We start from the raw sequence: 72089 nt of genomic DNA on the forward strand, positions 1-72089 counted from the left end.
AAGTAAGGAAGGAAGAGAGATTTCATACCCATCAAAGAGCACTACAGGCTGATGTATGAAATAAACTGACAAAGACGAAAACTAAAGACACTTTCTTTATCAATTTATTTTGGTTAGTTTTGTAAACACACGTTACAGATTATACTTTTGAAACTGATCATTTGGCTGAATTTCAAGCTTGCCTCCATAAAGGACATAAAGACCTAGATGACCTGCAAGACAAAACTGTAGTTATTGTACTGGGCCCAAAACACCTCAGAAAGACATTACTCTAGATCACCCAGCTCCTGTCTCCAGCACCACCATAAGGAATCTTTGATCAGGATATGTCCTTTTAACTCCCACATAAAACAAACTTAAAGGACTACCTTTATTCAGCTGCATTGCAAAAATCAGACACATCCTATCTTAAAAAGATGCAGACAAACTCTTGGCTGGATCATTGCAATTCTTTAGGATGCCCTAACAAGTCTCTAAAGACTCTCCAGTTGATCCAAAAATGCTGCAGCACAAGTACTCACAGGAACGAAAGATAGAAAGAAAGACAAAAGATCATATTACTCCTGTATTTGCTTCAATGCCTCAGTGTAAATTGGGAGCTATCAGGTTCCTCTCCTTTGGAGCCATCTTCCAATTTGGGTTCAGGAGGTAGACACCCTCTCCATATTTAAGAGCAGCCTTAAACTTTCCTTTTTGATAAATCTTATAATTAGCATTCAGGCCTGCCTTGAAACATCCCTAAGTTATGCTGGTACATACTCAAACTGCCGGGGGACTTCCCATAATGCACCAATAAGCTCCTCTCTCCTCCTCTCCATCTGTACACACTCATATTCTATTCATGCATGTTACTTTTTGTGCTTTTTCATCCCTCTCCTCCTCTGCAGGTATTTCTGTGATTGTACGCCACCAACTTTCTCCATGATCATATTACAATTATTATTAGGCTACAACTATTATTACTATTAGTCTTATTATTACTACCCCTATTATGTCCTATTATTATATTATTTTTATTAGTCTTATTATTGTTGGTATGTTCTCTGTCCCCCTGCCCACTCCGTTTCTCTCTCAATCCAGCGTGTCCAGGCAGATAGCTGGTCAACCCTGATTCTGGTTCTGCTCAAGGTTTTTGCTCCTAAAAGGCCACTGTCGCCAGCTGCTTGCTTGTGATCTCTGTAAATTACTTGATCTGACTTTATCTGACTTCACTACTGGATTTGGTTAGCACTAGCTACTTGTAAATCTGTTATCTAAATGTGTTATATTTTTATAAACGATGAATTGGATATACAATACGCTCCCATCTGAAATGTAGCATGATGGTGCAGTGAACATGTCACAGCTGAGACAAGGGAACATACTGTACAGCTCTATTTTTATCACCAGCACCATCACCATATGCTGTCATTTTACCACACAAATATCTATGCTGTAAATCAGTCACAACTCTGGATACTGTTCCGTCTCCTTTTTAAGTTTCTGGTTCTCCTCCCTCACCCCCTCCCTTGAGAACACACGTTCCTTATAACAGTTTGCTAAAGAGGTGGCAAAGTGTGCTAATATTTATCTAAATAGGTGCCATATCAGAATTTAACACTGAACATGAGCATTTTGTTTGAGTCTAATTTGTAAAAACATTGTGTGTAAAAGTGGAGACATTTGTCATATTTTACCTACATAGTAAATAAGACAAATTTAATGTCATGGAATTCTGCACAAAACTGAAAAGATCAATGTCAAGCCAGGAACGCACTGAGCATGCTGCTTTTTATTTCAGCCCACATGGTTAGCAACAGGTTAGAGTGGACACACTGGCTGCATGACACAGGCATTTCTCTGGCTGCGATGCATGATCTAGAGAGCCAGCCTCTTGCTCATTTGTCTCATGGTAGAAACAGACAAGAAAAAGACCTGTTGATGTCATATTCACATCATAGCAGAAACATTAGATAAAACTGACACCTTTCACTATATTTGTCTATGTTTACGCTGAATCTGACATGAAAAATATAAATATACTTTTTAACCATTTTAGCAGCTGCATGTGGAGACAGTGACATTTTAGTGATGTTTTCTTTCAAAAATAAATCACAAAATTAATTTATAATGAAAAGAAATCCAACATTTCAGTAACCAGCAAACTCTATGTATAGAGATAGAGCTGCAGCTGCAGGGACACAGCAGAGACACAGCTGGTGTGAATGCACACACGATTATCTGCAGCAGGTCAGTGACGGCAGCTGCTACTGACATCCAAAGCAGGCAGTGTGTTCCCGGCGTTAGGCTGCAGAAGCTAAACAGCAAACGTGTCCTGAGATGCTGATAGTGTCCAGTTATCAACCACTTATTTCCACACTGCTGGAGAACATGCAGTTTCCACATCAACCTCTGGAGCTTTCTGGATAATGTTCTGTGCTGATAAATGCACATTGTTAAGCTACAAGTAAATGTATAAAACTCTATACACTGTTCTGTCAGTGATAAATACAAACAGTGATAAATACAAACACTTCCTCTGCTATTAGTCCTGACAGAAACTAGTTCACTATTGCAACATTTAAAAAAACTAAATGTAAAATGAAGAAAAATTGAAACCTTGTTCTATCCCCCTTCAATAAGCTAACCTCTCTTCCAACCATCCCATAAAAATGATTTAATAAATAAATCACAGAATCATAGCCTCTAGTGCCACCTGAAGATCCACCGGGGTTTACCTCCAATAGACCTTTGTTTCCACTCTGATTTTACCTCATGAAATCTGTTCTCAGCATCTCTTCATTGTCTTTTCTATTAGCACAAAGTAATATGCACAATGCACATTCACAAGGTCATGGCTAAATAGCCAATGTGTAACTATTCTGGAATCAAGTTTTATTGGCTCAATATGTGTACATAGAATTTGGGAATCTGCTGATACCAAATTCCATTCAATACTTATTGGCTGGGCCACAACAGTAGGGCCAGGCCTATAATCATGGATGTCTGTGACTGACTGACTGAGTTGAGTGATCACAGTTCCACCATTGGTCACCCGATGCCACGTGACTGAGATGGAGTTTCCTCATTGGCCTCTCTTGCTCTTTCAAAATTAATTGGCACAAATAGTGTCTATGGGATGTTTACAACCTGCAGTGTTGCCAATTTAGCACATGTGGAGCTAGATTTAGAGACTTTTATTTTGTCAGATGACCTTCTGATTATAATGTAGCAGCAGCTATACCGAATGGTATCGGAGTGACTGCTGGTTAATGTCAAGGGTTTTGAGGTAAGTAGGACCCAAATGCAGCCAAAACTTGGGGAACGGTGCAGACAGGTTTATTAACCAAAATAACAGACATGAACAGACGACGTGAACAAACCCTGAACTAAACAGACGAACCAACAAAGACAAAGGGAGGCAAGGGTAATTGAACACAGGTGAAACACATTAGGGCGGGGCAGACAATCACCACAGACACAGGACCAAGACAGGAAGCAAAAACACTGACACACAAGGAAACCAAATACAAAATAAAACAGGAAGTGCAAAAGTCCAAAACAAAACTAACAAAAAGTGTCTGCCATAGCAAACCATGACAGTTAACATGTAATCTTAAATTTCAGTAACTGTTTCGAACTTGTTCTGTTGTCCTGACAACAGAAACAGAAAAATAGCTTTATGAATTCAGCTGTATTAAAATATATGTGAGCACAGAGAGAAGGAGAGAAGAGAAAAGATAAAGAGCTGAAACCAGCTGATTCTAAACTGAAACCAGCTGATTCTAAACTGAAACCAGCTGATACTAGACTGAAAGCAGCTGACACGCGACTGAAACTGGCTATACTATACTGAAACCAGCTGATACTAGGTTGAATGCAAATACAATGTGATGATTGTGGTTCCTCAACAGTTTTCAACTATGTCCTCAATTTTCACACAATGACCATACACCATACATACTAATAGTACTACTTGTCTTGTTTTTATATAGATGTTGATGAATACTGAAATACTGAAGGTCCTGATTCAAAACTATGAAGTTAATAAGCGCAAACTATTGATATTGTATAGATGCAAGTTTAACTGAGATAATGTGACCTTTGAAACAGATATGAAGTGATCCACTGTTAGAACTGTTGGAACTACAGAGACAATGCACTCACAGTCGTATGAAGTGAAGCTTCTTCCCTCACAAACAATCTTGAGCAGTGGTTCTCAAACTGAAAGAGACACCAGCTGCAGAGAGCACACAAACCGACAGACAGAAGTTTTACTTTGGCCCGTCATCACATTGCTCACAGAATTCACATTGATTTGTTTGAGCTGGTATGACCTGCCACTGGTGACCTTTGTCATTTTCACCAGTCAAAGTGATGATTAGTTCTCAACACTGATCTTTGCTGTAATAAGAAAGAGAGATGATTTGCTTATGTGCGAGGTTTCTTTCATGTTAATAAAACTTGCTTGAGCCAAATATATTTGCATTAAAGGGGCCCTTTTATGTTTTCTTCTAAGCCCATAAAATGTATGTTTTTAGTCAGTGTTACTCACCAAAACTTTTTTATTATGTTGTAGTCTTCTTTCCTGGCTTTGTTGGTGCATTGCAGTATATCTTCATATTAGAAGAAGAGTACAAAATAATTGGTAGGGCTGTGTATCATGTTGTCTATGTGTGCATGTGCGTCCTAGTGTGCATGCATGAGATACACAAAACGTGGAGCCCTTTGTAGAAAAAAAGCTCTATAGCACTACTAGAGGTCTAAAACTCCATGGAGAACCTTTAATGTTTCCAGGTGAAGACCATAACAGGTAGTATGATTTCTGACTTTGATGAGTTCACTCAAACCCCCATTAAGTAATACTTAGTGCTGAATCCTCAGAATTAAATTCTATCTTGTCCAACAAAAACTTATATTATTGATATTAAGTAGTAGTGATGTTAGTGGGAAACTTTAGCTGCTTGTCCAGGTCTGCTCTCATTGATGAGTCGTTTCCAGGTGCCAAGACTGAAGTTGTGTGGGGCAGTTCCTCACTGCTTGTCCAGCTGTTAAAAATTGGACAGGCAGCTAGTGACATTGAGGTATCTTGTTTGCCACAACTCTCATGCTCTCAGTGAGTTCTGCCAGCTTTCTTAAAACCTGGTCATGCCGCCACCTGTAACAACCCTGGGCCAAGGCAATCTTACAGCCACACAGAATATGGTGGAGATTTCGGTGAGGCATTTCACACAAACTGCAGTTATCTTCAGAGCCGAACCATCGTGCCAGATTGGTTGGGTGGGAAGGGTGTCATACGTGGCTCTGATTAGAAAACTCAGTCTTGCTTGAGGGATCTTCCACAGGTCGCTCCACAACATTGACCTTGGGAGGATGCCTTCCCACTTTGTCCTGCGGCCTTGCTGTCGTAGGCTGACGGATTTGACCAAGAACCTTTCCTCCTCCATTCTTGTCACCTCTGTGAAAACCATCTCCTTTCGTTCTTTGTTAGATGCTTTTGACCAGAACTTTTGCGGCTCTCACCAGCCTAGACCGCATCATCCATGTTGCATTCTTCCAACAAGTTCTTGGTGCTTCAATGTGGAGATGGCCATGGAGCATGGAGCACCCCATTGCTAGAATAACATATTTCAAAACTACTGATCAGATTTCCATGGAATTTGCTGTGAATATTCATGGTACCTAATGGATTCATTTGAATGATTTTGTTAATCATTCAACTTTTTCTCAATAGTCACCATCAGGAGAAATAACTTCTTACAACTCTTTTGGTGCTTTTCCTTAATACAGTATTTGCTAATTACTAATGTAATGATCTCCTTCAAATATTGGCAATGAATCAAATGACAAAAGTGTTGAATTCAGAGAGCTCTCACCAACTCTCGTGAAGAAAGTGGAGCATGCGGTGGCTAAACAGCATGATGAAACTAGATTAAGGTTTGACTTAAATTTATGAAGTAGATTCAAGCACAACTCCAGCACGATCACAATTGCTTTCAATCAGTTGGATGTGGCATAGGACTGAATATCAGGAACTGAGATCCAGTATTTGCCGGGAAGTCTTGTTGAAATCTCTAATTTCTCTTGTTTATCTGAGATCCCTGGATTTTTTGCATGTCCTGGTGTGTCTACATGTGGTTGTCTTTTTTGCCCATCAAAGAATGTTTTACTGAAGCAAAAACAATTTTTCCAAACCTGTTCCAGGCTCTTTTTGATCGAAATGCAGCTTAAGTGTAAATGGTCAATAGCGTTCTAGCTTTCTCATTAGCAAACAATATATATAAGCTACCTATCTGGAAATTGACATGACTTGGTAAAATAGGTAATACTTATTCTTTCTCTAAAGCCACGTTTTGACCAAAAAGTGCCTGGATCCCATATAATACATGACAGGTGGAAACCCTGGCTACTCCGGTTGTTGTGGTCCTTTATTTTTTTGAAGTCCTGTTTCAGTTTTTTCACCTTCTCCCGGACCTGTTTAATGGTGTGGAAAATGTGTTTGCTTGCTCAGTGCTCGCTCCCTACAGACTTATAAACATCGCAGGTGAAATAAAATGTGACTGTGAGTGTGAGTACTCGACCAACCAGAAATGTTAAGCACTGCAGACCACACCCCCCAAAGTTCCTGAATCTTTGGAAAGTACTACCCCCTGACCAGGTACCTTTTTGGGGGTTGATCAATTACAACCGAACTAAATTTAGGTCTGGTGGAAATGCACATAGTTCCTCAAAAGGTTCCTGGGGAAACCTGCAGTGGAAACGCAGCTTTATTCCGTTTTTACAATCAAATTTAATGGCATCGAAAAATAGCAACTTAAAATGAGTGGTGGGGTCCTACATGAACATGAAGATTTTCTGCTGAAGTTACAACCATTTATCAGTTTTAGTTGACTTGCGTGTGCATTTCTCTCTGGACTCTTGTGGATGCGGTTCATATGGAAAAAATAATGTCACATTTTCAATCAGACTGCACAGACACAACACCAACTCTAATTGTTCACTTTTTAGTCATGAATATTTAATGTTAAAAATATGTGAAAGTTTTTAAAATGCAATTTCAGGCCAGTTATATGATATGTACATATGGTGACAGATCATTAACAGCAATGTTACAGAGAAGGTGCTAGATCTTCCAAAGTGTTTGTGTGTTGGAAGGTGTTATATTTCTAGTTAGGACAGCCCCCTCAACGTCTATCAGAAGGTTAATGACTCTCAGAGTTGCAGTATGTGGGAGCAGAGCTATCTGGAGCGTCTGCACACAGAGATCATCACTATAAGGTACATCACCTTTGCCTCTGCAGTGTGACAAAATTGATTGGCCTCCAAAGTGAGACAAAAAGTGGATATAATTATAATTCTTTTTAAAAATCTTTTTTTCTGTGTGAAGGGGTTTTGAAACAATTTGAAGATGTCTAGTGAGAAGAACCCTGAGGTGGCTGGCTGCGACGCCTCCATCATGAAGAACGTCTGGGAGATCAGGCTGAGAGAATACGGACAGAAAATGCAGCTGGAGCAGAAACGGATGGAGAAGAGTGCATTGCCCTCGTAAGGACTGAAACTGTTTGTCTTTCTGTGGGCAGGCTGTATGTAGTCTTAAATATAAGTACTTGGTCTTTATGAGTTCTTAAATTCCACATAAATGTGTGTGTGTGTGTGTTGGGCGTGGGGGTGGGGTGGGTTATAACGTTTTGGTCTGTCTCAGACCACAAGGCCAACAAGACACCCCAACATAAGCATTTTTGTCTGAATTTCTATATTTCAATCTATTTTATAATGTATTCATAGTGATTTAGAATGACCTTCAGCAGGTTGTAGCTTCCTTGCATTCCCTAGTAAAAATAAATTCATAAATAAATCACAGAATCACTTATACTTCAGCCACCTGATGCTTGACACTGAAATTTTGCTGAAATATTCCAGATTTTGTCTTAAAAAGGTCAAAAATAAATAAATAAATAAACTACTAAGTTGCCAGTTTTTATACCTGCAATAAGTCCTACCTCCATGAAGGTTAAGCTGTTTAATTTTATTTGAAACTGTTTATGATTCTGAACTGTCCTGCATGATACCAACAGGTGTTTGCATTATTTAGTCCAGTCCATTTATATCACTGAGGTTAAGCTAAATAACAGAAACACCTCTGAGTTTCAACATAAACTTTAACTTTCATGAAGAACAATTTAGTGCACAACTGTTGTATTCGACTGCATTAGTTTTAGCTCTGTGTTCCTAATAAACTGACAATTGCATGTATTTGGCAAGGTGTGAACTCAAAAGCACAACTCACAGGCAGGGCAGCTGAGCAAAACAGACATCAAAATCCAAAAAGTAATAACAAAAAAAACAAGACATGCAATAACAGAAGACGGTTAGAATGCTACAGCTGAAGGCAGATATATACAGTGTGTTATAGATAGTGGAGAGTTGATGAGGGGATTGGACGTGAACAGGGAGGAGATGACAGGTTCTGTGTTTAGAGGTGAAGTTAATGACTGATACAAATGTTTTGGGCTTCTTTTGCCTAAAATTTATTCTAACCATCACGTATGAATAGAAACATCTCTGGGATCACTTTATTCTGCTAACATAAGATTCTTGCATTCAGAGAGGTGAAAATTAAGCTGTCCTGCAAAGGAAATTGCACACTGAAAGGTTAGGCAGTTAATTCAGAAACCAGAGCTCGGACAGTAGGTACATGTACTAAAAGTGAATTATATGTGATGACCTTTTGGGCAACTTTGGCTGCTGAACAGATTTAGTGGGAGGAGTAATAAATACCTGAACAAAGTGACACAAATATTTTACAGCTGACACTGAACACTAAAGAAGGGCAGCTCAGGATAGAATTACTGTACATGAAGCAGAAAATACAACGTTTTCTCATGGAGCCCTGTGCACATGCCAATCTGTTCAATGACACAATTTATTTAGTGTGTAAAAGTAAAACGGTGACATGCAAGGATGATCGCCAGCGCAACTTACAGACCATCTAATTCTAGAGACATGAATAGGTTATCAGAATATCCACAAAGACCCATCAGGACAAGAGCTGCCCAAGAGCAGAATCTTTTCACCATCTCTTTGTGGTTTTGTAATCTGTTGGATGGTATAGAATGACAATGGCCATCTTCATTAAAATATCTTGCAAGTCTGCTTGTTTTCACAATTTATTGAAGCCAATGTGGGCATGTGAGAAGGTAAATCACCTCAACAGATGTGCAGTCACTGATGATTTACGTTTTGTTTGTAGTGTGACTTGTGAATGTGGCCCTGTGGTGAGAAAACGAGCAGGGTCGGGGAACAGTAGTTTATCTTTAGAGACTCTTGTTTTTTTGTCAGTGTGCTGACAGTTTTTCTATGAATGGGACTGTTGATTTTAGCCACACACACACTGAAATTATCTTTTGAAAAGCCTGTATTCAAGAGTGCAATCCCTGTAACAATTCTCAATTCTAAATATAAACAGTACAGTGATACTGTCATATATACTGGTGCCCTTACACCTCTGAACTTGCTCCATGGATATAAATAAATCACACATGCTTGAACCCAGCAACAAACTCCTCCTACATTACTAGACTATACTGTACAAAGTATGAGGGTTTGACCAACATTAGCTCCTGAAAGCTGAGACTGACCCCTTTCTCTTTTAGTGGCGTGGTCTTCAGATGGTGATGTAAGTCTATCATATTGGACACAGATTCCTAACATATCCTTTTGCAATATTGATGTAACACTTGACATGATAATCACTTAAGGGGAAAAAAGCTGTCACCAGTGCAAGAATGAGGTCACCATGAAAGATTTACACATTTCCTAGAAGTTAATGTGAGATGAAGATTAGTCATATTATCTATGTATGGACTGATGACTTGTATCTTATACATTCTGTCTTATATATTTTTTTCTTATATATTTGTTTCAACAGCATTAACCAGGACTGGGCAAATCGTACTACAGCCAAACTGCGAAAATACAAAAGGGTGGAAAGGAAAACTAAACCCACTGAGACTCAGGAAGACAGCAATATCTGGAAGAGCAAGCAACCCCAGGTTCCTCCTACTCTTCCTTGTGGTGCAGGTGCAGGTCCAGGTCCACTCAGCCAATCAGGCCAGAGCAGAGGCTTGCCCACTCAAGCCTTGAACTACAAGGACAAAAAGGGGCAGCACAAGAATTTCAACAGGTTACAGTTACTCATGTTCATCACCCAGACTCAACCTTCTGCTATGCTGTGGGGAAAGTCATGGAAGTACAACAAATCTTTGCCATCACCAGCAGAGGGCATTACAGCTAGATCAGACTGGAGCCAGTGCTGGATGTTTGCTACCCAGCAACCTTACTCTGAAGCAGGCAAGCCTTGGCCAAACAGGCCCAACATGATGGACCCTCGCAGTCTTCATCTCTGGAAGAAACCTGACCACAGTGTGATAGAATCAGAACTAAACTTAAGTCTTCCCACTGAGGAGTGGCATATGTCCTGGAGAAAATCCAACAAAAACAATAAGGAGGATACATCTTCTGTAAATAGAGAGAGCATTGGATACTTCACCCTATTGCTGGAAACTGAGCACCACTCAGCCTTATGCTCATCAGAGTGGAGCGAGTCATGGAGATCCACCAAGCAAGCAAGTCAGCAGGAACATATTACTGTTCCAAATGATGGTTTAATTGATGAATCTATTGCTAATAAGCAAGATAAGAATAGTGAAATGAGCTTCAGGTGGGAAGAATGTTGGAGGCTTGTCAACCATCATGGGTGCAACAAATCCCAGTTGTCTCAAGTTCAAAGATCTCCCAGCCCAAAATGGTCTAATCCATGGACAGCCACTATGGTGGTTTTAAACAACCACAAGAATTCTGATCCCTCTGGGAGGCAAGATCCCAGTGATACCTATGATGATTTCTCTGAGTGGAGCGAGTCATGGCAGGTGACCAAAAACATATCAAAACCATGTGAAGAAATAGAGAAAGTCCTAAAGGCCTACCCACCCAGGATGGAGACTGCTGTGGAAGCTGAGATGGTGGAAGAGAAACCAAAGGAGCCTTATTCAACTTCAGAGAAAGCAGACCCATACTATGAGCAACTGAAACATAATATTATATATCAGTCAAAGACAGAATTCACCCAATTTCAGCAGCTTCTTCTGAAACAGGTGGAAAATGTCTTGTCCTCAGAATGGAGGGACTCCTGGAAGACACTGAAAAATAGAATGAGGGTAGAGAGAAGAAGAATAAAGCCTGACCCTTTGAGGCCTTTCAGAATGTCATTGAACAGGGCAAACATGAAGTTCACTACCTCAGAGTGGAAAGACTCATGGAAATTCATCTTTCAGTCTCTGCGTCAGGAACCTGAACTCTGGCAGCAGGATTGGTCCACCACACCCCAAATCCGAGTAGATTGGGCAAGGGACCAGAAAAACTTTGCAACTTTGGAACTCTCTAAGAACGGGCCATCTGTGGAGCGGAGTTGGGGAGAATCATGGAGGTTCTCAAGGCACCAGTACCAATCAGAACCTGAGCAGGGTAATGCACAAACCAGCCAAGAAAGGTCAAGTATGGCCTTCCACAATTCTGATGATTCATGGACTCAGAAGAAGTATGTTAGGTCAGCTTCTGAATGGCGGGCAGCCTGGATGGTCTCAGAAAGTCAATTCCACCATGATAAACCCTACCTGACCCAGTGGAGGGAAGCATGGAAGTGGTCAGTCTTCCATGCAGAGCACTGGATTGAGCAGGTGCTTAGAGACAACTTGATGGAGGACGTATTGGAGATCCAACCCCTAAAAAAGAAGATTTCCTTGCAGAGAGCCAAAGCTAGAATGAGCCCGTCTTTTGACAACCAAATGTTCAGGGAAAGATACTCTGAGAAACAGTGGAGTGCCTCATGGAGAGCTGGGTCACTTCTGAACCATCAAATGAATCATTATGTCTCTTCAGAAACACCTGGGAAAAAAATAAACAACGCCACTCAGCAGCAACATGCCATTAACAGTGAGCATAGATCTAAGTGGGGAAGGTCATTCAGACTTGCCAACCCCATGCCCCATGTGGAAAAACCCTGGGTGGAGTCCTCTCCTAACCCATGCCACTATACAGTTATGTGGTCAAGAGAAAATGACATACAAAACAAAATCAACAAGAGCTTTAACAAAAACCCTGCAATCCTCAGGCTTTGGGGAAACTCCCATCAGTTCCTGCAGGGTGCCAGTGTAGAGATCAAAGACAAAAGTAAGTCTAAGGAGCCTGTTGACCCTAGGGTGATTATAACAAAGAAGACCAAAATAAGTAGATATCTGTACTCCAATATTAAAATGGAGAAACAGTCAGAGAGGAAGTGGGCAGGATGCCACCTTTTGGGTAAAACCCAACCACGTCCCAGGAGAGGCTCTGCTTCGGTAAAGAAGCTTAAGATGGAGGATGAAACTGAAGACAAGTTCTTTGAAGAGTGGGTAGAATCTTGGAGGCTTTTGGTCCAGCCTGGTAGTCTGAAAAAGATACCAATGAAGTCACTTGCAAGTTGGGCTGAGTCATGGAAGTTTCTCCTTCAACCATACCAGCCAATGAATGACCCTAAGGCCAAATAAAAGGCATGGATCAGTCAACTTTCAGGTCAGACAGATCAGGTAGAACATTTTCTTCAGGTTATGAGATGTTAACTGATATTTTCACTTTCACATTTTAAGTGCTAATGTTCATTGTAGTAGAAAATGATCATTTGAACATAATGAGTAAATATATTTTTCTCTATTCTCTTGTTCAGGAGCACACACACATTGTCGAACCACCTGTTAAAATAATAACCAGAACTGTTAATTATAATGTCAGGGAAAGCAAAAGATAGGATGAAATAGTTGAAGAAGGCAACTGCAAGTTGAGTTTTGAATTTTGATGTTGAAAGGTTTGTAATAGTTATGATGGAAGGACAAATGTACATGAAAGGCATTGTTATGTGATGTATGTGTGGATGTGAGGTCATTTACTGTATTTTGATTGAAGGATATAAAACATCTGGACTTGTGTTCATTTCTGCATTGAACCACAATTTTACCTACCTATCTATCTATCTATCTATCTATCTATCTATCTATCTATCTATCTATCTATCTATCTATCTATCTATCTATCTATCTATCTATCTATCCAACTATCTATCTTATTTACATGAAAATAATTTCAAGACTTAAATGATGCAGTATGTTCATCAATAGTTTTGTGGTTATGGCCTCAGAAAACATGGATTTAAATATGAAATATTTCTACATAACGTTTATAATTCATGACTAAATAAGCAATAATGAAAGTTAAAGTTTTTAAATTTAAAGCTTCTGTGTTAGTGCTCCTGCTGCTTCTCCAAACTGGGAGTGCACTGATTTGAATCTAGTAGGTAAAACAAGGAGTAGTTTTTGACATGATTTAAAGGCTGGATGTGTATGCACAAATCAACAACCTGAAAGAAGGACAGAGGTTCAGACTCTCAGGTGATCAATTTGATAGTGGCTTCTAAAAGGGGAGTTGGTTCAAACTGAGAAGCGGGGTTCTTACAGGTTTTTAAACATTTATTTTCTTGTAACATTTCTTGTTTAAGATCAATAGCTTATTGCTTTCACGATAAACAAAAAATATGCAAATATTTCAATCACAAAAGACACAGACCATTAAAATACAATAAGAAGTGAACTATAATGAATACAACAATGAGCACACACAATAAATGAATAAAAGATAAGGATAACATTCTTCAACATTCCTTAAAAATCACATCAATTGTAAACATATAGTTTTTTAAAATATTGGGTTTCAGTCAAGCTCTTTATGTGTGTATGTGTGAGTGCACGTGTGCATATTGTTGGGTCCATTAGGAGCACGTTTGGTTATTAACTAGAAATTCTGAATATCACTGAAAAAACATTGATTTACAACTTTTAAATTATTAATCAGTATTAGAAAATTCCAGGGAAATTTTGAGTGCCACAGGGGCTACTGCCGGGATGAGTACATTATTTATTTCCAGTGTTCAAAAGTCACCCTGATCATATTCTGGTTTTGAGAAATGTCTTGATATAAAACAATGTCACATCCCTCCATCATGTATTATGTGGGAAATATCTCATATTCTGTGTTGTTTTTTTTTGATAAAACAAGAGGCAACATGTCTTCAAACTGGCACTTAAAGGGTTAAAATCCTGAAAACTAATAAACATTTGGTTGGTTTGAGCAGAAATGAAGTGGTTTTAAGAGATGTATACAAAAAAAAAAAGCAGAAAAAAATATTGATATATGATGATTTTATAGCATTTTCTTTGTGTGTCCTTTTTTGGACGCGAGGAACCCCAGAGGGTACAAAATGTGTTACCAGTGTATAATAGACCTGTAACAGTAACTGACATTAGATTTTAAAAATATGTCAAAAAAGACACTTTCTTGCAGAAATCCATACCTTCAGCTTTAACACAGCCAAAATGATCAGCAAATCAAAAAAGAAAAGTGAAGAAAATGTCCAAAAAAGGACAAAGGGACCCCTGAGGGGATTTCTGCAAGAGTGCGAAGCAGTAAAAAATAACCTTTATTTTTATTTTTAACTCGAGCTCACGGCCAAACCGTAAAAAGGAGACAAATAATTCTTTCTGAAAATGTAGACATAGTTGTTGGGATTCATAAAATGTAACTTTGACAGGCAGGGTCTGCACAAAATTTAAACGGGGGTGCCGAGTCCGGCAGCAATACCTGTCTCACTCTCATTGACACCTAATGTAATCGTCTTTTTTTTTCAAAAGAATCTCACTCTGTCTTCGCACTGAGCTTACTCACTCATTTTAAGGAATATCTGAATAAAAAAAAAAGTATCGTTATTTTAGTTATATATCATTAACAATGGTTGTTTCTAAAAAATATTTCATATATCATTACTTTCACTTGCGTCTTGCGAATTTTCAACTATTCAATTTCATTACAATACCATATTGTCAATCCATTTTGTGTGTATGTAACTCTGCCCTTTTTGTTATGTGAATAGTAAATTTATACAAATGTTTAATAAAATTGAATGACTTTAATGTTGTCGTTCTTTCATCAACTTGTAACAATCACCTTTACTCATTAATGTGTTATGAGTTATAGAAAAATTCATATGAGCTGGTTTATAATTTGCAAACAGCAAAAACATTGCAAACATATAAATTAGCCGATCAATTTATGATGTACGATTCATCGCTTTCCATCGTTGGTGTTGCGTTCCTTCGTGTAGGTTCAGTGTCGTCAAGCTGGCAACCTGTGCCTGTTGTCCAATTCCTTAGGTGGTAGTGTCGCAAAAAACTATGGTCCTGAAACTGCGGACCTGAAACAGTCTCCAGTTCTGCAGGAACACCCATACTTGCTTCGTATCAGTGTTACATATTGTTCCTTTAATGCCACTGCATAAATTTACGAGAATACGTTTCTTCCCTGTTACTGGTCAGGTGGGCATGGGTATTGAAGGGAATGGGAAAACCCCCAACATCCCCTCTTTGACTGGAGTAGTGGGAAGAGTTACAGTCTGTAAGTATTTGGACAGTTACACATATTTTGTGTGCCTCAGCACATTCAAGGCAGCTGTGTGTCATTTCATCATTAGTTCATGCACAAAAGAGCTTACATGAGTTACCTTTGAGGTTGAGGTGGAGTTCTCTGTCAATATGAGGAGTAAAAAGGTGACCATACAAGTGAAAAAGATAATAATGAGGCTATAGATTGTTGTTTTGCAACATTCAGCAGAGCCTTTTGTGATGACACAGTAAGTCAAGATGGCATTTCATGATTCAGCAGGACAACCATCCTGAACATAAAAAGAAATAAAAAGATAAAAAAGAGCATCAAATAGCTTTTCAGGGTGAAGAGGTGGAATATTATTAACTGGCTGAGTCAGTCACCTGATCTCAGTCTGACTGAGCTCCACCTGCTGAAGACCAGCAGACACCCCACAATAAGCAGAGCTGAAGTGGGCTGCAGTGAAGGTCTGGGAGAGCATCACCAGGGAAGATACAACACGTCTGCTGATGTCTATGGGTCCTAGACTTCAGGCATTTAATGGCTGCAAAGGACTTTCTTCAAAATATTAATTATGGTTTTATTTGACCTAATGTGTCTCTGTCCAAATACACTTGAACCTGAACACGTTGAGCACTGTGTTTAAAGGGTTATATTTCCCACACTGTACTGGTGTAAACCTGCTCTGATGAATGTGACTTGCACTTTAATGTAGTGTCCATTGAATGTGCTGAAGCTCAGAGCTTGAAGAACAGAAAATGTGTAACTATACTTACATTACAGACTGTACTTTCTGCAGTAAAAGTCTGGTTTATTTTCTCACACAATATGATAGATAACTGAGGCTGAATGGATGTGAAACCCTCCCTCCTGACTCAAGGTCTAATTAAACTATATATCTGAGGATGTAGCACAGTGGTGCTTTAAACTCAATACTTACATCAACATGCCAACATGTTCACACTGACATGCTGATGATTAGCATATCTAATGTTTATCATGCTTATCATCATGTTAGCCTACAACTTGCATTTATATTATTTATTTGTACAGACGTGGATAATAGGAATGTCATTAGTTTTGCAGGTATTTGGTCATAAACAAAGGTAGTGGCTAAGATCGGGGTGAAATCTGATTTCAGCTCATTATAAGGAGTGGGGTGAGAGGGAGAAACGAGAAAATTATGAATGGAAGCGGAATACAGATAGTCTTCCTGATTGAACTTATGCTAAGCTTCATTAAAATTCATCCTGAGGGGGGCATGAATGGTGCTACCAAATTTAAAATGCAGTTCATCCAATAGTTGTTGAGTCATTTCAGTGAAAGCGATAAATGTCAGTCTGTTGGTGGCACTGGAGGAAAATTTAGGGGACCATGAAAATTTATCCTCTGGGGACATTGAATGTTAGCTCAAGAATTCATGACAACCCATCAAATAGTTGTAGAGATATTTCATGATGCTGGCGAAAATAACTAAAAAGAACAAAGAGAAACGTACAAGCTTGTGGACAAAAATGAAAGGAGAGAAGTTAATTGCAAACCCCCACCGCTAATGTTGAGATGAAGCTACAGGAGATTCCTGTGGTAAGGAACACTGACAAGTTAATTTACAGTGAGGATAAATATTGCAGAACCAAAATTTCCTCCTAATATGTAGCTGTATTGGGTCTGATGGCAGCTGTCAGCAATCCAGCCTATGTATACATGTTATCCTAATATTATCTCATGTAAGCACCTGGAAATGTAACTATGGTCTCAGGGTAGATTCCTCCACTTTGACTCAAAGTGCTTGGTGTAAAAATAGAGGTGAAGCATGGTTGAAACCTGCCTGGTCTGCAGCTCAAGTCGACCTGCTGCAGTTTTCAGTGATCAGCAGCAGGGTGATCTGAGGATCCTGTTACAGGTAAAGGGGTCTCTTGCTCCTGGGTGACCTCACAGAAAATGACCTGCAAACAGAAGCAGTACCAGCTCTCCCATTTTAGTAGGAGTTCAGTGAGTCACATTTACCTGTATTTACATCTGCAGTTTAGCACACTTCTCCAGGTTCTGTGTGTTCAGGGTTCTCAAAAGAATCAAGATGTATAAACATGAAGTCACGTGGACTGACATTAATGGACAGTTTTGGTGATGTCACCCTGTATCATCAATCCCACATATACATGTCAGGTAAAATCCAAACACATTTTATTCTGCTGAGTCATGCTGCACTGACCCATGTGGCCTTATTTATCATCTCTGTAGGTGGTGAAGAAATAGTTGTCAGGCTATCCAAGCTCCTAAAAATTAAATGGAAAAATGTTTTAACCTTCAAGGTCTCCATGCTAACATCCACGTGAATAAAAAATATTGCATATAGAGGGAAAAATAACAGCTCCAATGACAATCAGGAGAGCACATGATATTGACAAAAACCTTTATCCCAAAATGATTTACTATGTATGTATTGTCCTAACAAGACCAAAAGGCTACAGACATGTTAACAGCTTTTTGAAGCTGTACCCATACACAGTGGTGCTTTGAGCTAAATATTACCATCAGCATGCTAACACAATCACAATAGCTGTGGCCCAATTCAGGGGCTGCATCCTTGAGAGGCTGCAATTGAGGACCAACTGCGTCACAGTGGACTAGACTGTCCCATTTCAGAGGCTCCTTCAAATGCAGCTGAGAGCTTTTCCTGGGCAGTCAAGGATCAACGAACAACTGTGTGGCCCAACCTATCCCAAGATTCATTACACACCAGTAATGAAAGCAAACAACACTGACAGAAAGCCTGAGGATTACACTGTTAAATGTAAGTATTGGGTTTCACCTCCGTTCAACAGCTAACGGCTCAGAAAAACTCTAGCTAACTCTTGTGTTAAAACCAAGTGCTTTAAACCTGAAGTTTTAGTGAAAGAAAAGTGCGCGTTTTCAAAGTTGCTATACGAAAGGAGCCATGCTTTGAGACACAATGGTAAAGGCAGGCACAGCTGGTGACAACAGATCATGTCCTCTTAAGAATGCAGCCAGGATACACCACTTTGCAAAGTTCTGATCCTGTGTCCCTGAGCAAATTGTTCATTGTTACATCCAAAGTATGTTAAAAATTTCTTTTCATCATTTTTGATTACTCATCTTGAACTCAGTCAGACAGATACTGTATCAATTAGAAAGTGTGTCTGGATGTAAGTAGCCAAAAACTTTGACCTCTTTCTCCTGATCTAAAAACAAGGGTTGCAAAAGCACACACATTTTGACAAATTCAATTTAAACCCCTCTCACATATTCCATTTAACTTGGAAATATATTACATTACATAAAATAAAGACGCTCTAACTGCTGTTACAGCATGACGTATAGCAGCAAGTGTTTCAGCTGCATCTGTCTCAACATGCATCTGACAGCTCAGACATCAATTTCATCAACCCAGCTTTTTACACAGGCTGCATATGTTTACACTTCAGGTCTATTTTCCTGTGTTTTATGTGCGTCATTACAGCGATTTCGTACTAGTGAAATGACTTTTAATGCAGGAACCCTGGACGCCTGCAGTTCTGTACTTAGAAATGCTTTACATTCTTCACTGTGATTGACTGGTTGCCAGGAAATGAGAGTGTTGTGTGGAGGTGGAGCAGCATCTTGTCACAGTAATGTAAGTCACGCCTGTGTTTTGGACTGGTGAGCTCACAGCATTGGTTTGTGATTGGCTCAGACATGTTAACAGCTGTCCTGTTTGTTATTGTTATTGCACCTGTTGAATAAAGATTGATTTCACTTCTGTGTTTTCATTCATTTCATTTCTGTGTTTTCATTCATTTCATATCACTTCTCTACATTTCCATGCTACCGGTTGCTCTCCTCGTGTTTGGCATTGCCTCACATTGCCGGACACTAAATTTAGAGCTGTAGCTCTGGGTCTGTTAACGTATAATGTAAAAATAGTAAGGAGGGAAACCTCCTCGCCACAGAGCAGATAAACAGGACAGACTGAGAGCAAGCTGGTAAACAGGAACTACAGAAACAGCTTATAGACAGACACAAGCTGAGAGAGAGAGAGACAGACAAAGAGAGACAGATCACCTATATACTTTACTACAGTAAAGATTAGAGATAGACTGGCCCAGAGGTAGAGACAGACAGACAGACAGACAACACATACTGGCGTTCACTGTAACATATACTGTTACGCGATACAGCAAGGAATGTAAACAGTCACACAGACTGTGAGAAAGACAGAAAGATATCAGGTAAGTTAGGAATGGTTTACTGATCTCTCTCAATTTATAGCACCTGATTTTGTAAAAGATTGAGATTTTTACAGTTCTGGTTTGATTTAATGTTTTAAAGAAGGATATTCTTTTTAGTTGTTAAGGAACAGTATTAGCAGTCTTTGTGCCAAGTTAGTGCTAGGTTGACACTCTGGAGGGACCACTACAGTGTGCAAAGAGGGGTCATGTGACCGTTGAAGGCAGCCCAGGACTACATGCACTGGTAGCATGTGATGTGTGACAGAGAACCTCCACCTTTTGTTTTTTCTGGTGTCTTGAAACATGTTTATAGGTTGACACATGTCAATGCTTCAACTCTCCAGAAAAATACAGCAATTATATCATGTTCATTCCCAAGATGAAAAAACACTGGCTACTAATTCTTCTATCCCAGTGTATTCCACAGGTGTCAACCAACGTGCATAAAATGACTACTACTGTAGTAGCAGAAGTATGTCAGCAACAGTTATCTTTTCTACAACAGCAAAAAAAAGTAAAAGTGTGGATTCTGTTTGTTTGAATGCATGAAGCACTTCTTTTTTGAGTTGCCAGGAGGTGGTTGAGGTTCATGGTATGCGTTAGGGTTAGGGCACCAAAGCCCAGGGTTCCCATCCAGACCCCTGTGAGGTTTAGGCAACAAGAACACTTTGGTTAAGATCATGGTTTTGGTTAAATATAAATTCACACAGGATATTCTCTTTACCTTAACCAGGTGAGTGTGTAAACATTTCCAGAAAAGTGGATATTGGACTACAAGATCAGATATTTTGGTGGAAAACAAAAGTTGTCATTGAACCTATTACAGATACATTCAGTTATGAATATGGAGGATAAGCCCCCCCCAAAAATTTAATTTTGAGAGAGAAAAAAAGAATAGGATGAATTTTAATGAGGATTACAGGATGAATTTTAATGAAAAAAGAAATCTACAAAATTTTTCATGTGGCCCTAATCCTCTTCTTTAAGTATCACCGTTTTGCAACCTGCCAAATACGCAAATGATCATTTACTCATTACGCAGATAAAAAATGTAACCAGGTTGCAGGTATGTTTCCTTCAAAGTGTATTTGCTGTTACAAATGAGTTGTATATACAGTAAATATAATTTGTAGCAGATAGCGGAGTGTTTCTGTACACACTTAAACACTTAAGATGTTGGGGAGGGTACTGTTGATACCATGTACCATGATGAGGTGGTGGAGGAGGCATGAGCTAATCTTATAATATTAATTATCATCATTTGGATAGGTCAGCCTAATTTATCCACACACACTCGCTAAATCCAAGAGTCCAAAGTGTAGACAGAAAGGGATCAGTAAAACTGAATAAAACTGTTTAAAAAAAATCTATGATTAACCAGTGCTGTTCAGGGAGGGGCTGGGAGATGAGCTGCCTAAGGTTTACTTGGTTTGTTTCTCTTTCTTTGGTTGATAATCTTCCTATCTCTGATGAGGATATGACTTAATCGACAGGTGACCAATGAAATGGAGCATTACCATGATCAAAATCACAGATTTCTGTGGTTTGATAATTGATGGAAACATTTTGGATAATGTAGGAACACAACTCGACAACATATAGGACACAGGTCTAGTCGCTTTTAGGCAATTTGACGTGGACATAAGTTATAGATCATTTTCCAGTCCTCCATCAGTTTATAGTTTGATTTGTAGTGGTTTAACTTTATCTCTGAAAATAAACTTACATAGCTTGAAACCTGCTGAAGAAAGATCAGATTGATGTTTTCCTCTCATAATGTTACATTTGACAGGAGAAACGTCTCAACAAAAGTCTGACATTCATTTATCAGCTGATAAACAATGTATATGTTTGTTTAAACCTGACAACAGAATTTCTGTGTGAATAACATGTCAATGCCGATTTTCTGTCTGATTGTTATGAAGTCACACTGCAGTGGTATTTCCTTCTTGTTGTTGCTCCATGAAGCATATTGCTGTACTGTGTCTAATTATAGAGTGCGGCCAGTCGTCTTGTGTCACAATTTGACGTGCCGGCCTTAAATAAGACACCACACTGAGAAGTGGACCAAAACTGTTCTAATACATTCATCTGTCTGTCTTGTATTGTAAGCATGTACTTTATGAACAATGGAGCTTGTAAATTCTGCATGTTTAATATTTCACATACTGTACAGTTATTTATAAGTGTGGAGAATAGTAATCAGAAAATCAGTTTCTGTTTTGTCTTCATATTTTCAGGCTTTGAGTTTGGTTAGGACCCAAAAGCAGACCTCAGAGCTGGAGTTGGTAAAGAGACAGTTTAATTGAGCACTCACGGATGGAGACTGGTGAAGGCAGGCAGGTAGATAAGCTGATGGCTTGGGTGTGGGTTCTAGATCCATAGCAGGGAAGAAAGTGCAGATGCGCTTAGGACAGAGGATATGCAGGGTGAGCACAGGGAATAACTAGAAAAAACCACAAGGAAGAATCACTCGAAGGTTTGAGCTGATAGCTACCACATAGGAGTTGGTATAATCCGGCTATGAGTGGATGATCTGGGGTCTTAGTTTCAGGTGTGCTGCACCACCACATGGCCAGATAGCCAGGCTGCGCCTCCCTGGGGAATGACAGACAAGGAGGAGGGAGAAACACAGTAGCAGCAGAGGAACAGGAGAGGCAGGAGAAGAGAGAGAGAAAGAGGGTGGAGATCCTGTCTTTGCGTCTGGGACCGTAACACATATTGTGTTTGGATATTTGATATAGTGAGTGGAGTAGGGCTAACCAAAGAAGATGAATGTGTAGAATATTTACAAAGCAAGAGAGAGGAAGCAGAAAGGAAGTTAAAGAGATGTGACATACTGGTTGCAGCAATAGCAGCACAAAAAAATCTTCTTATTTTTAGTATTTATATTTCTAATCCAAAGGGAAGGCTTTCTCTTCTTTTTGTAGCAAATAATCTTTAGGGATCTTACAAGTGTTTTGTTATGCTTTGTCCAGCTTAATATTATATCATATTTAGTCTGAAGTACAAGTAATTCATCATGTTTTCATGTTGAACATATCTTTAAAAGACTGCACTGCATTATCATCCAAAATGTAACTCAATGAGGTTCACTGTGATTGATCAGTTAAAGATGTCTCACATACAGGCTGGTTCTTATATTGTAGAAAAAGGAAATTAAACCACTGACTCACCTGTAGAGATTCATTGCATGTTGGCTTTGTTGTTATTGTGAGCTCATTACAGAAGTATATAGATGAGAAAGCACAAAACCCTTTTTTGAGCGCTGCTCAGTTTGCATGTTAAAATTGAAGGCACAGGCACGGATTTGGAGAAGCAGATACAGATTTGAGCGCACTCATAATCTCGGGTCTTTTGGCTTCTGAGCACAAGGTCATTTGTCACCATTTTTGTTCATCTTTCACCATGCCCATTCTGAAAATAGTCATAATAATAACATTAATTATCATCATTATTTGTTTGAGCCATTCGTTTGTTGAATTCTACATGGCGTCAGATCAGATCACAGTAAATGCAACACCCATCAGACTCATTGGATGTCTATTTAGTAGTGACAATGACCCTCATTCATAGATGTTTTTCTAATAATAATTCTAACTTCTGTGTTTGCTTATTGTTTGTTTACCTAGTTTTGAAATTCTAACAGCATAGCTCGTGAACACAATGCTGACGCTCAAGTATCTGATGCCTGGAGATTCTTTACCAGCATCTTAACACGCCAGCCACAGAGAAATATAGGTTAAACTGGAGAAATGCAGAAAGTGACATGTTTGTTTCTGTTTTCGTTGTTCATCGCTTATGTGTGTCTCTTAGGCAACAGGATGATGTCCAAAAAAGACGAGCAGAGGTTGTTCAGCAACGGGAGGCTGAGAGACCAATGGGAGAAGAGAGCTGAGAGCATTGCGGACCAGTGCAAACAAGAGGCTGAATGGAAAGAAAAGAGCTCTGTCAAAGTGTGAGAGTAAATTATTTTATAACCATAAGGCAACAGTTCACACAGTGAGGAAAACCTCAGCATCATACAAATTAATCTTACAATACAGTACGGACCTTGAAAATGTAACTGTGGCTACAGGCACCTCAAAAACTGGAGCAGAACTGGCTGGAAGAGTTCAGGGTTTTGCTGTCACTCAGCCATCCAATGGCTATGATACAATGAATTATCATAAAAAGAAAGATTATTTGAGGGCAAGAAAACCTTCCTGGCTAGCTAACTCCACAGACTAGCTACCAATTGTTGGGGTTTGTTAGCAGTAGCATGACATGCACACGACTTTTCTTCATAGTGAGAATTTTTGAGGGCGTTAATGCATTTATTTCAGATTCAGAATTTAGACTGTCACATACTATTTGTTTTTATTACATTTATTATCTTTTATTTAAAGTGGAAATCTCAAAGATTTTCATTTAAATAATTGTCTTTTATGTCACCGTCAACAAATGAGGTAACACTGTAATGATTGAGTCTATAGCCTACTGATGATTTTACAGTTTTATCAACACAAGTAACACGAGTCACTAACAGTTAGTGTAGTTCAAAAACAAACCTGCAATTACCATGAATTGCAATAGGTGTTCGCCAAAGATAATGAAACAAAGATATTCAATTTTGCTGCTTTAAATTCCATTTAAATAATAAATGCAATACAACAAGTGAAGTGTGATTTCATACACATTTGGTGTCACCTAATAGGCTTTTTTCACAGCAAATATTTAACCTGTCATAGAAGTAGTAATATACAAAGTACACAAGAATGTACACATCTAATGCAGTTAAACCTCAGTATGCAACACTGGTGCTATGGCCTTGTGAAGGTGGTTTGACATTTAAAATAATCGTCATTTGAGAACAATATAGTGAGTGATTTTCTTTCGTTTGTTTTTGTATCTGCAGACTTTTTTCAAAGTGGAATTATCACTGGTCGATTGTTGCCAATGGAGATGAGGCGAAAGGTGAGATGTCTGACTTCAGGAAGCTCACCAGCGGCACAGATGAAATGGATAAAAACAAACCGAAAATTAAATTCAAAATCGTCCCTCCTCCTCCCAAATTTAAACCTGAGCCTCCGCTGCCCCCGCCTCCTCTCAGGAGGACAGCTTCTCCCAAACCTCGCAGGCCAAAACGCAAAGTAGAGGTGGATGTCTTCCGGCTGTGTTGGAAAGAGTCCTGGATGAGCCTGAAACCTCCAAAGTATCTTTACCTGAGAGCCAAAGAGTCCAAAACCAGTATCCCAGGATTCACAACCATAGAGCTGATTAACAACAGGAAGTACAAATCAAAGATGTACAGATCAGAGGCTGGAGTGACATGTACTACTGAATGGATTAATTCCTACAAACAGGTACTGACACACACTCATATCTTCACATTAAACATATTAAAACCCAGATCCTGTTTTCAGAGGGTTGCAGCCATGTTTTTTCCTCATGACCAAGTCACAGTTGATGTATGTTGGCTTGCCAAGACGGAAGAGAAGGTGCTCTTCAAAAGCATATGGACACACCAGTCATTATAATAGTTGTTTCTAAAACCATGGGTATAAATCTACAACAGCCTTAACTCTTCAGGAAAGACTTCCCACAAGATTTTAGAGTGAGCGCAGCCCCAAAGTAAGTTTTAAAAAATGCACAATTACCAATCAAAGCGTCTCACACGGAGGCCACGAAACTTACAGGAGACGTGACCAGTGGCGGCTGGTGAAAAATATTCTAGGTGGGGCTGTATGTGCCAGAAGCTTTAGGTAACTATCCCAATAAAAGAACCCAAACCAAAAGATACCATTGTTTTAGGGATAAACAATAATTATTTAATTGCCCTTTAGAAATCAACAGTTTGACAGATAATGACAATGATATGAGATGTATATTAGTGAATACTCTTAATACAAAATTTAAGTTCTTGAGACATTTACAGGTGGATCATGATTAAAAATAACTATATACTGTCAAGGATTTGCAAGGTAAGTAAGACCCAAATGCAGTCAACTCTTGGGAGACGGTGCAGGCAGGTTTATTTAACCAAAAATCAAGACGTGAACGTGACATGAAGAGACATGAACAAACCCTGAACTAAACAGACGAACCAACTCACCATGACAAGAAGCAACACACAGACACACAAGGAAACCAATACAAAATAAAACCGGAAGTGCAAAAAGTCCAAAATAAAACTAACAAAAAGTGTCTGCCATGGCAAAACATGACAGAACCCCCCCCCCTTAAGGGTCGAATCCCAGACGACCCTCAACCAAAACACAACTCGGGCGGGAGGAGGGATCCAGGGGCCAGCATCTTCTGATGCTCAGTGGAAAACAGGGCAACTCAGGGGGTCGAGGCAGAGGCCTTATGGCCAGGCTTGGCAGTTAAGTGGGGCGACCCGGAGATCGGGCAAACGGACGGAGCTGTTCTGGAGGCCGCCGGTGAAGACGGGGTCTCTCCGGAAGATGGCGTCGCCCCTCTGGAGGGTGAGCCGGAGGACGGCGACGAAGACGTGGTCTCTCCGGAGGTCGAGCCGGAGAATGGCGTCGCCCCTCTGGAGGGCGACCAGGAGCCGACCTGGTACCAAGGGCAGTAGTCAGCTGGACGACCGTCAGGACACGAGGAACAAAGATCGGCCAGACCACAGGAGGCGGCACAGAGTCAGGGACCACCTGAGGCGGCATAAAGTCAGGGACCACCGGAGGCGGCACAGAGTCAGGGGCCACCGGCGACGGCACGGAGGCAGAGACCGCCAGAGGCGGCGCCCCGGCAGTCAGGGCAAGAATCAATGGGGGTGGCGCCCTGGCAGGAACCACGAGTGGGGGTGACGTCATGGCTGGAGCCAGGAGAGGTGGTGACATCACATCAGGAACCAGGAGAGGCGGTGACGTCACAACAGGAACCAGGAGAGGTGGTGACGTCACACCAGTAGCCGTCGCCGACGCTGCTGGAGAACACGAAGCAGCGGCCGTAGACACCACAGGAAAGACAGGACTGGTCGTCGACGCCGCCGGGGAACACGGAGCAGCGGCCGCCAACACCACAGTAGAGTCAGGAACAGTCGTCGACGCCGCTGGAGAACACGGAGCAGCGGCCGTTGACACCACAGGAAAGACAGGAGTAGTCATCGACGCCGCCGGGGAATAAGGAGCAGCGGCCACCGACACCACAGGGGGGACAGGAACAGCCGTCGACGCCATCTGGGAACACGGAGCAGCGGCCGTCGAAACCACAGGAGCGACAGGAATTGGCCGGATCGCCAACAGGAAACAAGGAGCAGGGATCGGCCGGACCACTGACCGGGAACCAGAGTCAGGAGTCAGCTGGACCGCCGACAGGACAGGAGGGACAGGAATCGGCCGGACTGCCGATAGGGAACGAGGAGCAGGGATCGGCCGGACCACTGACCGGGAACCAGAGTCAGGAGTCAGCTGGACCGGCGACAGGACAGGAGGAGCAGGGGAGACTTTGTCCAGCCCACCCAATTCAGGAGCCAGGGAAGAATCGACCAGGACCCCCGATGCTGAGACAACTGATGCGCCAGCCGGGATGGTCGACCCAGGAAGTGGGGCAGGAGCCGACGAAACACCAACTGGAACCCCCGATGCTGGAACAGCTGATGCGTCAGCCAGGGTAGTTGGTGAGGGCTCCTTCTCACAGGGGAGTAGAGGTTCTAGACACCGGGGTAGCTGGGGCTAGGGCTGGAAGCTGGGGACCTTGGACTTTGGCCTGGGCCGGAAGCGAGAAACCTGGGGCTTAGGCCGAGGCCGAGCCTCCCCATGGCGACGGGAGCCATGATTACCTCGCCTACTGTGGCCTCCACGAGATCCCCTGAAGATTGCCAGGCGAGTTCCCCAGAAAGGGGACATTTTTCAACACAGGTGAAACACATTAGGGTGCAAAAAGTGCAAAAAGTCCAAAATAAAACTAACAAAAAGTGTCTGCCATGGCAAAACATGACATATACAAAGAAAAACTGTGTCATAGGAACATAAAATGTAGCAATTGGATTAAATACATTAGTGAATACTCTTAATACAAAATTACAATATTATTGTATATTATTATAATATTTACAGGTGGATGATGATTAAAGTTAACTATACACTATACAGAAAAACTGGCATAGGAACATAAAATGTACCAATTGGAGTCTAACCAGCATTTATGTCTCACCCCCTTGAAACCTGGGGACTGTGTGCAAATACTGAGTTGTATATGTGTGGGTTTTTTTTGTGTGATTGATTGAGTGAGGGAGTGAGTGAGTGAGTGAGTGAGTGAGTGAGAGTGAGTTTGAGAGTGTGTGTGTGTGTGTGTGTGTGTGAGTGAGTGCTCTTATTTGTACATGAACTTTGCTCTTCGGTCGTTCTGAGTAGCAAACTTCTTTTAGCATAGCCAGTGCGTTCAGGCGGTCTTGTGCCATGTGCCTAAGGAATGTTTTTATCCTCTTTAAAGTAGAGAAGCACCTCTCTGATTCTGCTGTAGTCATCGGTGTGGTGATGAGAATCTTAAGAAGACTTACAGTCTCGCTGAATGTGTCCTGGAGGTTGTTTTCCATGAAAACCTGGAAGAGAGCCAGTGCACCACTGCAAGCCTTGAACTCTTCATTTTCATACACCAGGGACAATTCTGTCTTCAGTTTGGCCTTGTCCAGTGTGTGGTAGAATTCCACAGTGGTTTCCAGCGCTGAATCCGGGAACTTTGCACTGTGTTGGGGGAACAAGTCTCCTTGCAGCAGAGTGGCACTGATGAGGTGCTTGGTGAAAGACATGCCTCAGAATGGTATCAGATACCTATGAAATGATGCATCATTTTAAAAAACAGTCACTACACATAATAAACAGTAGAATTAAATGTTCATATCTCACCATGTAAATATCATTAGTATCTCCTTACAAGCTGACCATATAATTGTATGAAAAACAAGGAGAGGTTATTGTTAAATATCATAAATATGAAAAAACTACATCTAAACATTTCGGCGTCTTTGCTTTCTTCAGTAGCTTTATACAGGAATTGAAGACAAACAAAGATACCGAAGGTAAAAGCCTCATGTCCTGTATAAAGAACAATGTTACAGCTTACCTCTGTAGCTAGCTGGTGCTGCTCCTCTTGGCCTAGTGCCTTCCGTTTCTTTGTGGATGGCTGCTGCACAGATGGAGGAACAGAGTCCCTGATACAAAACAGAAGATACATAAGTCACTGTGCACAATTACAGCTTAAGAAACCTACATGCTGGAGATATAAAATTAGTCCAGCACTGTGTATTGTCACTACATTAATACATTTCTACTAGCTCATCCCAACTGGATTTAAAATTGTGAAAAATGGCTAATTATTATTGCTAAAATTATGAGTTATTCTACTGTGTTCAGACATGTAATTTATCTTTGTCCTTTCCATAAACATTATATCAGTCAATGTGAAAAATGACATAGCTACCTGATAGCTTGTATGCTGTTGGTGAACCTCTGAATGACTCCTTTGATGTAGTCAGAGTCGATGTTCCTCTTCTGCAGCTGGTTCAACAGCAAGTCTACATGTGCCATGATCTTGTGAAAAAATGCCAGGAAAAAACAAAAATTTTCATCTTCCAGCATTCTCTCAAAACCCCAAGCCTCAATGCAGTTGTTGCATCAAATTCACCTTTCTCTCTGATGGTCTGAAAACACTTCAGGAGGTCATCCTTGTGCTCATAAATGGTGTTAACAGCACAACTGTGAAAGTTCCACCTTGTTGTTGAAGGTCAAGGAAGTCTGCGTGCAACCACTTGACCAAGCACAGCAGTTCGCTTGAATGACCTGGAGAAAAATGCAGCAAATCCACCAAGATCTGAAAAAAAAGCGCCGACCTTGGTGATGTGGGATGTTGCCTGCTGCATTATCAGGTTCAGCTGATGAGCATAACAGTGAACGTAGTGGGCACTCCCATACACGTCTTGAACCTTGCGCTGCACGCCACCTGTGGCTCCACTCAACACGGCAGCTCCGTGATAGACCTGGGCGATTAGTTTTCCCCGTTGTCCCTCAGGAAGAATAGTCTTCAGCCTTTCCAACACGGCAGTGGCGACTGTGTCAGCGGTCGTGTTTGGAAGCTGCAATCCTGTGTCCTTATCCAGCTGCTCGGCTCTGCTAGTCCTGCCTAGCATGGCGAGCTTGATGGCACTGTTCATGTGCACCTTCGAGAATTCATGTTTTTTAATCCGCTGATAAATGTTTTAGGTCTTTAACTCCTGTTACAGTCCATGTAGTATCTGTCCCCAGCATTTTAAAAAGTAAACACGGGAAGCAGAATACTGCATTTGCAAAACTACATCCAGTTAGCCAAGCCTTCATGTCATACCAGTTCAGAGAGAAGCTCCTCTGGTGAGTTTTACCTTTCTCCTGTGTCTGCTGTGTTAAATTCAGACTGGGCTTCTCAGGTCCAAGTTCTTTAACACAAAGTTCTTCCCCAAACTTCCCCTTTCGAAGGGGTTTAGCAAGAGAGATTTTACAAAATTTAGGGGTAGCTGAAGCACTGTGTGTTCTTGTTCTTCTACTTGACGCCGCCATCTCGATTTCCCGCACTTGTTTCTGGTTGCTAGGATACTTATAGGCTTGGGGCGATATTTTCAGCGCCCCAAGTTCATCAAATTTGATGACGCTAATTGGCTAAATTACCCGTTGCTATGTGGTTTTTTTTTGGCTCAGCAACAGTCTCCCATTGGCTGAGCTGCTGCAGTGCTGGGGTGACTTTTCTAGAGCCCCAGGAGAGGGGAAATGACCATGGACACAAATTACCCCCTATATAATGGTTCATATTATATATATGGCTCGTTCTTGATAATTTAAAAGACATTTATTTGTAGAATAAGCAGTTATTACTTATTTGAACGATTATTTTTGAAAAAAAAAAAAAATCACTTTCCATCAGGGAGGGCTGCGCCTGCGCCTAGCGCCCCCTATTGGCCAGCCGCCACTGGACCGTGATCCGTTTTACCATCTCTCGCTCTCTGCACTGCGTGTGTGCTCTGTGATGACATCACTCTTTGCAGTTGTGCGTCTCCTCAGTCATTTTCCTCATTTTTCATGAACTAAGAAAAACAGCCCTGTTTTCAGTTTTGTGACGATGCATCTTCCAGCTAACATAATTAGCTTGAGAAGTAGGAGACCATGAAGGACAACTAAATCATCCCTTTATCTGAAAAACTCTGAACCCCAAGCAGTTTCTGGCCGTTTTTACCACATTTTTCACTGCAATATAAAGTCCTGTTCCTCAATTGAAACAGCACAACCATGGCTAGAAGTAGAGAGCCCAAAATGTCTTTTGTGTAGCATAACACATTTATAGTACCATAAATTACTAAAAATAAACAAAAAGAAATATGTTGTTCTTTGATAATTTATATGGAAATTCTTTAAAAAAAAAAATCTAGGCGATATATATAACCTTGTTTCAAGTGCACTTAAGTGTTAGGAATGAAGGAAAAATAATTTGAGGGCTCCATATGCTGTACATGCTGAACTATTGACATGTTTATAACTGTAAAAACCAAGTGACTTCAACTATTTACATATAATTCAAAGCAACTATATACAACACTTCTACTACAGGCATGCAGGGGAACCATAGTCATGCCAGTCTGCATCAGTTCCTGTCTAATATCAGGCACAGTGCAGCACCACCACACTTGCTGCACTTAGGAGTTAGACACCTATTATAGAGATAAAATATGGTAATGGACTATGATAAATTATTGACATATTTCAGACTCGCGACTGCAACGTCGTTCCCATCCCAAGAGGCGAAGAAAATCCCAAGTCTCTTGAAAACCTGTCAGAAGCTATTACATTATTTATAAATATAACCCAGACACATATTATAGAGATACAGCAGCTAAATTTTTTTTTTTTTTTTAAAAAGGTCTGAAATAGGACGATATAAGCCCTAGTTACACTGACGGCTTGGAATTCTCGTCTGAGTCGCTTGAAATCCGCTCATTTTCTTCGTCCTCACAGCTAAAACTATCTTCCAGTAACTTACTAACATCTGTCTTCAGTCTATATCCTTTTTGTGTCATGATAAATGTGTTTTAGAACTCAAACCTTTTACGTTTCATATGTCTCCCCTTCCTCATTCACCCACGATCTTCCCACGGCGTATGTCCCTCATGGTGAGTTCAAGGGACCGTTACGGTAAGGAACGTTTCGGTTCCCTCACTCTTTACAGCTTCTGGCTATGATAAATTATTATTTTTATTCATTTTTCAAAGAAAGGTGGTTTTTCGATGCCGTGCACAGCCGTGGGGTTCAGGGATTTAACAGATACAGCAACAATTTCTTTTACAAAAAGGAAATTGCATTGTGGGACAATAATGTCTCATATTCAGTATATATGCATATTCAGTCTGCACACCACTGACAATAACCTACAGGTTAAATATGCTACTACATGCATAGTAATGAAAGTATTCTCTAGTATAGAACTGGAACACAAACTAGATGTTGAGTTTCCAGAGTGATTTTGAGTTTGAACATCCAAAGCAAAAAGCAGCAGTAGCTTTCATTCATCCACTGAGGAAGACAAAGGGTTTGTGTTGATATTTGTGTGAAGAGAAGAGCTGCCCCTCGTCTCAACCACTGGAAACAACATCTGTCAAACTAATTCATCCATGACCTCACCAGACCAGAAGAGAAGACACACAATTATGAGATAGATACAAAGTGACCAGTTAAGATTTTGTAAACCATCTTTTGTTGTCGTTGTTCTTTCCAGGTGAAGAGTCCAGGCTATTCGGAGCTCTCTGAGGAGAAACAGTTCCAGTGGGAGATTTTGTTTGATAGAGAATTAGTTTGCAAAGCTAAATTAGCAGAATATTCTCTTCCCATCTGGGCCGGTACATGGAAGATCATGAACTTTGCCTTCAGACAGCAGAAAAAGAACTGGGATTGTATCTGGCCTGATTACCCACAAAACCTCAGCGACAAGTCTGATGAAGTACAGCAATTAAAGGAGCAGGTGGGGATCATCATGATTACAGTTACTGTTTTCTTGTTGTTGTTTTTTGCTCTTTCAGTTTTTCCACTTAGAATCAAATTAAGACAGAAATGCTAACACAAGCTGTGTGTGTAAGTCAGTGGCCAGATGCTACATGCAACCAGGACTGTAATTGAAAATGTACGTTGTGATCGACAAACAGGATGAGCTTTTGGGCTGGGAGGACTCATGGAAACTGTCTGGGACAGAACTTGAAGCAGAAGACATCGCAGATGATGAGACACCAACCGCAAGCTTCTTAAGCACTGACACCACAGTGATGATGAGGATAAATGATGTGTTCCTGCCTGACTGGAGCATCTCCTGGCTGCTTTCTGCAGCTCCTCTAGAAGAAGTCAAAGAGCGCGAAAGAAACTGGAGCTCCAGCTGGGGATACAGGCAGCAGATCAGGTGGGGTGCTGCTGAGTGTGTCCTATGGCTGATGCAGTTTTCTTTGGCACTCAATCCCAGGCCCCTACTGAGGATATAGCTTCATTTTTTAAAAGAGGCTCATTCATTTCTATCAAATGTTACTCAAACAGTTGGAAATGGTGAATTTGTTCAGGACTGTTTTCATTGAATTAATCTCTATTTTGAGCTCTATTGCACAGAGGAATCAATATATCAGGGTCTGGATACACACACACTTGTTAATAGGATATTGTTGGTTTTGGGTGCAGAGAGCAACACAAAAGTAACCAAAGATTCTGAAACATTAACTAACCATCATATAACATGATCAGCATCATGATCATGTACAATGCTGGAGTGATTAACTGCCCGAACAAAGTTCTTCCTTGCTCCTCCTGTGCTTAGATTATAAGTGCCTCTCCCCATCCCCAAACTTTAGTATCACAGTACTTATTTTGTGTAATTTAATTAACAAAATTGTGCAAATGGTGCAGTGGTTAGCACTGTCCCCTCACAGCAGGAAGTTTCTTGGGCCTGGGGCCTTTCTGTGTGGACTTTGCATGTTCTCCCTGTGCTTGCAACAGTATGCTAAGGGAACTCCGGCTTCCTCCCACAGTCCAAAGAGTTGCTGGTTAGGTTAATTGGCGACTCTTAAGTACCCGTAGGTGTGAATGTGAGTGTGACATGTCAGCCCTGTGATAGACTGGCACCCAATGTCAGCTGGGATTTGCTCCATCCCCCTGTGACCCTATAAAGATATGCAGTATAACTAATGTGCACAACATACTATAAACTCTCTTCTTGAAAAGTTTCCATTTAATAAGCTGGTGTTTCAGTCATAGATGTTCTTCTGTGCTTTCAACACTTCTGTGCAATAACTGCATTGTTTTTATGAATACTTTTTGGCAGGATTGTGTGTCATTGCACTGTGTGAGAGAAAATGTCAAAATGCTGCATCACAAAATTACATTTTTTGCACAAAATGTGTCATGAGAAAACAATTTATGTTCATGTTAATGTTAACAATAATTCAAATATTGAAATTACTGACATACATTAGTTGCAAGAAATTAATTCCATGATACAAATGTCAACTCAGGTATTATACAGAACATTTATTATAGTGCTACAGAGCTTTGTGGAGTTAGAATACAACTAGACTTCAGAGACGAGACTTTAACACATAATGCTTGTTAAAACATGAACATTTTTCTGAGAAGTATCCCTTATCAGAAGAACTGAAAAATAAACTTCTTTGTGCTTTCTGTGCTACACTTGTCTTGTTACATACAGTATACTGTGATACTGATATGTCCGTAATAAGCCTATATCGAAAGTCATCACATTGTTTTGTGACTGCCACACATCAGTACCATTACAAATCACTGCTGATGTTTCATCTCTATGGTTAAGGTTTGGCACAAACACTACTTGGTTAGGGAGAGAACAGATAGTGGATTGGCCCATATCCAATTTAAGCAACATATTGTCATCATAAACATGTTCTACTGTTTATCAAACTGATCTGATCAAACTAATACTCAAACTATATCCACAGGTGGCGCAAGGCTTCACTGGTGGCCCATCATGAACACAGTGACATGATGATGAGGAGACGTAGAAGCACAAATCTCCTCCTCACATCACAGCTGGACGACAAGATCATAGACAGTACAGAGTGGACGGAAGCCTGGAGGACTCCGAGAGGATGGATGCAACCAGAGGAGGAAGAAGAAGAAACGGAAGTGGAGGAGGATATGGATGACATAGGAGAGGAGGAGGATGAAGGAGTAGATGAAGAGGAGGAGGAGAATGAGGAGGGAGATGTTGATGAAAATGAGAAGCACAAAGAAGTAGACAAGGAAAAGAAGGACAAAGACAAAGAAATTAATGACGATGAAGGGGATGAAGCAGTAGAAGAGGAGGAGGAAGGAGAGGAGGAGGATGAAGGAGTAGATGAAGAGGAGGAGGAGAATGAGGAGGGAGATGTTGATGAAAATGAGGAGCACAAAGAAGTAGACAAGGAAAAGAAGGACAAAGACAAAGAAATTAATGACGATGAAGGGGATGAAGCAGTAGAAGAGGAGGAGGAGGAGGAGGAGGATGACATAGGAGAGGAGGAGGATGAAGGAGTAGACGAAGAGGAGGAGGAGAATGAGGAGGAAGATGTTGATGAAAATGAGGAGCACAAAGAAGTAGACAAGGAAAAGAAGGACAAAGACAAAGAAATTAATGACGAAGGGAATGAAGCAGTAGAAGAGGAGGAGGAGGAGGAGGAGGATGACATAGGAGAGGAGGAGGATGAAGGAGTAGACGAAGAGGAGGAGGAGAATGAGGAGGAAGATGTTGATGAAAATGAGGAGCACAAAGAAGTAGACAAGGAAAAGAAGGACAAAGACAAAGAAATTAATGACGAAGGGAATGAAGCAGTAGAAGAGGAGGAGGAGGATGAAGAAGTTAATGAGAAGGACATGGACAAAGAAATTAATGACGAAGGGAATGAAGCAGTAGAAGAGGAGGAGGAAGAGGAGGACAAAGAAACTAATGAGGAGAAAGACAAAAAAGTACATGAGGATAAGGAGGAAGAGGAGAAGGAAGATGAAGAAATAAACGAGAAGGATGAAGACAATGACGTGCATAAGGAGGAGGGATGTAACGATGAAGGCAAGGAGGATGCGTGTGTAGAGGAAGAGAAGGACAGGGACCAACAAGTACACAAGCAGGAGGAGGACAAAAACAAAAATAGTGAGGAGGATGAAGAAGATGAAGAGGACGACAGAGAAGCTGAGCAGGAGGAGAATAAAGAGGTAAAGGAGGAGAAGGAAAAAATGACAAATGAAAAGGAAAATGAGGAGGAAAAGGAAGAGGAAGAGGAGGAAGAAATGGTACATAAAAAGGAAGAGGAGCAGGAGCAGGAGGACGGAGAAAATGAGGAAAAGAAAAAAGATGTAAACAAGCAGGTGGTGGACAAAGAAGCAGATGAAGAGGATGAGGATGATGAAGAAGTAAATGAGGAGGATGAACATGGGGAACTAGACAAAGAAAAGGAAGAGAAAGATAAGGAAGAGAAGAATGAAGTACACAAGGAGGAGGACGAAGAAGACGAGCAAAAGGAAGAAGAAGATGTAGACGAGGAGGAGGACAAAGAAGTAAATGAAAGGGAGGATAAAGAAAATGAGGTGAAAAATGAAGAATATGAAAAGGATAAAGACGGAGATAATGTTGGTGAAGAAGTGGAGGAGGAGGAAGGAGAAGACAAGGATGAAATGGACAGAGACCAGGAGAAAGACGTAGAAGATGAAGAAGAGCACAGTAAAGAAGTGAATGTGGAGGAGGATGACACTAATGAGAAGGACAAAGAGGAAGTACACAAGAAAGAGAAGGACAACAATGAGGAGGAGGAGGAGGATGAAGTCAATGATAAAGACAAAAAGGAAGTACAAAAAAAAGAGGACAACAATGAGGAGGAGGAGGATGAAGTGGAAGATGAGGAAGAGGAGACTGAGAACGATGAAATGGCCACCGCAGGGGACGAAGACAACGATGAGAAAGTGGACAAGCAGGAGAACAGTGAGGAGGAGGTGGAGGAGGAGGAGGAGGATGAAGTTGAAGACGAGGAGGAAGAGACTAAGGCCCATGAGAAATTGGACAGGAAAGAGGAGGACAACAATGAAGAGGAGGATGAAGTCAAGGATGAGGAGGAGGAGACTAAGGATGATGAGAAAGTGAACAGGAAGGAGGAAGACAACAATGAGGAGGAGGAGGATGAAGTCGACAATGAGAAGGAGGAGACTGAGGATGGTGAGAAAGTGGACAGGAAGGAGGAGGACAACAATGAGGAGGAGGATGAAGTCGACAATGAAAAGGAGGAGACTGAGGATGGTGAGAAAGTGGACAGGAAAGAGGAGGAAAACAATGAGGAGGAGGAGGATGAAGTCGACAATGAGAAGGAGGAGACTGAGGATGATGAGAAAGTGGACAGGAAAGAGGAGGAAAACAATGAGGAGGAGGAGGATGAAGTTGAAGACGAGGAGGAGGAGACTAAAGACTATGAGAAAGTGGACAGGAAGGAGGACAACAAAGTAGAAGAAGGAAAGGAGGAAAAGAAGTCACGTAAACGAGTCAAACGCAAACCCGATGTCCCGCTCCACCTGCAGTTCCATAAACTATACACCTCCTTCTCCTCCTGGAAGCAGTCATGGATGGTGGCGGTTGCTCACAAAGCAGGAGATGAGAATGAAGAGGAGGTTGAGGAGGACAAGGAAAAGGAGGAGTGGCAGGCTTGGAAAGAGTCATGGAGGATTTGTCGCTGGAAGAAACCGGACGAGGACGAGGTGATGTGTTTCTCCACCAAGCACCGGAGTCAGAGATACATGGGACTGACGCTTGAAGAAAATGGTATGACAAAAAGGGAATGGAATCTCAGCTGGAAGATGAGCAAGACTGCAGCAAAGGAAGAAAACGCTGAAGAAGAAGATGAAGACGAAGGGGATGACATTAATTTAAGATTATGAGATGTGAAGTAGGGCAGGGACATTTTGAGAATGTAGAAACACAGCAAAGTTGGAGGGGCTGGTTTCAAACCTCAATACTGAGGTATTGAATGTGTTACAATATGTTCATGGCAATTCAATATCAAAGTATCTAAACTATACCAATGTACCATGGCAGACACTGACTATCTGCTCAGATTCACTTGTTGATACTTTTATCAGCTACTTCTTCGTTTCAACCTAAATTTTACAATTTGTGTAGTTTAGATTCTTGGGAAACTTTATTTTTATAGCTTGGGTCATCGGGTCTGTTGGTTATGACACCATCTTACTCACCACAGGAGGCTAAGGGTTAGGGACATCCATAGCGTGGCATTCAGGATACATCCACACTAATATTTTTTGATTTTAAAACTGTGTTTTCAACCAAAAATTACCAACACACCTGAACACTCATACATCACATGACCATTCACATACTCATCATGCATCATGCGTGAGCCGGTGTAGATAGGAAGCAGATTATCTCTCTGCAGTTGATTAGTTGCAGTAAATCCTCTGAACGAGGAACAGCAAAGCTGCTACAATAGCTGCTAGCAAAGACAACAAGGTCAATAACACTGTAATTCATTATCATGTTGTATTCACCACTGGTAGTCGAGGCTGATGACACAATCAGGAGAGACTGTGGGTGTTATAGTTTTACAAAGGTCTCAGCCTGTCCAGACTACAACACAACCCCAGAGTTTTCTAAATAAAGCACAACCCCAAAGAGTTTGCAAACTAAAACGGGGCCATTTCTGAAAGTCTCCGTTTTTGAGGCTTGAAAACTCCGGAGTCATGTGGATGGGAGGAGGAAAAGTAGGAAAAGCGATGCATCTTGAAACGAAAATGGAGTAGTGTGGACGCAGCCTCAGTTGTTCACATGAAAACTGACACAAACCAGTTCAATCCTTGGCTCCTTTCCCATCTGCACACACCTGGCCAATCATGGTGTAAAATGGGTGTGAATGTTGGATCATTACAGAAATGTTCGGAAACAGACCCTTCCCCAGTCTCATGTTGGAAAGGTGTTGGGAGGGTTTCCAAAGTTATTGACCGAGTATAAAGCCTGCATAAGTACAGCGTGATAAAACAAAGGGTAAGTGCAGACTATGAGATTTTAGTTAGTGTGCTTGTACATCACCATGAGAACTGTCTTGTTTCTTGTGCTTAAGCTGCCATTGTGTTTCTTGTACCATTGTAGCCAATTGCCTTGACCTCTGTCACAACATGCTAATGTTAGCTAACTAACTTCAATTGCTAGAAAGCTAAGTTCCAACCAATATCACTTCATTGTCATTTTGAACAGTCTCGCCAACTAATTAATTTGATACAAAGACAGTCAGCATGTTGAGGTAGTTACATTCTGGGAATATGAAAAATCTCTAAGTGACGTGATGCTGTGTCACTATATGTAGAACGTGTCAAGTGAGATAATTTTTGATGGTGTAGATGCACAATTCAGTCTTAACAGTTTGTATAATGATGAGCATTTTTACAGCATTGTTTAAATATGAAATATTAAACTGCAACTTTTATTAAAGTTATGAACCATAAATGTATCAAACAAACTAATCTGTGTTGTTGTGTATGTGACAAACCTTTATTATATTTAGCATTACAGTACCAAGTAGCAACAAATATTTAACAATAATTACTGATAGTTGTGGATGGTTCAGGATCTGAACACACAGCAGCCCAAATCTGCAGCCAGCAGTAGATGGTGTGACAGTTTAATAGAAATAAACAATGAAAAATGTTGATGAGGTCATTGTATGACTATATCAATTAGAAACCATTAATCTCATGCCATAAATGGTCACATCATATATTCATATCTGGAATATGATCAGGGTGACTTTTGAACACTGGAAATAAATCATGTATTCATCCCAGCAGTAGCCCCTGTGGCACTCAAAATTTCCCTGGAATTTTCTAGTTATCCATTGTTGCTCAGCTGTCAGAGAAGTGAATACTTGCCACCAGAACGAAGTCACGTGACTCTTGTTCACCCTCGTACTGAGAGAGACAGAGCAAGGTGCAGAGAGCAGCAAACAGGTAGGAGGTTCATTCAAATGAGGCAGCACAAAAAGCCTCAGTTGTTGGCATTTTGGTGGTAAATTAACAATGTCGTTTCTGGTGGAACATCTCTTTGAGGCCAGTCTGGTGATTTTATCAGCAAGGGTAAAGTAAATGTTCAGCAATGACAAAATAATGCTTCAAACTGTTTTAAGTAAACACTCTCCAACCAGTAGATGTGTTTGTTTAACATGGCATCAAAATCAATATTTATTGTGGTTAAAGCAGGACAGTTGTTAAATTCCTATTCACCTATAAATTAATCTGATTCTTACATTATCTGTTCTCCACAGCTTTAAAAGCTCCTCCTTCAGTTCAATAAATCCCTGTAGCACCTGAAGGCAGCAGGACACATGTTGATAAATCTGCACCCTATGATTTGCCAGACCAAAGTGCAATGACATTGCACATGGCTCAGATCCAAATGACGCCAGGCAGTGACAGAACAACCACACATACTTCTCTGCACATCAGACTGGTTGGTTATAACTCTACTTTTGCCTTCATTACAGCAATTTAACTGAGTTATTGCTTCCTCTTCAACTTTCTTTTTTCATGTATTAGTCTAAAAATACATAACAGCGCAAATGATATATATGATGATAGTCCGGCAGCAATACCTGTCTCACTCTCATTGACACCTAATGTAATGGTCTTTTTTTTTCAAAAGAATCTCACTCTGTCTTCGCACTGAGCTTACTCACTCATTTTAAGGAATATCTGAATAAAATAGAGACTGTAGAAACTTCTGGCTTCAGTGTCTGTCACGGTCTTTTCGGTTTTTGAAAAGAAGTAACGGTTTTCTCATAATTTGCAGTTGTTTGAAGCTATGTAGAAGCCAAATTCTGGGCAGATTTTCACATTGCCATGGCAACGGCAGCTCCTGACCTGTGTGCATGCGTGCGTGCGCCTAGCAACCAGATAACCAACTCTCCAAGCTCCGCTAGCTTTACATTAGCCGCATGTTAGGTCTTAAATTACATTTAGTTAGGTCTTAAATATGTAAGTCCATTTACTGCTTCCTTCGTAGCTTTTTTTTTTGTTTTGTTAAAAGAGTGAATGAAGTTGTGACGGTCTCCGCTGAGACAGAGGAGAGGAGAAGCTACTAGCCCTCTCTCGCTGTCACTTCTAGTCGCGTTGCTCTCCTCCCCAGTAATGTTAAATTTAGCACAGAAAAAAACATAATAGTGGTAATTTAAATAGCGGTTCATGGGATTTATTAACCCTCAGGGGTCCCTCTGTCCTTTTCTGGGTTAGGGTTAGGGTTTTGTACCCTCTGGGGTTCCTCGCGTCCAAAAAAGGACACACAAAGAAAATGCTATAAAACCATCATATATCAATATTTTTTTCTGCTTTTTTTTGCATACATCTCTTAAACCACTTCAGTTCTGCTCGAACCTACCAAATGTTTATTAGTTTTCAGGATTTTAACCCTTTAAATGCCCGTTTGAAGACATGTTGCCTCTTGTTTTATTAAAAAAAACAACACAGAATATGAGATATTTCCCACATAATACATGATGGAGGGATGTGACATTGTTTTATATCAGAGTCTTTTATATCAAGACATTTCTCAAAACCAGAATATGATCAGGGTGACTTTTGAACACTGGAAATAAATCATGTACTCATCCCGGCAGTAGCCCCTGTGGCACTCAAAATTTCCCTGGAATTTCATTCATTCATTTTCTACCGCTTATCCTCTAGTAGGGTCGCGGGGGGGGGGGGGGGGTTGAACCTATCCCAGCATCTTCTCGGGCGAGAGGCGGGGTACGCCCTGGACAGGTCGCCAGTCAATCGCAGGGCAAACACATAGAGACAGACAACCATTCACACTCACATCCACACCTATGGTCAATTTAGAGTATCTAATTAGCCTAGTCCCCATTTTGCATGTCTTTGGACTGTGGGAGGAAGCCAGAGTACCCGGAGAGAACCCACACTTGCACGGGGAGAACATGCAAACTCCACACAGAAAGATCCCACGGCCGAGCCGGGACTCGAACCCGGAACCTTTTTGCTGTGAGGCGACAGCGCTAACCACTGCACTACCATGCAGCCCTCCCTGGAATTTTCTAGTTGCTATTATTGGTGCCATTATCCAAGACATACTCAATGTAGAAAGAAAGGGGTAGCAGTAGCAGTGAGGGTGCGGACATACACTGTCTTTCCTGCTTGTTATATTGCCACTGGTCAAGTTGACTATTCATAACACAGGCCAAAACAACCCTCAGGCCACCAGGAAATGTCCTGGTGCTCCTGAGAGCACAATGAGGGCAATCTGACATCCACTTTCCATTAACCTGCTTGTAAGACAAGCTGAATCCAAATCCAAGTGGTTTTAGTGGGATTAGTAACTGTAATATTATTATTGAATTTCAAATAGTCCCTTAAGCCTTACACTGGGAACACACTGCCAGCGTTGCGTGAGCATGGGCGGCTGCCATTGTTGAGCTGCTGTGAAGAATCATGAGTGTGTGTTCACACCAGCTGAGTCTCTACTGCTGCAGCTCTATCTCTCTACATAGAGTTTATGGGTTACTGGAATGTTGAATTTCTTTTCATTATTAATTAATTTATTTATTTTTGACAGAAAATAAATGCAGCTTCTACAATGGTTAAAATGTATACTTATATTTTTTCATGTTTGTGACACATCCACATTCAACCGAGACATAGAAACTATAATGGAAACCCTCCATTATAGTTTCTTTATATGCGAGACACCGTGTGTCTGCTTTAACCGGTTAACATATGCAACAAAAACCAAGATGTTCCACAGCCGCAATGCACATGCCACACATCCAGTGTGTTCCTGGCATCACTGTAACACATTACTAACACTGCTTGTCATTACAGTGGGGTTGATAAGGTTGGTACCATCGTGCCTATATAGAGACCCAAACATCTCAGGCAACCTTTACTGCAGCCGGAGACACCTCACAGAAGCAGAGGGCAGATGGGTAAATTGTTCCATAGCTCTGTCTAACACCACAAATTGTTTTTAACACTTCTGTTTGTGCGTGGATTAAACTAACAAAGAACAAGCTAATTAGAGGTGTTGGTACTGTTCTCCATACTGAAGCTAATGGGTAGATAAAATCTAGACTGAAAAACAGTGAGCAGAGTTTTATGTTGAATGTGTTTCATAAATCAGCCACCAGAGGAAGACACAGAGTCACTGAGTCTCTGTGACTCTCTGAGGCCGTCAGTGCTTCTGAGACTCTCTGCCTCTGGTACAGATAGACTGGCAGGGCTTGGTGCAATAAAAACATATTAAACACAATTTTGGATAAAAGTGGACTTGGCATGGAGGCATTCACTATAGGCTGTAGCGTCATATACCCTTTTCACACCAAAATGAGTCGCATTAAACCCACTAAAAAGCCAACTGACTGCTTTAACATTGCCAGCTGAGTTTGCCTGAGAGGACACACACACCTGCAGGGAGTAATGTCATCAGAGCACTCACACACACACACAGGGTGAAACAGGGAGATGCATGCCATCTGCCATGCAGACTGGTAAAACGAATCCTTCATGTCACATCTCCCCCGGGTTGGTGCTTCTGTAAATTTCTGAAACTTTGTATGTGACGCTTCAATCAGTGATTTGTGTCTTTTTTAAACTTATCTCGTACTTCGCTCACTCTTCTTCCCTGAGTGCACTGTAACCGCTGTGTTTCTGGTGCACTGTGCTGGACCAGTGACAGGTGTGTTTACAGTCTCTGTGCTCTGAAAGATGTTGCAGCACAAAAAAGCTCAAAAGTTAATGTGTTCACCTGGGTGTTGTGTTTACAGCACTGCTGAGAGATGATACCTACTACACTCATTTGACCTCGGAATAAATGCTGATTGTTATGTTAGCGGATCTTCGTTTCATTTTTTTGACCAGTGTAAAAGGGGCTATAGACAATATACAGAGCCTGTTGGCAGAATTAATAAAGAGTGAAAACATAGCCAGGCTTGTCCTTTAAAGTTACTTATTGTACCATTTCACATGTATACTGACTGACAAAAGACAGAGGATTGTTACCAGGATTAAATGTCAGAAAAACTGAGTTCAAATGTATTTGGCTAAAGTGTATATAAACATCCATCTGTATTTCTGTCTGTAAAGGCATTATGGGAAATGATCATTGGTCACTCTTTCTGTAAAGTCCATTAAAAGGTTTCTTCTTTCTTCTGAGACTGTTTCTTAGAAATGTGTTTGTCTGATGTAATCAGGGTAATTTAGTTTTTCAGCTTCATCTCTAATCCAAATGTTTTTCAAACTAGGAAAAGAGGACTGACCCTAAAGGCAGAGCTTAGTGTGCTGTGGCCATGACACCACTGCCAGCACCAGTCAGGAGAAAGTCTTTTCACTCGATGTCTTTACATCATCGTGTAATGATTAGGTTCTGCCTCCCTTCATGTGTCTTCTCTCCCCCCCTGACTTTTGAAGCAGTCTCTGAGCTTTCACTTGCAGATTTCCTGTTGTGTGCTCAGATCAGGTTTTCCCTCCTGCTGCTGACTCTCCTGCTGTGTATTAGCATGAGACCAGACTGCATTGTGATGCTGGACAGATTACAAAATACCCATTTCCACCTCTGATTGTCCCAGTCTGGTCAAAGCAGAGACAGATTAACAGAGCTGGGCGTGGGAGGGAGGGGTTTAGTCCTGGTTTACCCCAAAAACTGAAGTTAAAAGATACAGATAAACCAAAACAGGAATGTACAGATTAATTTATTTTTGTGTTTCCTGGTGTTACACAGATGTCACCACATATACTGTATATATCACACCAGCAGTCTACAAATGTCTGCACATTCACTGACTTTTGTGTGGCAATTGGCAACGATTTTATTAAAAATAAAATGGAAAAGCACAAAAGTGAAAGGATTTGTAAGAGAAAGTTGGAGGACAAGGAAATAAAAATAAAAAGAGAAGGAGTGATTCATAACCTGAAGACGCAGGAAATCTTATCTAGCAATAATAACTGGGTCAAATAAAATTTAATATGTAATATATTCCTTTTAAGAGGTTCTAGGTATGCTCTTTATTTATAGTTTTTAAAGGTCTCAATTGTCATTTGGACTTTTCTAATCTTTAATGAATTGATTAAGCTGTTCAAGTACATCTTATTTGAAAAGAGCAGCTGTTTCAAGGAAAAGTGCTTTTAAATTCAACACAGCTACAATTACAAAGTTGTTTCCAGGACAACTCCTATAATAAAAAATTATAAATAATGATGAAACCACAGACTTGTGGAATAAATGTAAAGCCATGACGTTTCATCTTTCAACATAAAGGTTTAAATGCTGTTTCCCTTGTTAACAGAAATAAAATTCTGATTGAGAAGTGATAAATCCTCTATTGATTATGTATTTGTTTTGTTCACCTAAAAAAGTTCAATCAAAAATATACGGAGTCTAAAATACTGAAATCAACGTATAAAATATTCACCGGGTTTTGAACTGTATGTAACCCAGGACGCTGACTGCCCCTAAGTCCTAGAAAAAACATAGTGAAAACATTATCTGTGTTTAGCTAGAACTCTGCCAATACAGAAATAGTTTGTTCTTCTTCTTCTTATTATTTTCAACTTTAACTTCACTTTTTTTTGCTTTTATAATTTGTATGTTTGTGTTGCATGTCACAGGGAATAAAGGTAGCGTAAGGGAAAAAGAGGGAAATGGACTTTGTCACATATCACAAATTCTAATGTGTGCTATCGAAAGCTCAGAGACTGATACAACATATTGTACTGTATGTTTACTTGGATGCTCAACAAAAAGATGACTGACATACATTTCTTCACAGAAGGGGGGACATGTTTCCGTAAAGGTGGATTTCCTTTAGTTGCAGGGTCATTAACATCTGAAAGCAGGACTGGATGGGTGAGTAAGGTTGGCATACATGTGTATGAGGGAGTCAGTGGCAGAGACAGAGAGAGGAGGATGGGGGGTGAGAAACAGGGAGAAAAGATGGATGAGGAGAGGAACAGATTTCATTTCTTTTGATTTAGCTTTTTCTGTCAATAAAATACACATGGTTACTATTCAGTGAAAAGTGTTTATCTCCAAATGTGGTCATTTTGATTTTTTTTTTAGATAATCTAAATGTGTGTGAATGTGTGAAAATTGTCTTCTGAAGGAAAATGAAAAGGCCGATGGATTATCTGAAAACTACTATTATACATGTTTTCATATGGAAAGAGAAGTTTCTGTCTAATTTAATTTATTGAAATTTTTCTACACTCTTCATTTGCAAATAATTGTAAATCCTCATTGTATTTTAAACACTTTCCACTGTTGAATCCATCCAAATATTTCAAGACTGACGGAAACAGAGCGATCAAGAGTGGGCGGTTTCTGCAGCCCCTCCCCCTGCAGCAGAGTCACCTGGAGAAAAGAAACAGCTCGTTTCTGTAGGGAACAGGCAGCAGACGTAGTCAGTCTAACACTGAGAGGACCAGAGGGGGATTAACTGGGTTCATGTGAGTTCTGTTTTTCAGATCTCCCTGTAACAAACCTTGTAACCTCTAGGCCTCTTTGTTTTTTTTTTTTTTAAAAACTGCTGCTGGGGAAAAGAAATAACTTAGGGACAATTTGACTTTTGGGAACATCAGAGTTTTGGGAATCTTGCTCTGGATGTTTTTGTCCGCTGTTAAATCTTTCTTCATCCTGCTTCCTTTTCTCCCAGTGTTTTTGTGAGTGTGAGTTTCGGCTGTGGACAGAGCTCCATCGAGTGTTGTGGATCTCTCCGGTAAAATGAGTTGGATGCAGCTGCTCAGGTGAGTCTGCAGACAAAATAAAACCTTTTTTAGACAATGTTGTTGTGGCGTGAATATTTTGTAGACGAATATTTTGTTAGTTTTTTTTTTACTTGAACGTTAGTAAAGTTCGGTTTTGTGTTTTGCAGGAGTGTGTTCTGTGCAGTGATCTGTCTCCACGGTGCTGTTGCTCTGCCGACCTCAGGTCAGTTTATTACATCTACATACAAACGTCTTTCTCGTGTGTTTGGCGCACAAACACACTCAATGTGCATCAAATGGGCTAGATTCCAAAATTTTCATTCCAGGTCTGAGGGTATGTGAATATTTTTAACATCACGTGAATGTGAATCTATCCATGATTTTATTTATTTCCAGGCTGTGATGTTTAGATATAGATAGATAGATAGATAGATAGATAGATAGATAGATAGATAGATAGATAGGCACGTTATTTATGCCCTAGGGGAAATTCAGGACAGTTTAATGTACAGAAAACAACAACAAACTAAATATATATAAAAACTGAATTTAAAGAACAATGCCAATATTTTATTTGCTTTTATTAGCACCTTATCTCTAATTTTCATTATCACAGAGAACACAAATCTGTAGTCATGTTATGTCTCCACCCTTAGTATAGAACTTATTTTCAGGATAAAGACTAACATGCATTTTAATTTTCAGGCTGTGAGGGAGCTGAGTGCAACAGAGGCCTGCCCTCTTCTTCGTCTTCTACTTCTCCTCCTTCTTCTTTGGTGGTGAAATCCCAGCAGCCTTCCCAGGACTTTCTGGGTCAGTTTACCCAGGTGAGCTCACCAAACAGCGGGGACCGTAAACACCGCGACGCCAGTGCCGTCCTGCCTTTCATCGGCCTCACAGGCAGTAAGTTCACACTTTTACTACTGTATGTTCAGATGGAGGTGATGAACTCCAGAAACCAACAATGTCTCGCTTCACCCAGAACACTGCAGCTCATCACAGGTTTCCGTCTGAGACTGAGACATTTCCAAATGCTATGAAGAATATTTCCAACAATAATCAACCTGTTTCAAGAAAGTTTGGACATCAGTGTCTGTGTGAAGACATAAAGATCATGAGTGGGTTAAAAAGGAGGAGTAGATACAACTGTTGGAGACCAGCCTGTAGACAACCCCCTTCACGTAGAGCAGCTCTGGGGCCTGCTGCTGTTAAAACAGGCCTCTGCCTTTATACTGAAGAAAAGCGAAACTAGAATTTAGAAACTGTCTTTAACATTTGCTGTGGATAAATTTAAACATTTCACTACACTAGCAATTTCTTTCCTCTTATTGACATCATCACTTACAAGAATCTAATATAGCAGACTTGATAAATGACCCATAAAAACTGCGATATAAAATGGTTTAGATGAAATGATCAAATACAGAAATAACAACATCAACAAAACATTTAGAAAAGGGTTTTGTATTTAACTTTAACGAAGAGTCTCTGGATGTTTCAAGTGATCGTCACATTAGTTTTAGTGTTCTTTCGTTATTTTCAGATGTTTGTTTTCACTCTCAGTGTGTGTTTGCTGATGTGAAGCAGAGGCTGGCAGGAATGTGCTGCCAGATAGAGAGTCTGGTTTATGTCACAGATACAGATACAGGGAGACAGAGGCTCACTCTTAAGAATTAGATAGCAAACTAATCTTCTCCTGCAAAATGAATGTGCTCTGATATATTGGAATGAAGAAATGAGGTGTTGTGTCAGAAGCTTGTTCGTGCTCAACCGGAGGAGATGGAGAGAAACTCAGAAACTTAAACTACAGTAACTGACCGGGAGTTAAAGTCATCTCTATTTCTCGAACTGAAAACTAAGGCCCTGTTCAGACCTGGTATTAACATCTGTCTCGGGTGATTTGGTCACAAGTGGACAGCTCTACGTACATGTGTCAACTCGCCTAAGACGCATTGAGGATGCACTTGAGATCCAATCACTAAGACCACATTCAGAGGTGGTCTAGAATAAACCCCATAAGAAACCCTCATAAACATCTGACACCTTCGATCCCACTGCTATTGGCTAATTGTGATCTAATCTTACCAAAATTATTTCATGTTTGAAATGTAAAAGCCTCCGTTTGGGTTGGATGCAAAAGGCACAGTGGTTTAAAATGGTTTTGGTGAGTTTGGGATAGTGAAAATTTTCAACTGTGTGAGAGTAAAGGATTGTTTTATCATACGAACTGGTGTATCTGAAGGAAACAGATGTTTTCAGGTGTTGTTGGATGCAGCTCTAATGTCAGTCTTTGTTTTTTCTTGCAGGTGCTGAGCAGAGTCGAAGCTGCTGTAAGAATGGAGGTACATGCATCCTGGGCAGCTTCTGTGCCTGTCCTCCATTCTTCACTGGAAGGAGCTGTGAGTACGACCAGCGCATCAGGTAAGCAGCAAGAAAATGACACAGCAACACTTGGCTGCTCACTGGATGGCAAATACATCCTGAAATCAAAGGTATCATTAAGTCAGTCATCTCCCCTCAAACTCATGAATCAGAGCAACTTGCTCTTATTGTATCCTCACCTTATTTAGGCCTTTCCTTTTTATATCAAAGTAATCCTGCTGATTGTTGTCTGTGTCGATGGTTACAGTGCTAACAGGAACTGCCTGTAATCATTTACCAAAATGTAAAAAATATACAGGCTAGGTAAAAACAGCGCTAAGCTCACTGACATCAGCCAAAGCATGATGGGAACAAAACGTCCCTTCAACATTCTTTATATACTTTATTGTTATGAGAGATCCTCCATCCACCCAGAGTATACAGTCCTGTTTCCAGGAATGAGTGAGTGAAAGAAACTCCATGAACAGCTGGTCACCAGGGACAGAAGAGAGGAAACTTTTATTAATCGTAGGTTTGTTATTTGCATGTTCGCCATCTCTGTGCAGGAGCTGTGGTGTGATTCCTCATGGTGAGTGGGTTCAGAAAGGATGCTCCTACTGTCGCTGTGGTTACGGTGTCCTGCACTGCTTCCCCCATGTCTTCCATAAAGACTGTGGTAAGACACATTTTACACACCAGACACATGTGGCCTGATCCTGGCTGATACTGTGAAACTTGCTCCAGAGAAATAATCCATCAGAGTCAACGATAGGGGCCAGTTAGATTTGAGTTATTATACAGTAAAGGGGTTGTGAGCAGAAGTATTTCCATGGGAGTTGGTATTTTTCCATCTGTTCATTCACCAGCTGAGGTGTTTTTACAGCTTTGTTCAACCAAGTTGTGGACGAGCTGTTAATACCTGACAGTCAGACAGACAAACTGCGTTGTTTCATCCTTAAAACAAAAATATCCTCCCAGGTGTTCATTGTGGACTCCCACCGTGTGTGAATGCAGCTCTAAACGACCACCACCCCCCCGCCTATTCATTTGCAATTCAACACTTATCCTACCCCACTTATTCTAAAATGCAAAGCAATGTCAGAACCACTAACTCCTGCACAAAGTCACCACAACAAAGACACAGAGGAATCACAATAACATTTAAATGTAAAGATACATTTTTCTCTCTATTTCTCTCTATATCCACACTCATCTGCTATTTTTCTTATCCACAATCACAGAATGAGTCAATAATGTAAAACGTCAGCTTGCCCACAGATGTGCCCATGTCTCCACATTGTTATATCTCACATTGTTGCTTTACAGTGAAAACCATGTATCTGGTGAAATTAACAAATACAAGTTATGGTACAGCAGCAAAAAGTCAAACAGTACAATAGATTCATCGTAAAGATAAATAATCATAGGAAACCAGAAATAGTAACACACTACTACTACTACTTATGAAGCATGGAAACTTAAATATAAGATATTAAATTGTGATTTTATTTTTTTTTATCAATACCTGAAATATCACAAATACGTTTCAGACAAAATCAGGGAGTTATGATGAATAATTCACTGGAGTGAATCCAGTTCTTCACTGTTCTTCTGTTGCTGCTTTCCAGATGACTCGGGGGAGGTGCACTGGTATCACTCATCAGCTGTCAGGACAGTTCAGAACAAGTGCTTCCTCATCGCAACACTGCTTCTGCTCCTCTTCCTCTGATGGTTAAAAAAACAGTGCAACACTGAGGACTGCAAGATATCTCAAGCTGGTTCGTTGAAAATCAGGAGTTGCTGCTTCCTGAGAGAAAACATGCTACTTTCAGCTTCCTTGAAACTGATCTTCTGGATTTTAAACTCTGTATTCAGAGTGTTGTGGTTTATGGGAACCTTCTTTTACACAGAACTCAGCTTTCCATTGATGCATCCTGTTTCAAGCTCAAAAAGCTTTGAGACTAACCCTGCAAAATGTGTGGAGATGTTATTGAGGACTGAGGCTGAATGTGCTTAAACCATTGGATCAATTTGAACATTTTTCAGGATACAATTCAGCTGGTGCATTTTATAGTTTATAGTGCATTTCCTTTTGTTTCAACAATTGTTAAGGAATTATTAAGTATGTAAATATCTTGAAAATACTGTCAATAACTCCACTGACAGATTTTGAACACTTTAGGATTTAGTATTGAATAACTTGACAAAGCAGAAAATATAGTGTTGATTATAATAAAAACCAGATCAAAATAGAAGTGATCAAAGCTTAGTATTTATCTGTTTTTCCCCATTTAAAACTTGTCAGCTTTGCACATAAATTGATGCTCAGTCTCTTTTAAAACCTTGACAGAGTGTGTGTCATCGATTCTAGAAACGTTTCCTTCCAGTGGAAGGTTGTCTGTGTGTCTATGATTTCTTGAAGAACACAATGTGTGTGAAGGAAGTTGTACATAAGATTTTAATGAAAAAATATGTTTTTTTTTTGTAATTTTAGTATCTGTAACTGAATATCAGCTGCTTTTTTCTTTGTTAAAGAAGATGCACATTTTATTGTTTTTAACTTTGCGTCTTCTGTTTGTTTGCAAAAAATGAGCTGATTTGACATTTTGTCCATTGAATATAAACATATATGCATTATATGTTTATTAAAGATTTATTGTTCCATGTTGCATGAGTTTTGTGGTTGTGTTGTTTTCTGACAATATGACACTGAAAGTAACATGAAAGTATGAAATATATGAAAAAAAATCACACTTCCATTAGCAAATTATGTTTCCAAGGGAATCTGAAAAACAAATTTATTCATTTTCAAACGGACTCTTTGTTGTCTTCAAACTATGAGTGTGTGTTTGTGTGTGTGTGTTTGTGTGTGCTATCTGTAGGTATTTCAGAGGGAGCTGTTCTATGTCTCTTATCTCTAGAGTTTATTGATGAGGTTTGAATTGATTATCAGCTACTCTCTTATCTTAAACAAACACTTCAGCTGTTGTTCTGCAGTAGGCTGGCCTGCCAGCTGAAACAGCTCAGGTTTAAAATGATCAGGCAGAAAAAAATAGAAAAATATATTATCATATCATATATTATCAGAATTAAAATAAATTATCCTTAAAGGTAAATTCTGGGTTGATTAGAACTTTTCATCTAATGTTTGTGGTTTTGTCCAGTATTTCTATCAATAATAATGACACTACTGTTGAGTCCTGGAACACAGGTGTCTCTAAAACAGCTCAAGAGAGGAGAAGCTGATCAGACAAGTTGAAATGATGGAACCACTTAGAAAAATCAGATCCAAGTTGTAATACACTGGAATTGATACAATTAGTCATGTATTTAAGTCCAGCGGTTCCCAATCCACAGATCAGGCCCCTCCACCTCCGAGGGCAGAAGAAAATCAAAAATGTTGATATTTGCGAAATACTGGATCATCTCTTTGAGCATGAACCAGTTATTGAAATAAGTTTAGAAGTGTTAACATGTCATTAGGGTTGCCACCTTATTTAAAAATAAGGGATGACCCCCACCCTGCAAAGATTTTTTGAGAATTTAAAATGCCAGTATACATTCTTGCTTATAACCCAAAATTACAGAAATATCAAGGGTTACAAAAAATATAGCCTAACGATGATTCACAATTAGTATTAGACCAGAAAGGCAGGGAGAGAGGATTACAGGGTCGGTCTGGAACCCACACCACTGCGGTTTGGGTTAAGCCTTAATAACGTGCCAGGTAAACCATTGCTGTATTGCTGTCTTCTGCATTTTTCACAGCACACAGAGCTTTTCAGTCTATTGCTAATTGCTAAACTTCTCCAATCCACTTATAGACTACAACTGGTTTGGTTTTACTTGACATTACATTATTTACAGCACTTTGAGGCCATAACATTAATGAAAATACAGGACAAATTGTGTCCCGAATTGATTCAATAGCAGGCGCAGAATTTTGCGGAAAGTGCGGAATATTACGTATTATATGGGACGGGTGCCACCCTTTCCATATAATACATCTCATACACATCTGAAATGTACGGTGGCCCTGAGAGTGCAATGCAAATAAACAAATGCGCTGCAAATACAACACAACAGAAGTGTTTCCAGGGGACACCAAACAGTGATGAACCTGACTGGGACTTACTGTTCAATACCCAAATGTGAAAAGTATTGAATAACAAGTGCATCCTAAGAGGTTCATCACTTTTTTCTTTTGAGGTTATTTTTTGCCTTAAAGGTTTAATGTGTAACATCTGGCCAGATCTGACCAGAATTTTAGTTTAAAATGTTCAGAGAATGACCTAACACTATCAATAGTATGTGAAGGAGCCACAGTGATGATGTCATGACCAAGGCCTCCATCCGTTGTATTCCTGAGATATCTATGCTAACCAACTAGCTGAGTCCCACACCTTGTAATTAGTGATGTGTGGATCGATACTGAAATATCGATACTTCCGATACCAGATCTGTATGCTCTAAAATCGATTCTCAAATGAAAATATCGATACTTTCGATACTTCAGTCATTTGTGGTAATAACAGGAATACGGTGGAAAGTAACTAAACTATTCAGATCTTGTCTAAATGACACGCTGCTGGTAGGAACTACTTTTTCTTCCGTCTGGGTAAGTGCCTAATACGTAAGCGCAGTGGCACGCTGGCATGCTGCTGCTCACTCGTCTCTCGCTTAGTGTGTGTGTAATTCAATGGCGGAGCGGAAGAGAAGTCATGTGTGGAGCTATTTTAGCTCCTTTTTCTGTTGTTGTAATAGCTCGGCTATATTGTGAATGAGGCCGCTACCTCAGTATACTTCTGAGTTTAAAATAAATAGCTAAATAAGTGACTCTGATGTCTTGTATTGTTAATTTTTTGTACACTCCTTTTTTTGAGATTTACCAGGCACATTAGGTGTATTTGAACAAAGTATCGGTATCGGATCGATATCGCCGATACCAGCCTGAATTTTACTCAGTATCGGATTGGAAAGGAAATCGGTGATATCGAACATCACTACTTGTAATACCACTTTATGACACTAGATGCTTTGTGAGTCATTGTAGCGTCCAGTCTGATCTCAGTCCCATGAAGGAGAGCTTCCTCCATTGCTTGAACTTACGCTACAGCTCCCCAACAAAAAAAAAAAAAGCTGCCCACTAGCATCACAGAAACATAGAGAAGTGCTGAAGTGCCTAGAAAGCAAGTACCACTCTGACGAGAAACTACGTTCAACGGCAAAGAAAAGAAGAAAACACAAGTAAACCCTGGTGTGGCTTCCCACAGCTGGAGACAGCTCCAGCCAAGTAAAGAGATGTGGTTTGATGCAGAGCTTGCAACTTTTTTTATAGACTGGTGAGTAACATCTAATGTTGGTCTGTAGCAAAAATATTATTAGTTCAAATGACAAACTGTACTTCAAAACAAACAAACAAAAAAACAAGTGGTATAAATGTATGATTGATGATGTCAACAGACATTTTAGTGATTTAGTAAAATTAAGCCTGTTTCAGCGGCTGTTGTCCAGCTAGATGCATCAGTAACTTTTCTTTTACAAGTAAGACAAAGAGACTGTTTGATCCAGAACCAGCAAGTTCAGTAGCCACTGCCTAATACTGTATTTATTTTAGCATATTCATATCTATTTTTACTATTTATTATACACACACAACAGACCTAACATGTTGGAATATAAAGAACTTGTATGATCTAAACAAACTGTCTTATCACATGTTTGTCTGTAAAAGGGACCAGAATTCCAGTCCAGTCATCCCCAGTGAGGGACCAGCACCTCAATCATCAACAACCACATTACAGTAATACCTTGGAGTATTATCCCTGCAGATAACAGATATTGTCTTTACTGTGATCTTTTGCACATCCTGCTCAGCAGTTTTGTCAACACTTTTGTACATAGTTTTGTGTATCTATGTATATTTATCTTTTTGACTGCTGCAGTATTTTGCCTTTTTATTGTTATTTCCTGTTAATGTTTATTGCATACTGCACCAAATAGCAAGCCAAATATCTTGTAAGTAAAAAACTACCCGCCAATAAACCTTATTTTCTGATTCTGCCTTTGTGATGATGTCATCATCCCTTCCTCATGCTGTTGTAGCCTGACACCCATCTGTTATGCAGTATCCCCTTGCCTTCATATTTCTATAGGTAAATAAAAACATACGGTTTGTGATAGATAGCTAGATAGATAGATATTTTATTTATCCCCTAGGGGAAGTTCATGTGTCCATTAGATTATTGTTGATAATAATAATAATAATTATAATAACAGTTGATAATAAATAAACAATAATAATTAGATTAGTCCACTTCCTTTGGCTGAGGTGTTGTATAGCCTGATGGCAGTGGGAACAAAGGATCTCCTGAACCTCTCTGTTCTGCAGCTCAGTGAGATGAGACGTAATCATTTATCTCAGCTGGTCATCCTACTTTAAGTATCGGAGCAAGACATGATGTTTTCCATAACAGCGGGACCCTCCCTCTTTGTATGCTTATTTTAAAGATCTTCTGGAGAGGCTCAGCCAGGCCAGCTAGGCTGCACAGTCCTTTAACAGCCTCGGACACACACCATCCGGGCCTTTTGCTTTTCCAGGATGCAGCCTGCCTCATTACAAAGGGTTTGTAGGAAGGCTAAAGAAAAAACAGATTATGATCTGATCTGCCAAGTGGTGGTAGAGCTGAAGCAGTGTAGGCCTCCTTGATGTTTGCATACAACGGATCAAGTGTCTTATTTTCCCTTGTGGGACAGTCAAGATACTGAGTAAAGGCCTTTATTCTTCCAGCTTGCTCTGGCGTCTCTGTCCGTGCGTACTGCAGTGAAGCCGGATAAATCCACATAGCGGTTGGTCAGTCTTGTCATTTAACCAGGTCTCCTTGAAACACATGAGACTACACTCACGATATGCTTGCTGGTTCTTCACAAGTGCCTCCAGTTCATCACACTTGTCAGCCAGGGAGTTGACATTTCCCATGAGGATCGATGAAGAAAAGGCTTATATCTCCATCTTCTAACCTTTAGCTTAGCCCCAGCTCTGCATCCACAGTATGGCTTCTTCAGCTCAGCCGGTATGGGATGTTAAACTCCATATCGGGTAAACTTTAAAGCCAGGAGTTCTGCCTTTGTGTACATTATTTTCTCCATCGACGAAAACAATGACATAGAATAAAAAACATCAATGGACAAAAAATATACTAATATATACAAATATATTGCAAAAAACTACGAGCAATGTAGACTTGCCGCCACTTGTTGCCAGCGCATCATTTAAGAAAATGTTCAAGTACTCATAATTTGTTTCAGTGCTATCAACAATTTTAACTATCAACAAACGATCTTACACATTACACCTTTTATTCTGATAGGGAGAGAGGGCCATGGGTTGGACTCAAACCTGGGCAGCTGCAGTTAGGATTACGGCTTCATGGTAACCCCCACGCTTGTGTCTGCTGGAAACACTTCCGTCTTGTTGCTGGACTGAATTTGCATGTGTTTGTGTCTTTGAATGTGTTTTCTTAAGTTAGAGAGGGTTGAGCTCTCATAACCACTGTAGAAACGTAACAGGGAGCCCAGACAATTTTAAGGAGGGTGTCACAAGCCAGAAAGGTTGGGAATCACTAGGCTACTCTTCCATGATATGTCATATCTATCTATCGATCGCAATACGAATCTTCTGTCGATCTATCTATCTATCTATCCATCCATCCATCCATCCAATAGGTGTACCTAAGTAAATCTGCTTCCATCGTAGTTAGCTGCATTTTGTGGGCCTCAGTTTTTTACAGAAGAGAGGAAAAAGGAAGAAAGTAGAGGAAGAGGAGAAGCGTGGATGGATATCAGTGCTTTTGTCAAGCAGCAGAGGGTTTTCTTAGTTTCTTCCCACAGTAATCAGGCTGTAATCTTGCCTTTGTTGTTATTATCCACAGGCTAATAACTTGCGTAATTCTGGCATTCTGATTGGAAAGATAACTTCCTCTTGTTAAAATCTTAAAACAGTTCCTACTGTTCTGTCTCCCAGCTGATGAAGATTAAAGCCTCTCTGCTCAGCGTCATCATGTCTGCTGGTTCCTGAATCTTCTGTTTGTTGATTTTTTTAAACGTATTATTTATTCCACACCGTTGAAATACATGAAGATGTACCTAAAATCATATTGTCATATTCATCTCAGTTACAGCCCATTCAAATAATCCAAATACACACAATAACACCTGTTTAAGTCTTAACATTTTACATACATATAAGGACTATTTGTTCAATACTCCAACTTCTTCCTGTGTAGTCTAATACATATAAGTGCGCTCTAGGATCGATAGATGGATCAAGATGTAGGTTGATACCCAGGACTCTTCTTAATTCCCTTTGAACAGATTTCCAAAAATCTAGGATTTTAGGACAATCCCAAAATATATGAGTAAAATCACCTGCTTTCCCACAGTTCCTCCAGCATAAATCAGATTGTGTTACAAGACGGGGTGTTAAAATACCGCATCTTCACTTTCCAATCAAACTCCCTCCATGTTGGACTGTTGGTTAATTTATGTCCAGATTTTAATGTTTCCTCCCAGTCCTCATCCGTTATTATTATATTAGCTTCCAATTCCCACTTCTCTTTGACATCCATATTATTCACACTGATTTCACACTGTATTGCTTTGTACAATTTTGAGATAAGCCCTTTTTTTGATTCTCCATCTGAATATGACATGAACAATTCCTCAACTTTAGTTGGTTCTTTGCATAATTTTTCCCAGTCACTGTGTTTTTGGAGGCAGTGTCTCAGCTGTAAATATTTATAAAAGTCTTTATTTGGTAAATCAAATTCATGTTTGAGCTGTTCGAATGATTTCAAAATCTGCCCCTTAAAAATTTGTGCTATGAATATTAACCCATTATTTGTCCATTTCTCAAATCCTGAGTCTAAAGTACATCTGTTTTTTTTGTAATTTTCGTCGCTCTGCTTACAGATCTTGATATATTTAATTTCTTTTGTATTATTGACCATATTCTCATCGTTTCTATAACCCAATCATTTTTTAACTTAAACTTTTTTTGCATCATCCTGGGCATAAATGGTAGCGATTCTAAGGACACATTTGGACAAGCACTTTGCTCCATTTCCACCCATGTTGTATCTTTGTCTTTAGTCATCCACAGTATAAGTGCTCTAAGTTGAGCTGCCCAGTAGTAGTTCTTTAAATTAGGTAAATTTAAACCTCCTTTATCTTTAGGGGATAGGAGTGTTTTATATTTAATTCTGGCTTTCTTATTGTGCCATAAAAATTTTGCCATGCTTTTGTCCAGCATTTTAAAGGTGGAGCCAGGAACCATAATTGGAAGTGACTGAAACAGGAATAACAGTCTAGGCAAGATATTCATTCTAATCGTTTCCACCCTCCCCATGAGAGTCAGGGGTAAAATCTCCCATCTTTCCAGATCGTTCTTAATCTCATTTATCAATTTCACATAATTAACATCATACAACTGTGAGACGTGTGGAGTGATAATAACACCCAGGTATCTGAACCCCCTTTCAGTCCATTTAAAATCAACCTTTTCTTTTAGTTCCGCTGGGCATTTACCTGAGATCATCATAGCAACTGATTTGCTTTCATTGGTCAGATAGCCTGAGAGTCCTCCATATTCCCTGAGATTCTCCAACAGAGCTGATATTAATAAGGGTGGGTTGTTCATAAGCATTAATAAATCATCTGCAAACAAAGATGTTTTATGTTCCCTCCCCCCTTCATCCCTTATTCCTATTATTTTATCGTTTTGTCTTATTGATTCGGCCAATGGTTCAATACTTACAGCAAACAGTAACGGACTCAAACAGTCACCTTGTCTGACTCCTCTTTTGAGGAAGAAGAAATCCGAGCAACAGCTATTAACTCTGATTCGTGATTTGGGATCCTTGTAAATTATTTTTACCCATTCTATAAAGTTCTGGTGAAACCCAAAAGCTGATAGTGTCTGATATAGAAAGCTCCATTTCACTCTATCAAAAGCCTTCTGGGCGTCTAAACTAAGCATCATAGAACATTCAGATCTGTATTTTGTATTTGAAATTATATTTAATATCCGCCTAATATTGTTTGCGCCCTGCCTACCCGGAATGAACCCAGTGTGATCAGTTTTAATCAATTTAGTTATATGTTTTTGCATCCTTTTTGCCATTATGCTCGTAAGAATTTTTAAATCATCGCACAGTAAACTCACAGGTCTATATCCTTCACATAAGAGTGGGTCCTTTCCTTCTTTGTGCAGAACGGATATGATGGCTTCTGACCATGACTTAGGTGGGTCCCCTGATGTTAGAGCATAATTAAATACTCTGTTTAACACAGGTGTGATCTCTTCCCTGAAGCTCTTGTAGAACTCCCCTGGGAACCCATCCGTCCCCGGTTATTTGTTATTTTTAAGAGTTTTTATAGTGTCAAATATTTCTTGTGTAGAGATTGGCTCAATCATCTCGGATGCCTCTTCTTTTGACAGAGTTGGTAGGTTTATTTTTCTAAGGAAGGTTTGTGTTTCACTATTGCCAAGATCAGACTCAGGGTCGTCATATAAATTTTTATAATAATCTGCAAATGCTTCAGCAATTTCTTTTGGCTTCACCAGGATTTGTCCAGATGTGGGATGTTTTATTTTTGGGATTATTCTGTTTGTTTGGGCCTTTCTAAGTTGGAATGCTAATAGCCGACTGTCTCTGTTACCCATTTCATAATATCTCTGACTTACAAAGCGTAGAGATCCTTCCGCTTTAAATGTTAAAAGTTCATCTAGTTCGTCTCTAGTTGTTTTTAACTCACAAAATGTGGACTCATTTGATGTTCTTTTGTGTTCTCTCTCTAATTCTTTGATCTTATCCTCCAATTCTTTTTGCTTTCTTAGCCTAGCCCTTTTCATCCTAGATCATCCTCTATTATTTTCCCTCGTATCACTGCTTTCCCTCCCTCCTATAATATTGATGGTGACACCTCACCATTATCATTAATTTGGAAGTATTCTTTTAAATGTTGCTTTATTTCCTTTACTACACTTTCACAGGACAACAGTGATACATTCAATCTCCAATATCTGAAAATGGGTTCATTATCCAGGGCTATTGTTAGTGTGATAAGGGCATGATCACTAATAGTTATATTGTGTATATCACATTTCAGAACCTTGTGCATATGCTGTTGTGAGAGATAAAAAAAATCTATCCTGGAATAGCTACCATGTGGATTAGAATAGAACGTATAATCTCTGCTTTTTGGGTTGTTCTCCCTCCATGGATCAGTAAGTCCAAGCTCTTTAGTAATATTATTCAAAACTCTGGATTTTTTGTGCTTGGTCCCTGATCTGGAGGTAACCTGTCACATTTGCCATTTTGCACTGTGTTGAAATCACCCCCCATCAATATTATCCCCTTTTCTTCACTGGTAATTACTTTAGCTATCAGTTTAAAAAATGTCTCTTTTTCCTGATTTGGTGCATATACATTCAGTATTGAGATAGTCACATCTCCTATAGATCCTACAATCATAACATATCGCCCCATGTTATCCTTTATCTCTTTTTCGACCCTGAAAGCTATACCTTTACTAATTAAAATAGCCACCCCCCTTCTTTTGCCATATGAGGCATAAAATACCTGGTTCACCCATTCCCTTTTTAATTTTCTATGCTCAGCCTCCATCAGATGTGTCTCTTGCAGTAAAGCTATAGAGCACTGAAGCTTTTTCAGTTGGCTCAGTATCTTCTTCTTCTTAATGGGATGATTCAGACCGTGTACATTGTATGACACAAAATTCAACTTATTCATATAGTTTTCATGAGACACATAAGCACTACACCTTGCAAAAAAATAAAAATCTGTACCATACCTTGCACAGTAAAAAAGACAAAAAGTGTACATCTTCATGAGAACCCGAACTAATACATAATAACAACAAGAACAGAAACGTGTGTCTTCCAAAAGTCCCATTGTCAGAGAGTTGTGGCGTTTCCTCTCTGGGGAAAAAGCACTATGTGCGACTACAACTTCTTAACCGTTGTCAAAAGTTATTAAGAACTCTTAAGTTTTAATTTCGCTCTTCATTAAACCAATATATCTATTAGTTAAATAAGTAGTGCATAACTTTGCTCCTATCATATTCATCAATCACAAAAAAGGCAGATATAGTTGCCATCTATGTTTGAGTGTTAATTTATACACTTGAATATTACTTCTTTCTATTATTCTTTACCCTACCACTAGAGGTGTTGGATTTACTCCATGAGGGCCTGTAGGTCAGCTTCTGTGATGTGTGGCCGCCTCTGCCTCCCTTTCTGTCCTGGCGCTGTGGTCCAGCTGCCCCGCGTCATCACTCTCTGCAGCCTCTCCACCCCGTCCTCCTCCACGTCAATCCCCATGTCCTTTAACATCGGTGCTGCTTCCATTAGTGTAGAAAATGTCTTTGTCCCTGAGTCCAAAAACACTTTAAGCTGAGCCGGGTAGGGGGACTGCGCTTTCACGTCTTTCTCCTTCAACTTTTTGATGACATCCCTCACTTGTTTCCTCTTCCTTTGAACCTCCGTTGTGTAGTCCTGATTAAAGTATATGGTCTGTCTCTCATATGTGGTCATCTGTTTCCAGGCTTGCCTTATCACGTATTCCTTCACCTTGTAGTCCAAGAAGCGAATAATGATGACCCGCGGAGGAGCTGCGCTGTCTTTAGGTTTAGCCACCAGAGAGCGGTGCGCCCTTTCGATACGAATCACCATGTCGTCTGTGATTTTGATTTTAGACTTGATGAGACCCGTTACGAAACCTATGGTGTCGTTTTTTTCTGCTCCTTCTGGGATATCGTGGATCCGTATATTGTTGCGTCTCAATCTTGACTCAAAGTCGTCGCATTTCACCGAGAGTTTGGCGGTTCGCTGGAGTAGGAAGGCCGCGGAGCGCTCTAGCCGCGTTGTCCTGTCTTCTGTATTTCCGATCCTTTCCTCCATGTACTCAGCTTTTTGCTCAAGGGACGTTGTTCTTTCCATAAGTTCTTTCATGTTGTTTTCGAGCCTAGCCAGAGCTCTCTTGTTGTCATCTGCCGCTTCAGCATGTTCTTGTCTTAATTTGCGTAGCTCCCTTAATATGACCGAGTCACGTTCACTGCTGACCGTCTCTTGCCGCCCTGTCTCTGGGCATGACCCCTCCGCCGAGTCGGTCACTTTTTCCTCCGTATTTTTCCCCTCTCCGGGCTTCCCTATCTCGACCATATTTTCCATATATCTTGTTTGTCGCCTTATTTTCAAGCTACCCTTACTTTCTGCCGTTTTCTCTTTAGTTAGTCGCAAGTTTTAATTGGTTTTCTCCAGAGCTACTTTCTCGCTACCTTCTACCACATGGTGCCACCGGAAGTCCTTTCCTAAAAATGTTAAAGGGATTGGTGGAGATTAACTGGTGGAGACGGAGGAGCTTCAGGAGTCTGTCCGGAGGAGGAGCAGCAGCATAAGTCTGTACAGAGGAGGAGAAGCAGGAGATTGGAGCAGATTTAAAGGGATTAACCACAATGTGAATGACAGGAGGAATGTGAAATGATTTTATCCTACATATCCTCATCTCTCTGTGACTTTAGTGATATTCTCATTCTCACATGCTTCTTTGCTGAACTATTAACACCGCTGACTATAGAGAGAAAAGAAAGCAGACACGGAAACAACTAAATGTCAGACTGCACATGACGTCAAACTCAAACTCCATCTGATGCAGTTCAGAAAAGTGTAACACATTTTAAGGTCAGTGTTGAGTACAACAAAGAGGGTGGAAGAAAGCGTCAAGAGACAAATATAATGAGGAGTAAACTGCTTTGTACTTTGTTTTTGTTATAATATTTTTCTTTTTGTAAATAAAATTTAACACAATTTTTAAAAAAACTACCAATGTTTCTCTGGTCTATTAGCTCGATCCCTGACAGTGAGCCTCTTATTTCTCTGGTTCCTCAAACTACAGCTTCACTGCTAAGACTATGGCTAATGCTAGGAATAACACAGTAAATATAGTAAGCAGTTTAATGCTAGAATCTTCGTTTTCACTCCACGCTATTAATGCTATCCCTTTTACTGTTTGACAAATGGGTATATAATTTCAATTGATTATTTGTTCATTTGTCATCAGGATCTCTGATCTACTGATGGTTTCTTCACTGGTTTGAGACTATGACCCTGTTGGTTTCACTCCCCTTTGTAGCCAGACTCTCCCATGGAGATGCTGAGGTCAGTGATCTAGGTCTCACCTGAGTCTTTCTCCGGAGAAGATAACTGATGTGCTTTCTTACAGTGTGAGAGATGGATCCAGGAGCCTCTTTCTGCGATCTTTACTGCTGTTGGTGTGGTCAGAAGAACTTGGTATGGTCTTTCCCACCTTGGGCTGGACCAGGTCTTCTTTTTAATGACTTTGACAAACACCCAGTCCCCTGGAACAATGATAGATGTTGGTTGTTCAGCTCCTGTGTTGGAACAGAGTTAGCAGATTGAACACTTTTGTTAGTCAATATTTTCTTCATATAATCAGCTAATGTCTCTTCTACTGCTTCATCAGTTCGAGTGAATGGTTTCAACTGTGGGATCACGTAGGGTCTCCCATACATCATTTCAAATGGTGTAAGACCTGTGCTTGTTGGTGTTACATGTATGTTCAACATTACTAGTGGTAAACATTAAATCCAATTCTTTCCTGTTTCCTCCATAGTTTTCCTCAGTTTGGACTTTATAGTTCCATTAAATCTTTCCACTAATCCTGCTGATTGGGGGTGGTATGCAGAATGATTTTTTAGTTCTATATTTAAATTCTTCTTTATTAGAGTGATGATATTGTTGACAAAATGTGTTCCATTATCACTATAAATTCTTTCAGTATCATTTCTTTAACCAAAGCTTTTGCAACTGTTAGTACGTCTGGGTGTGCGCAGGGAAATATTTCTACCCATTTTGTGTGCATATTGATTATTACTAGGCAGTATTTCTTTCCTTCACATTTGTTAAGTTCAATAAAATCTATACAGCTCTGTTGGAATGGATACTCAGGTTTTGTAATTTGTCCTCTTCTAGGTCTTAGATTACCTTGTGGATTATGTTTTATGCAGATTTCACACATTGAACAAAAATTTTGAGAGTAATTTGTAAACCTGTATGTTGTAAATGTTTGCTTTATTGTATGTACCATCCATCCTGTTGAGACATGACATTGTCCATGGCTCAATAATGCAACATACCTGAACAAATTACGTGGAAGTATAGGTTTGCCTTGTGGTTATACATAGATACCTCTGTTGTTTTGTTTTGCTCCTTTCTTTTGCCACATGTTCTGCATATAACAAAATCTGGCTTCCCTTTGGTGGCTGGAATTTTGCTAATTTTGTGGACATGATCTGAGAAAATATCATTGGACTTTCACAATATCCCTGAGGAATTTGGGTATAAGTGTATCTTTTCATTTTGTAGGTAAATGCAAACCAAAACTGGCTGTCTTTATGAACTGGAATAGAGAAAAATGTATTACTGATGTCGCAGACGGTGAAATATTTATTTTCTGGTTTCTTGGTTCCCTAGGTATCACAGCTTTATTCACTGCATGTAGATCTTGTACCATCCTCCATCCAGTAGAGGGTGCTGATTTCTTGACAGGGAATAGTGGTGTGTTGCATGGAGAGTCAGGACATTCAATTATGACTCCTGCCTCGATTAGGTCATTAATGATAGGTTCTATCCCTGCTTCAGGTTTTAATGGATATTGCCTTTGATGTGGTCTAAATGATGATGTCGGTGTGGAGACTGGTGCTACCCCTTTAATTAATCCCATATCTGCTGTCCCTTGTGACCATAATTTGGATGGAATTTCTTTTAACAGCTGTTCTTCCTTTTCTGTTAACACATATATTTCTCATGTTCTCGTTTTTGATTCATTTAAGTGTGTTTTAGGTCTGGCATTTCTTACCCAGTTCAGTTTTTGGCTGTATACTCTCAGACTGGGGGGGGGGTATTGGATATTTTTACTTACATCTTCCAAATCTGAGGTTCTTCACACATTGTTACAAATGTCCCTACATCTTGCCAATGTGTTCTTTTTGGCTTTGATACAGACATTTCTCATTTGTGGAGTTAGATTACATGCTACTCCGAAAAATCCTGTTTCGTCCCAATAAAGGTTTGTCCTGTGGTGTGTTTATAATATATGGTACAATGTAACTCAGCTGGTTTTACAAAATCTGCTGTTGGGGAAGCATACAGTTTCCCTTTTTCTGTTAGAGGAAATGTAACTGAGCTTGGGCCTGTATCTGCTAGATCTAGGCAGTATTGCCGTGGTTTTACACTCTGTAAAACTAATGTCTCTGCATGTTTAACCATGCGCTGTGCAACTAACCCACCATCACAGGGTACTACTGATATGTCTAATTCTGGTCTAAGTCTTTTCCCAATAAGTTTACTGGACAGATGTGAGACAGGACTAATTTAATCTGTGTCTGCTTATTTGTTTCCGGGTCTGTCACCGGTGTTGTTTGTGATAAGACTTCTTTATGAACTTTTCCATTTGCTGATTTTACATAGATGACATCAGAGGATCTCATGTCTGGTACATCATCAGGATGTACTACAGATCGTGAAGCTCCCATAGAAAAGTTACTTCACTTCCTCCAATTATTAGAGTAACTTCTGGTTTTATTTCCTGATTTAACATTAAATCAATATGTTGTAAGTTCAGTATTTCACTGTCTTCTTCTGCACTCTCTGTTTCTGTGTGTGTGTGACACCCATGAATGTATGATCACATTATGTGATTTAATTTTTTCAGTTTTGATGTGTCTATTGTTATTACAGAGCTTTTTTCAGTTAAATTTATGGGAATGTATATTTGGAGTCAATTCCTGATTTTCGCCACAAGGGGGCATCTTCTCTGTAGCGAGATGGTTTGATGAGGCTGATATCCAACTCTCGTCTTCAGTGCAACAGAAGCGAGTGAAGGAAACACATTACCTGTTGCCTGTCTCATCATTTTACTGTTCTTTCCAGGTTAGTAGCTGGTAAAACCACACATATAAAGTATAGATGTGATGTATATGTAAAGTCCTGCTTGTGTTTTATCTGTCAGGAGGTTTATGTTGTTTAGTTTAAGCGTCAGTCAGTCAGAATCTCACTTCTTCGGTATGAGAGTTAGCTTAGCTTAGTTCGGTGTGCATGTATGCTAAGGGTGTTTTGAAGTTGATGTTTTATTTTAAGGCTCTCCACAATGTTATTACAATGTGTTTTGAAAGAGGGTTTGTTGGACATATGTAATGTTTCTTCTAAATTGATAGTGTATTCATCCTCGCTAGCTGTGTTATATTTTCTTTGAAAAGTAATCGAATGTTATGTAACTTCATGTTAGTCGTGGAATAGTATCCATCAGTCAGTTATCTGAACACTAAACAGTGCAGTTGTCAAGCTGTAAGCAGTAAACCAAAGACTTTTGGGAGAAAAATGTATTTTTATTTCATTTGTATATGAAGAATCACGGAACACATGCAGTGTGGAAATTATTATTATTTTTATAAGAAATTGAAGTTTCTTATGTGGGATTGTGTTATGCTTATGTGAACTGGTAGAGTTTATGAAGAGAAATGTGGAAAATGTAGCTAAAATATGAATGTATAATTAAAGTGCAACAGAAGCGAGTGAAGGAAACACATTCCCTGTTGCCTGTCTCATCATTTTACTGTTCTTTCCAGAACAAATATAATCTGCCAACAGACCTCAAGCTGGGGCCTGTTACATGTGGTAATGCTGTCCAGTCGTCTCCAGTCGTTTCCTCATCCTCTTCGAGGTCTGCCTTTTTTTCTTTCTTTGCAGCTAGGTGCCCAGTGGCCCTGCACTGTAAAAAAATATCCGTATATTTTACGGTAAAATACTGGCAGCTGTGGTTGCCAGAAATTTACCGTAAAAAATATGGTGACCATGTATAAGACATTACGGTATGGTTTTATAGAACTGTAAATTTCAAGGTTGAAAATTGTGTTATTTACAGTAAAATACTATTTAAACAATGATATATTATAAACCTATTTACAGTAATTTGCTGTAAAAATAACAGGTAGAATGTAAACTACCGTAATAAATATGATATACCGTTTAAGATATTACGGTATGCTTTTTTAGGAACTGTAAATTTCATAGTTGAAAACTGTTTTGTTTATGGTAAATCACTATGTAAAAAACAGATCTATCGTAAACCTGTTTACAGTAATTTTCTTTAAAAATAACAGCTATATTATAAACCTTTTTACGGTAAACTAAAAAAAATCGGTATAATTTACAGTAAAATACTGGCAGCTGTGGTTGCCAGAATTTCACCATAAAAAATACAGTGATAACACACTGTAAATAATTACCAGGATTTCACAATATTCAACTGTAATATTTCACACTAAATTCCTGTATTATCACTTTTACAGGATTTAACTTTAATTTTCACAATATAAGATTGTAATTTCGACATTTACTATAAAAACAGTGCCACCACAGTAAACTGCTGTGATATTTGCAGTTTCAATTATTACCAGGATTTCACAGCATTGTATTGCATTATTTCACCGTGAAATACTGTATTAAGACTATCCTCCGCAAAAACACAGCAAATTACATGAACCGCGCTGAATTGTGGGACTTAACGTTACCGCTGATTTTCAAAATTTAATGTTTGATGCCACCCGGAGCACAGGAAAGGAAAGAAGTCGGGTCTGCATATTCTGTCAAGGTAATTCACCCTTGTTTTCCACCTTTGCTTTCACTGCATTTACATTTTAAACGAGTGTGTTCGTCATATTAATTACCATTTACTCTGACGCTTTTATTTCTATAGAGCCAGGTTTCCTCAAGGTAGCCGAGTGACGCCCGGCCCACTTCACTGGGCTGCGAGCAGATACCACACCGGGGACTAGCACGCAGGTAATATAACTAACTAACATAGTAGTTATATCAACTGTTTGTGTGAGCTATAAACCAGCGACGTTTTGTATCAATGTAGAGTGAATCTATGCTCCACATTTTGATGTGAGGCTGTGGCTGTGCAGTAGATAGTTTGGTTTGATACCGTCACACTAGCTAACGTCAGCTACGCCACACATGTTCAGGTCAGGCAGTGTGAGGAAAAAAGCCCGGTCAGTTATCCAGCACTGTGGAAAAAGTTGTTAGTGGCTAGCGAGGCTATTTCCAGTTGGACGTGGAGAAGTTTAGTTTTCTTGCATCTAGCTCTCTGTAGAGCAGAAATTAATATAAGTGAATTTAAGCCCATTTCACGTATCTGTTAACGGTGTTTGTCTTTTCAACAAGGCTTTTTTCTTTTTTTCCCCTTTGATTTGCATTGGTTGTCCTGGTTCTTTGTAGTTTTTGGCAATGTTAGTCTTATTACGTGTCATTATGACACATAATGTTCTGACTGATGAATCTCTAAATCAGTGAGACCAGTGAACTGACAACTATGCACCATGCAGAATCTTTGCTGCAACAGTTGTATGATACAGTTATCTTATTTTACAGCCATGTGCCACTGCCGCTGATGTCCAAAGGACAGAGATTCTGCCAAGCACCCCCTGCTTGATTGTACAAGGTACTGTTTGGATTTTATCTCGATATTTGTAAGAAATAGGTGAAAATTGTGAATATTTCATAAAAGATCAAAAAGTTATTACATATGTTCACATACTGTAACTTGCTGATTGGTGTTTTGAGCATGTTTTTGTTCAATTTTGTAGCTTGTCTCTTCTGATTCTGATCTCTTCTGATTATTTTTCATTGAGCGTTCAATGTTGCTAAACAGCTAAATGAAACATTCAGCGTTCCACATCCTTACAACGGTACATGATGGGTATCTGTACATTTCAGGTGACCTGATGAAGCCAAGGTCGTGGAGGCTGTCCATTGAAAAAAATGTTGTGATGGGACCACACGACAACATTTTGAGCGGGTTGGCTGCGCTTTTCGCCAGCTTCTACAATCTCAATCTCCAGTACCCTGACAACAGTTCGTGCACTTTGGAGTTTATTCAAAGGTATAGTCATTTTAAAATTAGCATTTTATTGGATTCCTCCCTTGACCCCCTTGTTTAAAAGGATATTTCACTCAAAAATGAGAATCAAACTGACTGACTTTCATTTTTGGATGAACTATCCCTTTCTAATAAATGTTTACTTACCATAATTGCTTGTATTGCTTTTATGCTTATTAATTAAACATAAAAGATCAACTGATATTAATGCTTTATTGATTATTTGATTTACAGATGCTTCTTGGGCATCAACCCAGAAACGGGCTCGAAGGCGAAGAGGAAGCGTGGCAACATCGACCCACATGTGAGCACGTTCAGCAGGAAAATTGTGGACTTTGAGTGGCAGGCAAATTAGAAGGAGCTTGAGAAAACTTTGAGAACCCCATTTAAAGGTTTATTTTGGTTTAAAGGATTTAAAAAGGTTTTATAATGGTTTATTTTGTTCTATATAATTCAGTAAAATGTACATATTCTGTTCATATGTTATAATACTGACTTGACAAAAAAGGCATGTCATGCACTTAACAGTTAAATTAAAAAGTGAGAGCGAATTATCATTTTGTTCTGTTTTCTTTTTTTGAGCATATGAAAGCATGGTTGTGTAGGTGCAGTAAAACCACAACTAACAAGTGAATGTTACAATACCTTACAGTATTATTTAAATTGTAAATTTACAGTAAATAATTGGCTAATAATTGCATTACTTTCACAGTAATTCACTGTAGATATTTTCACAGCAATTTACTGTAATTATTTCACAGTAGTTAGCAGTAAGTCCACAGCTAAATACTGCTTTATCACAGTAATTCCATGGGCATGGCAACTGTGAACTTACGGTTAAGTGTTGTAGTTTTATTGTAAATTACTGTGAAATAATTACAGTAAATTACTGTGAAATAATTACAGTAAATTACTGTGAAAATATTTACAGCGAATTACTGTGAAAGTAATGCAATTATTAGCCAATTATTTACTGTGAATTTACAGTGAAAATTCTTACAGTGCATATAAAACATTACGGTATGCCAGTAAATTTCACAGTTGAAAATGTTTTTTGTTTGTGGTAAATCATATGGAAAAACCTATGATATATTGTAAACCTTCAAATCAACTCCAATGCATCAATAATCAAGAAGCTTTGCAAACTTACTGCTAGTACCATAATTACTTCAAATTACCAAGTATTCTGAAAGGTTGCTTCTGGGAACAAAAACTAAGTCTAAACCGGAAAACACAACTCAAACTTTAATCAAGTCACTGATGTTCAGATACCACACCTTTTTTCATCGTCTTTCCTCACAGTCATTTTTAATCAAAATAAACACTATTAAACAAACTGCATGGAGTCAATGTTACCTGTGAGACAACAGCATTTCTACTGTGACCTTTGTGTTGGTCTCAGTGAGACCAAATTGTCACCAAATGCTCTGAAAAGTTGCTTCTAATAACAAAAAACAAGAAGCCAAAGCTAGAAAACTCCCTGCATGGAATGAAAAATTTGAATTGTGTAATTGAAATTGTCAGTATTACCCTGAAATTGTTTAAAGTAACTAAAAGAGCAGCTTCAAACAAAAATTGCAAAAAATAAATAAATAAAAAATACACTAAATTGCTGTTGCCTTGATCTTATCTTATTGTTCAAATACCTTCAAATTGTTTGACCTAACTGAAAGTACAGCCTCTAACAAAAATGGCAAAAAATACACAAAATTGCATCTTATTTCTTATTGTTCACCTAATCAATAGGCATTGATAATTCCACAGAAAATACACAATGAGCCAGTTCACATAATTATTTTAACCCATGAGTTTTGAGCAAAAATTACTGTTGTGCATGTCAATGGTTAACAGTTAAAGTACAGTAATTATACTGGAGCTGCAAGGATTATTAAATGAATTGCCAACTATTTTCATAATCGATTAATCGAGTCAGTTTCTGTTTCAGTTTCTTTAGTCCTCTTATGAAAGGAAAATATGAATATCTTTGTGTTTTGGACATAAGACATTTGAGGACGTCCCCTGGGACTTTGAAAACAGTGATCCACATTTTCACCATTTCTGACATTTTATGGACCAAACCAATCAATCAATCAATCAATAATCAATTAATCAAGATAATAATACACAGATTAATTGATTATGAAAATTATGATTAGTTGCAGCCCTTGTGTACACCGTTTCATACTGGTTCATACAGCTGGCGCTGTGCAAGAGGTCAGACTTAACAGTTCAGTTGGATAGGTCCATCTTTAACGTGTCCCTCTCCAATCCTGGTCAGCGAGATCTGCGATGAGGGTGAGGACTCTTGGGTTCACCGACAGCTGCTTCTTGTTCTTCTTTGTTTCAACTTTTGTGCCCTTCTCAGGATTGATCATGAAGAAACACCTTTGAACATAATAATTTCATAATCAACCACTAAAAATAATGATTTTCTTTTTTCTAAATGAGGGAATACATTTTTTTTTAAATCAATTAATTTAAAAAAAAAAAAAAAACAAACAAAAAAACATTTCTTTACCTCTGAAGGAACTCAAGTGTGGAGCCCAGATCCACGGGATAATGGATATTAAGGCAGTAGTAGGTTCCAAACATCAAACAGATGGCAGAGATGAAGTTGGGGATGTGGTCATTCACAACCTTGCCATCTACACTCAGCATGAACTGTCTTGAGGCATAGCAAGATGTTCCTGCAAAGAACAGACAGGTAGAATAGCACACCAGCCATTACCATCCAAAAGCAGTCTTAGACCAAAATTGCTAGGCTTTGAAGCAGCACTTCAAAACATGACAGTGCATGGCAGTTTTTATGTAATACTTCCTAACATTAGCTTAGTGAAACTGATTATCAACACTTACCACATACAATGATGCATGGTGTCACAGGCAAGCTTTCCACTTGTACTTCCTTTGCCAGACATGTTTGTTCAACATAGTGGAAGAGGTTCTCCTCTTTTTCATCAAAGTACACTGTAAACCCGGATAAGTTGAGTTTACTTAAAAAATTTTAGGAAACTGGTTGCCCTAAAAAAATTAAGTAATGTTTGATGAAAACTTGAGTGAATTTAACTTAAAAAAACGAGTGGATGGCATTGTTATTTTGAGTTCAATACACTTCATACCAAGTTTGTTTAACTTAAAATCATTAGTAATATCAATTGCTTTCCCCTTATTCCACTGAAAATTTAAAGTTAAGTGAACTA

General features: G+C 39.7%; 3 protein-coding genes across 4 annotated transcripts; all 3 read left to right on the forward strand.

Moving 5' to 3' along the window:
- The first annotated feature begins 7190 nt into the window (after positions 1-7190).
- LOC130186052 (uncharacterized) lies at positions 7191-13002 on the forward strand. Of its 2 annotated transcripts, XM_056402764.1 has the most exons (3): positions 7191-7257; positions 7367-7524; positions 9908-13002. In XM_056402764.1, the coding sequence occupies exons 2-3, from the start codon at positions 7388-7390 to the stop codon at positions 12561-12563; spliced, it is 2793 nt and encodes a 930-aa protein (XP_056258739.1). In that variant the 5' UTR covers positions 7191-7257; positions 7367-7387; the 3' UTR covers positions 12564-13002. The 2 variants fall into 2 exon arrangements, with proteins under 2 accessions (XP_056258739.1, XP_056258740.1); XM_056402765.1 differs by lacking the exon at positions 7191-7257 and having other exon boundaries at positions 7285-7524.
- A 6458-nt stretch (positions 13003-19460) lies between these two features.
- LOC130186804 (golgin subfamily A member 6-like protein 25) lies at positions 19461-37651 on the forward strand. Its single transcript, XM_056404093.1, has 9 exons — positions 19461-19730; positions 23547-23688; positions 24628-25075; positions 32466-32708; positions 32890-33137; positions 34696-35644; positions 36098-36502; positions 36830-37111; positions 37295-37651. Exons 2-9 carry the CDS (start codon positions 23555-23557, stop codon positions 37649-37651), a joined length of 3066 nt encoding a protein of 1021 aa, XP_056260068.1. The 5' UTR covers positions 19461-19730; positions 23547-23554.
- An 8837-nt stretch (positions 37652-46488) lies between these two features.
- On the forward strand, positions 46489-51518 carry tdgf1 (teratocarcinoma-derived growth factor 1). Its single transcript, XM_056404337.1, has 6 exons — positions 46489-46525; positions 46654-46709; positions 47192-47389; positions 48793-48907; positions 49414-49523; positions 50476-51518. The coding sequence occupies exons 1-6, from the start codon at positions 46503-46505 to the stop codon at positions 50574-50576; spliced, it is 603 nt and encodes a 200-aa protein (XP_056260312.1). The 5' UTR covers positions 46489-46502; the 3' UTR covers positions 50577-51518.
- Positions 51519-72089: the final 20571 nt, after the last annotated feature.

The sequence above is a fragment of the Seriola aureovittata genome, chromosome 18 (assembly GCF_021018895.1).
Source record: "Seriola aureovittata isolate HTS-2021-v1 ecotype China chromosome 18, ASM2101889v1, whole genome shotgun sequence".
Classification (NCBI taxonomy): Eukaryota; Metazoa; Chordata; class Actinopteri; order Carangiformes; family Carangidae; genus Seriola; species Seriola aureovittata.

What these genes read in the sequence shown, in the direction of transcription:
- tdgf1 (XM_056404337.1), top strand. Translation starts at nt 46,503, where the DNA reads ATGAGTTGGATGCAGCTGCTCAG. An exon ending in GAGTACGACCAGCGCATCAG is followed by an intron (nt 48,908 to 49,413) that starts GTAAGCAGCAAG and finishes ATCTCTGTGCAG; the next exon opens with GAGCTGTGGTGTGATTCCTC. An exon ending in TGTCTTCCATAAAGACTGTG is followed by an intron (nt 49,524 to 50,475) that starts GTAAGACACATT and finishes GCTGCTTTCCAG; the next exon opens with ATGACTCGGGGGAGGTGCAC.
- LOC130186052 (XM_056402764.1), top strand. Translation starts at nt 7,388, where the DNA reads ATGTCTAGTGAGAAGAACCCTGAGGTGGCTGGCTGCGACGCCTCCATC. An exon ending in GAGAAGAGTGCATTGCCCTC is followed by an intron (nt 7,525 to 9,907) that starts GTAAGGACTGAA and finishes TTGTTTCAACAG; the next exon opens with CATTAACCAGGACTGGGCAA.
- LOC130186804 (XM_056404093.1), top strand. Translation starts at nt 23,555, where the DNA reads ATGATGTCCAAAAAAGACGAGCAGAGGTTGTTCAGCAACGGGAGGCTG. An exon ending in GAAAAGAGCTCTGTCAAAGT is followed by an intron (nt 23,689 to 24,627) that starts GTGAGAGTAAAT and finishes TTGTATCTGCAG; the next exon opens with ACTTTTTTCAAAGTGGAATT. An exon ending in ATGACGAAGGGAATGAAGCA is followed by an intron (nt 35,645 to 36,097) that starts GTAGAAGAGGAG and finishes GTAAACAAGCAG; the next exon opens with GTGGTGGACAAAGAAGCAGA.